The following is a 72,089-nucleotide window of genomic DNA, read 5'->3' as shown; positions in this document are numbered from 1 at the left end:
CAAACCTCTTGTCTCATGGTTTTATTAGCTTTCCGCGTAAACCAAGTTATTCAGCCTCTTTTCTCCACTAAATTTTCCTACTACACTATTCTTTCCTAATCTCTTTATATTTCTAATTAAATAATTCTTTCCTAAGACGCCAACTCCGTCCCTGCTTCAAATTACCCTGGATCCACCAGGCTGGGGGCTTCCTGGAATGCACACAGCAGAAGTGAAACACAGCTCCTTTTTGTGAACAGGGATTAAGATACAAAACAAAGATGTTCACAGCAGGCCGGGAAGCAGACTGGCAGTTTTCTTCACACAACTTATTGGAGGAGGGTGGGAAAAAAAATGATCCTGCTTTTCAGTAAGACCTGGGAACTAAGCAGGGTGGCCCCGAAGCTTGAATTCATTGAGTCAACTGATAATGACAAAAATCTGACATGAATTGTTTTGCAGAATTAATGAAATGGTGGGCAGCAGAGCCGGCAGGGCAGAAGGGGGCTCCTGGGTCACTCCTGGGCTGGAGTGACTGTCTCGAAGGCCACTGACCCTGAGCGCTGTTGTGCCATGTCAGATAGTCACCTGCCTCTAATGCCCTCTGAACTTGAACCCCAATACCCAGCCAGCCTCCTCTAGTCACTGGATGAAATGTACCTGAAACACTGGCCACACCTGGTTTCTTGCAGGAGTTCCTTCACGAGGGACACAGGAGGTGCCATCCTGCATCCTGAGCATCGCCTGGCATCCTCCAGAGCCAGTGCTGGCCGGCGTCGGCCGAGTCACATGCAGGCTCAGCATCATTGGCCTCAGAGCACAAGGCCACTGTTGGCCTCATGGGCCTTCTGCTAAAGGGTCAGTATTGCTGTTGGTGTTTTTCACCTTAAACAAAATCCTGAACTTTTCATTTTGTACTAGGTATAGCTGACTAACAATGTTAGGATAATTTCAGGTGGACAGCAAAGGGACTCAGACACACATGTACGTGCATCCATTCTCTCCCAGGCTTCTGTCTCCTCCAGGCTGCCGTGTAACACTGAGCAGAATTCCCTGAGCCATACACTGGGGCTTCCCTGGTGGCTCAGCTGGTAAAAAATCCACCTGCCGTGCAGGAGTCCTGGGTTCGATCCCTGGGTTGGGAAGATCCCCTGGAGAAGGGAACGGCTCCCCACTCTGACCTGGAGAGTTCTATAGACTGTACAGTCCATGCCAAGAGTTGGGCATGACTGAGTGACTTTGGCTTCACATGCCATAGGTCTTTGTTGGTTGCCCATTTTAAATACAGCAGAGTGTATGTCCACCCCAACTCCCTATTGCCCCTTGTCCTCAGTGACCGTGAGTTTGTTCTCTAGGTCTGTGAGTTTCCTTGTGTTTTGTAAGTTAATTTGTAACATGTCTTCTTAGATTCCTCATAGAAGGGACGCCGCTTGATAGTTCTCCTTCTCTGACTCACTTCCCTCAGTATGACACGCTCGAGGTCCACCCATGTTGTATGGATGGCTAGAATCTTCTGTGTTATCCTGAAGGACCAGTGTTGATCAGTGTCATCCAGCTCCCACCGCAAGGCTAGTACCGGTTTGTATCCACAGTCTTTAGGTGAGAATTCCTCTTATCGTTTGCCCATCTGATTGCAGCCTTGAGGGAATGACTTAGATAATTTTAAAACCTGCAGTGAAGTCTACTTGGAATCCACGAGTGCAGAGTGATTAATAGAGCTCTCTCACCCATTAAGGACTAGGAGGGATTTGAAGTTTGCTCGGACCTGCCAGTTGAAGGTGAGTTGAAATGACGGAGGAGAAAGAAAAGATTGTAAACCAGAAGAGGCATTGGAATCTTAGATGACCATGTGTTCTTGTCTGCCTGGGGTGACTGGAGAATTACCAGTGGTAGGAAACCCAAAACATTCTTGGCAGGGAGATCCCCAAGTCTCCCCATGAGCCCCTGGCCTGCAGAGGCCAGCATGCGATGCAATACCAGCTCTCGCAGAAGGAACACTCCGTCCTGGGGCCAGCCTTCACTCTGCTTTCTCCCGGACGTAAGTTCTCTGCAGTCCTTAAAGTATTGTTTTACATCTCTCTAGTTACTTTCATAGGAATGGAACCTGCACACTTAGCATCTGAATCGCTGACTTCAATTCCGCAGTCAGTGCTGAGTCAGTTCTAAACCAATTTGGTGTTACTGATGGTTCTTTACTCATCATATCCCCATCCACCCTGTTGTATTCCCCACCCACGGGTCAAACCCAGGTCTCCTGCATTGCAGGAAGATTCTTTACTGTCTGAGCCTCCAGGGAAGCCCTACGAATATTATAGAATTTATGAAAAGGAGTTGCTCTGCTTCAAACCGTGAAGTCACAAAACAGGGAAGAGTGCTATAAAATATGGCCTTTATTATCCAGTTCTCCAAATATGCTTCATCCTATCTTAATCATAGATTGGTCCGCTTACAAAGTGGCTTCAAACTGACCTGTCAGCTACAGCCTGATGGCGTGAGAGGAACCAGCGCACGTTTAATCCGGGGTCCCAGGGTGCTGCCTGGCTAGGGTTAGCAACTCAGCCTGCCACTCTCCATCAAGTTCTTTAGATAAGGGGGTGTTCCAGGGGTTAGCTGTACCAGGTGGAACGCAGCACCCACAAAGCCTGCAGACTCGCCCTGCAGGGACAGGGGGAGGCACTCAGTGGACGGGGCTGTGGCGGCTGGAGGCTGACTGCTGCTCTAGCACCGGAAGTGGGGTCGAGAGCCATGCCCTTCAGTGGGGTCAAATCCTGCACTGCCGTCCCGCCTGCTGGCCTAGTGCACTGACGTCTGTTGAAACGGGGTCTCCCTGCCTCACTGGCCCATCGTGCTCAGGACCGAGGCCATGTTGCCCCAGGCCATCCCTACTGAAGACTGAGTGAGTGAATGAATGCAGGTCAGTTCCTACAGGTTTGAATTTCTAACCCTCGGTGGGCCATTCACTTTCTACAACTGAGTCTCCTGCAGCTGTGACACCCCTTCCAGGCAGCATCTTGTTTTAGATTTCAGAAGACTGCTGTTAAGTCACTTAGTCATATCCATGATCCCAGGGACTGCAGCAAACCAGGCTTCCCTGTCCTTCACCATCTCCTGGAGTTTGCTCAGACTCATTTCCATTGAATCAGTGATGCCATCTAACCACCGCATCCTCTGTCTTCCCCTTCTCCTCCTGCCCTCAATCTTTCCCAGCCTTAGGGTCTTTTCTAATGAGTCAGCTCTTCACATCAGGTGACTAAAATATTAGAGCTTCAGCTTTACATCAATCCTTCCAATGAATAATTCAGGGTTGGTTTCCTTCGAGATTGGCTGTTTTGATCTCCTTGCTGTCCAAAGGACTCTCAAAAGTCTTCTCCAACCATGATTTGAAAGCATCAGTTCTTCGGTGCTCAGCCTTCATTATGGTCCAATTCTCACATCTATACATGATTACTGGAAAAAAACATAGCTTTGACTATACAAACCTTTGTTGGCAAAGTGATGTTTCTGCTTTTTAATTTCTCCATATTTTGAAATGTTTTTGTGACATTATGGAATAGATGGGACCAAGGGAAGACAACGACATACCTTCACATTGGTTACTAAGTACAGTTAGACCTTCCTGATCTGAGTTGCTGTTCAGTCGCTCAGCTGTGTCCAACTCTTCATGATCCCAGGGACTGCAGCACACCAGGCTTTCATGTCCTTCACCATCTCCCAGAGCTTGCTCAAAGTCATGTCCATCGAGTTGGTGATGGCATACAGCCATCTCATCCTCTGTTGTCCCCTTCTCCTCTTGTCTTCAATCTTTCCCAGCATCAGGGTCTTTTCAAATGAGTCAGCTCTTCTTATCAGGTGACCAATGCATTGGAGCTTCAGCATCAGTTCTTCCAATGAATATTCAGGAATGATTTCCTTTAGGGTTGATTGGTTTGATCTCCTTGCTGTTCAAGGGACTCTCAAGAGTCTTCTCCAACACCACAGTTCAAAAGCATCAATTCTTGGGCACTCAGCTTTCTTTATAGTCCAACTCTCACATCCATACATGACTACTGGAAAAGTCATAGCTTTGATTAGGTGGACCTTTGTTGGCAGAGCAAGGTCTTTGCTTTTTAATATGCTGTCTAGGTTTGTCATAGACTTTCTTCCAAGGGGCAAGTGTCTTTTAATTTCATGGCTGCAGTCACCATCTGCAGTGATTTTGGAGCCCAAGAAAAGAAAGCCTGCCACTGTTTCCCCGTCTATTGGCCGAGAAGTGCTGGGACCTGATGCTCTGATCATTTTTTGAATGTGGAGTTTTAAGTCAGTTTTTTCACTCTCCTCTTTCAATTTCATCAAGAGGCTGTTTAGTTGCTTTCTGACCTCAGAGGACTCAGAAAAGAAGAAGAAAAATGTTGTAGTGGAGTAAAACATTGTTTTTGCCCACCCATTCTAATTTTTGAAAAGTTTCTGGCAGTATCTTTGAAAAATGTACTTACATCCTAAACAAAGCTCTAAAAAACGCTAGTAACCCAATATGACTGAGAGCAGCCTGGATGTTAAATGCCAAATATATAGGTTAGTTATGAGAATCTTGACAAAACCTTAAACTATGCTTGCAGAGGGGAGGGAAGACTGCTTTCTTCGACATGAAAATGGCTCAGAAGTCTTTACGCTGTCAAATCACAGATGCTCTGAATGGCCTGGAGCACATATGCCCTTAGTAATGCTGCTGTGGCACTGGGGGGCTTGCTTTTCTCAAGTTTAAATGCTGCTGCTTTTTCAGACATGGTATAAATGTTGTTTTCCACCCCTGCTGCTGTTCAGTGACTAAGTCATGGTCAGCTCTTTGTGACCTCATGAACTACAGCATACCCGGCCTCCCTGTTATTGCTAGTGCCCTGAGTTTGTTCAAATTCATGTCAGTTGAGTCAGTGATGCCATCCAACCATCTCATCCTCTGTTGCCCCCCTTCTCCTTCTGCCTTCAATCTTTCCCAGCATCGGGGTCTTTTCAAACGAATTGATTTTTCGCATCAGGTGACCAAAGTATTAGAATTTCAGCTTCATTAGTCCTTCCAATGAATATTCAGGGTTGATTCCAAAACTACCATATCCAGTTACCCTAGGTTGTACGGATTGGTTTTGTTAAACGCTGTATCATGACAGATGATGAAGCACTTGTTAGGATCTGGTTTTCTTTGCGACCCTGTGTCATATCAGCCAGATACATCGCCAAATGCACTGGGGCCCAGGTGTCTATCAGGGTGCAGGCCCAGGTCTCCCTCGAATATGCTCAAGGGAGGGTGATTCCCCGGGACTGAGTCACTTGCCGCCGCTGTTGTTTCTGGAAATGTCTCAGCATCACACACCTCTGCAGTGAGGTTGCTTAACATTGCTTTGCAAAGTAAGTGGCTACTTTTGTGTGTAAAACTGCCATCAACAGGGCAGCCTGTGACCCAATCTTACTAACCAATGCTCTCTAGCAATCAGACAGCCTTAGGATTGTTTCAGTGAAAGAGAAAAAGTGGGAGTTGTCGCAGTTTGAAAACCTTACATGTGAGATGTCAAATAGCCTCTGCTACATTCCTCATCCTTACGTCCAACACACATCCTCACGACAATTATTTAATTTCAGGAGTGTATTCTTCCATTCCTAGAATCGAATAGTTTCAATAACTAGCTCCATAAATGACTAATTTGGGGTCTCCAAAGAGAGAGATGGAACAGAGATTTACTGGGCATCCTGAGATCTTTTGCAATAGCCATAGCCAAGAGGCAAACAAACAAACAAACAAACAAACAAAAACAACCAAACAACAACTCCAACAGGCGATTTTAAAGCCAGTTAATGTAGCTAGAGTGTGTGCACACTCTACTCTTCACAATAGCCAAGACACGGGAGCAGCCTGAGTGTTCATCAACAGAGGGGCAGGTAAAAGATGTGATATATATATATATATATATATATATAAACTGGTATAAATATATATGTGGTATAAATATATATGTATATATATATATGAAAGTGCATGAAAGTGTTGGCCATTTTAGGATTAAACCCTATATATATATTTATATATATATATATATGAAAGTGTTAGTTGCTCAGTTGTGTCTGATTCTCTGTGATCCCATGGACTGTAGTTCACCAGGCTCCTCTGTCCATAGAAATTCCCAGGCAAGAATACTGGAGTGTGTCGCCATTTCCTTCTCCAGGGATCTTCTCAATCCAGGAATTGAACCTGAGTTTCTCACATTGCAGACAGATTCTTAACATCTGAGTTACCAGGCAGTCTCTTATATATATCATATATTTATATTTATTATGTATTTTCACAACTTGGAAACTGAACTGTAACAACACCTATATATAATGGACTATTACTCAGCCACAGAAAATATGAAAAAAAATGCCATTTTCAGCAACATGGATAGGACTCAGTTCAGTTCAGTTCAGTCTCTCAGTCATGTCCGACTCTCTGCATTAGGACTAGAGACTATCATACCAAATGAAGCAAGTCAGAAAGAGAAAGACAAGTGCTGTATGATGTCATGTGGAATCTAAAGTATGACCCCGCTGAATCTATTAGTGAACCAGAAACAGACTCAGGGACATAGAGGATATAAACTTGTGGTTACCAAGAGGGAGGGGTTTACGAGTGCAATAGGGTGGGAGGTTGGTTAGCAGATGTAAGCTATTACATACAGAACTGATAAACAACAGGATCCTACTGTACGGCATCAGGAACTATATTCAATATTTTGGGATAAGCTATAATGGAAAAGAATATATAATAATATAATATAAATATAACTGCATCACTTTGCTGTATGGCAGAAATTAATACAACGTTGTTAATCACCTATACTTTAATAAAAAGAGAAGAAAACTTCAGTTCAGTAAAAAAGGAAGAACACTTCTATGTTAAACAAAGAAAAGAATGCATGCGCATTTTGAAGCTCCAGGGGTCTGAATAATGAAGACTCATCTTGTGACTCTTCAGCAAGTGGACTCATGGATTCCCCAGGTGAAGCTGGTGACAGGATTCCCTCCTCACTCTTCTGAGGGGATGAGTGAGAGATGAGCCAGGAGGAAGGAGGAACTCCCTTGCATGGCGCTGGCCCAGCGTCAGGACAGTGGCGCAAACACCCACATCTGAGCCTCCTTCTGTGGTGTGGAGACGCAGGGTTGACGGGTCCTCCCCTCTCCCAGCATCCTGGGGGAAGCAGAGGGCCCTGCACCGCACCTTCCCATTCTGCCTCCTCCTCACGGCTTCACAGTGTCTTTGCAACCTCTTTTTTAAATGGATTTTTTATTTAAGAATAATTGGTTTATAGAATCTTGCTGTTTTCTGTCACACCTCAATATGAATCACCCATAGGTATTCATATATCCCCTCTCTTTTGAAACTCCCTCCCCTCTTTGCAACTTCTCATTGCAATCTCATCTGTGGCACTTGAAGCAAATGCAAATTAAAACCGAAGTGTTTTTGACACTGCGGTGTAGCTTCCTCGCATTTTATGCGTCGTGGAGGCTGACCCACTTCATTCACAGGAAGGAAATGGCAACCCACTCCAGTATCCTTGTCTGGAAAGTCTCATGGACAGTGGAGCCTGGTGGGCTGCTGTCCATGGGGCCGCAAAGAGTCAGCCATGACTGAGCGACTAACGCTAACACTAAGGAGGAGAAGGGGACGACTGAGGATGAGATGGCTGGGTGGCCTCACCGACTCGATGGATGCGAGTCTGAGTGACCGACTCGATGGACGCGAGTCTGAGTGAACTCTGGGAGTTGGTGATGGACAGGGAGGCCTGGCGTGCTGCGATTCATGGGGTTGCAAAGGGTCGGACACGACTGAGCGACTGACACCAAATGTGACTTAGAGATGAGGAGACTGGCCTCAGACACCGGGAGGGAGGGATGAGGAACGCCGCTCAAGCACGTGTCAGAAGTCAGCAGCTGTGTCCTGACCCAGCATCCGAGCACCCATCGCTGAAAACTCCGGAGCCCGCACTTTAGAGAATGCGTTCACTGTTCTTGCTGTCCAGTCACGAAGTCACGTCTGACTCTGTGACCCCGTGGACTACAGCACACCAGGCTTCCCTGTCCTTCACTATCTTCTGGAGTTTGCTCAAAATCACGTCCATTGAGTCAGTGATGCCATCCAACCGTCTCATCCTCCGTCTCCCCCTTCTCCCTCTTCTCTGCCCTCATTCTTTCCCAGCATCAAGGTCTTTTCCAGTGAGTTGGCTCTTAGCATCAGTTGGCCAAAGTATTGGAGCTTCAGCTTTAGAACCAGCCCTGCTAATGAATATTCAGGGTTGATTTCCTTTAGGATTGAATGTTTTGATCTCCTGGCAGTCCAAGGGGCTCTCAAGAGTTTTCTCCAGCACCACAGACTGAAAGTTCGGTGCTCAGCCCTCTTTATGGTCCAATTTTCACAACCATACATGGCTATAGCTTTGATTGGAGAGACCTTTGTCTGCAAAGTGATGTGCGTCTTCTTTTTAATATGCTGTCTAGGTTTGTCATAGCTATTCTTCCAAGGAGCAATTGTCTTTTAATTTTGTGGCTGCAGTCACCATCCATGGGGATTTTGGAGCCCAAGAAAATGAAATCTGACATTTTTTTTGTAGATTTTCCCCATCTAAGAGAGTGGGTTTAACTAGGAACACACAGATAATGATTCAATCCTTTCACATCTGGAAGTCAGTAGCATTTTCAGAGGTGAGCTATGTCCTTGAACAAAGAAAGCGAGTCATCTGTGACCACAGGAAGCGTTTCTTCTCCTGGAGATAAGGTATGTCTTTGAGCGCCAAGGCTCTTTTGGGCCCAGAGCCCGCTGGGCTTCTGGAGGCCCTGACGTCTGGGTCAGTCACGTCGTGCGATGCCAGGTCAGCTCTCTGGTGATGGGGAGAGCAGTACCACCCCTCCAAACAAGGGCCATAATGTGAACTAGAAACAGCTCCTTCATTTTGTACAAAGCTTTTACACTGTAGGCTGGGGAATGCGTTTTATTAGTTTATTACCCACCTGGCACTTCAGACAGCCTCACCCCCTGTATGCAGACAGCAATTAAACAGGAAACTCTCTGAGGATCACTTTAAGAAATGAATGTCCGGATGCAGATAAATGAAGGTGAGATAAATAAATGTTACCTATATACGGCCCTGCGTGTGTGTGTGTCCTTTCCTAATGCATGGACGTGTACAGATGTGCACACACAAAATACATTTTAAAATGAAATGGCGTGGGATTCGTCTTGGGGTCAGCATGCCTGTTTCCTTCTGTGAGCTCTTGAGGCAAATGCAGTAATGTGATCGTATGGCTTATGCTTTGGGGATGAGTGATTTGCCTGTTTATAAGGATCAGGGGAATCACGTGTCCTATTCCAGTGCCCCGCCTCCCTTCAGGGGCTTTCTGCTCATAGAGGGGAACCCGCCCAGCTTAAAGACATGGATCTGGACACTGGGACCCACACACTAGGGTTTCCCTGGTGGCTCAGGTGGTACAGAATCTGCCTGCAAAGCAGGATACCCGGGTCTGATCCCAGGGTTGGTAAGACTCCCTGGAGAAGGGAATGGCAACCCACTCCAGGATTCTTGCCTGGAGAATTCCATGGACAGAGGAGACTAGAGGGCTACAGTCCATGGGGTCACAAAGAGTCAGACACAGCTGAGTGACGTTCACTTTCCCCACCCACACGCTCAGTAAGAGGAAGGCTGATGCTCCACTCACGTGCTCCATGAGCCTCTCCCAGGCTAGAAAATGCTTCTGATGTCTAGGATTTCTCTGCAATTTCATGATACGTTAAGCTAGAATTTCAGAGAGGAGAAAATAAAATAGATTTACTATGTGCTATAATTGGGCCCAGCTTTCAACCCCTTACTTCTGAGAATGAATAGCATGTATCTTTCCCAGTGAAACTGAGGATAAAATCCAGACCTCCTGAAACATCAGTTCCTCCTTTTACCTGAACTGAAGCTCACCTTTCTCCCCCAGGCTGTTATTCCAGAAAGGAGCATTGATCAAACGGGTTTTAGTACCAAACTGGTTCACTCAACTCCAGAGGCATGAGAGTTGCATCTCTATGAAAAACACCGAACTCTCATGAATTAAGTGTATTTTTATGCAAAAGCATATTTACTATGAAAAACGCCCAAATGAAAGTAGTTTTGTGTCTTTGCCGTATTTTTTCTTAGACAATCAAGTCATTATTTAAAAGTCCTATTTTTAATGTAAGAATTTTATCTATTCTCCATAGCTAAAACTTATTTACATTATTTACATATGAATTTCAAAGCTATTTTACTTTGTAGGGCTAAAGAAATACTCAAAACAATTATACCCCAGGTACAGTTTCTGCATATTATTCTATAAATAAATCTTACATTTATTTATATTCTCCAGAGCTAATAGTTACTTTTAGAGAATTCTTTTAATAGTAGCTATTATTAGCAAAGGGAAAAAATTGAAAATTAGGGGTATTTTTTTCTGAGAATTTCTACGTAAAATATGTACGAATTAACTTAGGTGAAACCCTGACTGAAAACACAGAGGGCGTTTTTATGCCTTCTTTAGTTCTTTTCATTCAGTGAGGAGTCGTTTTCATATTGCTTTGGGGATGAAAGAGAGAAAGAGATGGAGTGAGAGGGTGGAGAAGGGAGGAGTGATCAGTGGGTGTAAAGCGACTGAAAAGCGGCCAGTTGACTAGCTTATCTTTCTGGGTATTTAGAATGGAGTAGAAGCAGTCACGCCCACATTTCACTCACATCAGGATCACTCAGATTGCTTCAAAAACCCGAGGCTCCTGCAGCGAAGCAGCCTTGCACACCAGGCAGGACCCCCTGCCCAGGCGAGGATGGTTCGGGTGGCAGCTACCCAGATTTACCATCATCTCATCTAAAGAGCTGGAAGGAGGCGTGAACCACTCTCCAGACATTTTCCACAGAAGGGAACTTCCAGGGCCAGCTTGCATTGCTCCAGCTATGAGCTACATGGGCCAACAACGGCATCAAAGACTAGCTTCTAGGAGAGCTCACAGAAACCCACATGAAATGGCCGTGGGAACTCAGCGCCTCCCATGGAGCCCGGGACGGATGCGTGTGGATGAAAACATCTGTATTTGCGGTGGATGGGAAGGAGGTAGGCAGCAGCGGGCAAGCAATACCAACCCTGGGGTCTGCCTGGGCTGAGGTCCCCCCGGGGGAGGTTCGTGGGGAAGGTTTCTGACTCTGTTTCCTCTCCGCACTGCTCCTCCCACTTCTAATCCTGCTCCTTCTCCATCTTCCTCTCCCTCTCCCCACCCCCCATCTAGGTCCTCCCTCTCCTCCTCCTCCTCTTCCCTCCTCTCTTCTCTCTTGGGCTCCTCCTTCCAATTCTTTAAACTTGAATTTAGAAAAAAAAAGAATCATGTGATAGGGCGAGTAAGTGTTCATAAAAATGCCCTCCTTCAATCTGGGGAGGAGGGCGCTTGGCCCGTTTGCTCACACTCTGCCCATGTTGCGCTCTTTCCGGAAGCTCTAACACAAGCACCGGATGCTGTTTCCCGGCGGTGCTGAGTACCTGCACGTCATGGGACAGGCAGGCGATGGGTCGGTGGTGGGTAGATACAGTGAGGGCCTCCCCAGCGGCCCTATCTAGGAATATGCTACAGTTTAGCAAAACAAACCCACGAAACACTCTCAACTATAAGCAAATGCAATCTTAAAATATTTTAGTTCCATAATCCCATAAATTGCCATCTGTTATAATGATGAAAATTAAATGGTGAACCATAGTTGATATGTATTTACCAATTTAGAAGTAAAAAGGTATGGATCCATTGCAATGTCACAGCTTTCACTCAATAATAGTTAGACTGCTGACCCAGAGCTCTGACGAAATCTATATCTAGCTCATTTCCATGTTTTCCAATGATTTCAGGTAGTAAGAACAGTGACGATGTCAGTGTTTTTCATTTTTTCAGATAATGTGCAATCAATATTTCCTAGATTATATGATATATTCTAAGTGTGATCCTTCCAATTTGAAAAATTGTCTACATTGGGATTTTTTCAAATATGTAGATGGAAATGAGTGGGACCAATTTATCTTATTCAGAAGAGACACTGAAGTGGACTGTGGTATTGACATAGAGACTCTGCCTTTCTACCCAGTGCAGAGAAGGGGTATAGACATTTTATAGGAAAGGGAAAAAAAATCACATGATTTGCTGCTAACTGTGGAAGTCTTGTTGAATTTTCTTTAGTCCATTCATTTAATAAATGTTTTTCCCTTAGAGTTCATTTAAAAATTAAAGAAATCGTTATCTTTCTCTGGTTGACTTACTTGTATGATAATGTCTGGGTGCATCTGCGTACATATGATCTGTTGCTTCAATAGTGTCAGACTCTCTGCAACCTTGTGGACTGTAGCCCACCAGGCTCCTCTGTCCACAGGGTTCTCCAGGCAAGAATATTGGAGTGGGAGGCCATTTCCTCCTCCAGGGGGTCTTCCTGACCCAGTGATTGAATCCTCATCTCTGGCATCTCCTGCATTACAGGTGGATTCTTTACCCATTGAACTGCCAAGAAGACCCTAGATCCATCCGTCTTAAGTCAAGCGACGTTATTTAATTATTTTTATGACTGAGCAGTATTCCGTTGTGTATATGTACCACATGTATCCATTTGCCTGTTAGCAGACACTTGGGTCGCTCCCATGTAAATAGCATTACGTGCTTCCATGTAAACAGTGCTGCAGTGAACCCTGGGGTGCATGTATCTTTCTGAATGATGGTTTTCTCTAGATACATGCCTACAAATGGGATTCCTGGTCATACTGTAGTTCTACTTTTTTTATAAAGTCACCTCCATACTGTTCTCCATAGTAGCTGCACCAATCTACATCCCCACCAAAAGTGTAGGAGCATTCCCCTTTTCTCCACTCGCTCTCCAGTATTTATTGTTTGTAGACTTCAGCGCATGCAACTCAATATTCAAAAAGAAAATCCAGTCCAAAAATGAGCTGGAGATCTAAGTAGACATTTCTCCAAACCGTTTCCCTGCATTTTGTGTGTTGAAGCCCTGACTTCCTATGTGGCTGGATGTGGTGATAGGCTCTCTCAGGAGGGAATTGAGCTTAGAGGTGGGCCCTGAGTCTATGGGCTTCCCAGCTCACACTACTGGTAAAGAACCCACTAGCCAGTGCAGGAGACACAGTAGATGCATGTTCGATCTGTTGGTCGGGAAGATCCCCTGGAGGAGGAAATGGCAACCCACCCCAGTATTCTTGCCTGGAGAATCCCATGAACAGAGGAGCCTGGCGGGCTACAGTCCATGGAGTAGCAAAGAATTGGACGCGACTGAAGTAACTCACACACAGGCACTGATCCTGTAGGGTTAGTATCCTTGTAAGAAGAGAAGAGAGCTCTCTCTCCAAGGACAGTCTCTGTCCCCAAGGACAGTCACTGAGAAGGCACAGTGAGAAGTCTGAAAGCCAGGGAGGGAGCCATCTTCAGAAACCCAACTCCAGTGGACCCTAGATCTTGGGCCACTAGTCGGTAGAACTGTGAGCACGTGGATTTCTGTTGCTTGAGCTGTTCCATTCGAAGCATTTTTTTATGGTAACCGGAGCAGCCTAGTATAGGAAACATACACGCTGTTGTTCATCCATCTTGCTGTTTACCCGTCCCTTGCCCTGGGGTGTAAGGCCATTGTTGGCAGAGATTTGAATCTTATCTGCTAACTGATGAATCCCCAGCATCAAGATCCCCTGGAGGAGGAAATGGCGACCCACTCCAGTGTTCTTGCCTGGGAAATCCTAAGGACAGAGGAGCCCGGTGGGCTGCAGTCCATGGGGTCATGAAAAGTCGGACACAACTAACACACATAGTCATTGTTTATTCCTTTTCCTTTACTTTTAAAAATAAATGATCGTGAGTTCCCTGTGAGGGAGGCTGTGGGGGGACTTTTCTGTGATGATGAGGGAACAGGTGAGCAGGGCCCTCTGCAGATGACCTCAGAGGACAGGAGCAGAGGGCAGGCGGGTGCAGGCTGTGGTCACCCTGGTCAGCACCTGCTCAGTCCAGCTAACAAGTGAAGGCCTGCCTTCCAGACACAGATAGAAGGCTGTGGGGTGAGGAAGGGGCCCTTCAGCCCCGGCCCAGGCCTCAGGAGGGCTGCCCAGAGGGGCACCTGATGCTCTAGTGGCAGGGACAGATGATGATGCCTCTTCACGTGCAGTCAACAAACCCACGGAAGCAAGGGTGCTGATCAGCGCATCCCCAGGAGAGGTCTCCGGAGGAGTCTTACTACCTTCTGAACCCATGTCTTACAAGACAACCAGAACTTTACAGACAGACCAAATCTGTGCTACAGACAGAAATCGCTGCCCCAACCCCCACTGGTGGTGAGCTGGCGGAACCTCCGCACACAGCTGTCTTCCCCCGTAATAATCACCTCATTTCAGCAGTAATTGGATGTCCACGGATGTCCCTGCGACTTTTGTCCTGGGGGCTTGTCGGTGTCCGTTGCTTGGTTAGCATCGTCACGGCCGCTGGAGCACGGTGCTCCGCAGGAATGGCCTTCGGCTGCCAGAGCTTAGTGACTATTGCTTTCCTAGCTGGATGAGGCTGGGGAGGGGAGAGGGGAACCGTGAGTCTGACTCATTGCCGCGTACTGCTGTTTATGTTTGGCAGAGACTCAGAAGTTCATGCCAGGCTCGCACAGCCTCTGCCCTTCTCCAGGTAGGGAAACTCAGGAGCTTGTGGCCAGAGCCCCAGGGTGCTCACGTGGTGCCCGCCGCATCAGCCTGAGTGGTTTGGAGGCTGGAGTGACTGCGACTGGGTCTCTCAGAGGGGGCGACAGCTTAGTGCTGGGGAAACAGGGAGCTCAGGAGAGCTTGTGACTGTTTATCACCTGTGGTTTGGGACCAGGGCCGGCTGGTGCGACTTGCATTGACCATCCAAGGAACGTCCCATCACTTGACGTGTCTGCTTTGAAGAGGGGCTTCCTGTAGACGTGTGGACGTCACACCCGTCTGAAGGGCCTGGAATTTTGGACCTCCCTCCAGTCTCAAGCACATGTACCAACAGTAACAGAGCCAAGACAGGCTGTTTATCCCTTGTGCTCTTGCATCACTCCCTCCCATAAACTCCATGAGGAAGGTGTCAATACTGGCCCGTTGTTCAGAGGAAGAAACGGATGACCTCATAACAAATACTGGACGCAGATCCAGAACGTTCCATCTCTCTCCCTCGTGTATTGGAGCCAGGAGTGTGGTGGAGGCAGAGCCAGAGAGAAGCTGTTGTGCGGCACCATTGGGCTGATGCAGCGCAGGGCCAAGGCTGGGGTGCGGCTGCAGCCTGCCTGCCTCTGGCTCGTCCACGCTCGGCCCGGAATTTCCTTGTTCTGGGCTCGGCAACCATCTTGGAAAATGGAAGAGCGTCTATGGAGAAGGAAAGAACACACCCACATTTGTTCAACTGGGGGGAAACCTCTGCCCTGCCAGGAGGTAGGCAGGGCAGAGTCCTCGTGTGTCGCTGGGAGTCTGCGACTGGCTGAGCTGTGAAGTCCGAGGGGAATTCTCCACCACGCACTGATTTCTTCCACAATTACGGTGCTCAGGATTTTAAAAACTCGGTGTGCAGACTGCATATTTCACTCGGCATGAAATAGCACATGTGAGAGGGATACAGCCCATCTCTGGTCAGAAAAGTGTACATAGGGAATCAAGACGCGATAGTGGGAGACGCATAGACACTGAGGCCCTTAACCCAGGCCCATGGGCAGACGCCGAAGGCCAGTGGTGCGGAGCTGTGAGAGTGGGCTTCAGGGTCGGGGGTGAGCCCAGCTCCCTTGCCTGGTGGGTTTCTACCAGACACCAGGGAACTAAAGCGTGTGTGACTGAGGGGATGAGAAGCAGGGGCTGGCCAGCCGCACCCCAGCCCACCCCACGCCCTGGGTGAGCTCTGAGTGCACCAGAAGCCTATTGTGTGGAGGGCAGTAAGCACAGAGTTGGGGGATGTGGGCCTGGGGTGCAGCGGGCTCCCCCGCTTCCCGATTGACCTGCCGACATCCTAGCTCTCTTGGCAGAGACTGGGAGCCGTTTGAGGCCGGAAGGAACGCGTCTGTCTGAGATGGGAGCAAGCCCAGCCTGAGCAAGCCTTTGAAAAACGCGCACGGCAGCCAGGGCTACACCCACCCCTCGACGCGCCATCACATACATTGATGAGGAAAGTCGTTCTGACACGTTCAAGATCCTTGACATCCAGTCTCCTCTTGGGTCCTGAGGCATTTGCTTCCAGGAGGGGGAGAGAGACACCGACGCAGCCAGGCTGACATAAAGCAGGACCTTCCTGGGGCATAAATCTCCACAATAAGTTGGGGCAAATTCACTGGGTTTCATCACAGTGCTTTTTTTTACTTTTTTAAACCCCTGTTACTTTCATGATTAAGGTGCTTTCTCCTGACCTTGGGGCCAGTCAGGAATCAGTATGTAGCTTTATAATGATTTCAGCTTCAAAACATTTGACCTTTGAATATGCTCATCATTTATCCTATTTAGCAAAGAACTTCCCAACTTCATGACACGTGACTCTTGGGCTGACTACTAGGCAAGCACTCATAGGATAAAGAGGAAGAGAAAGATTAAGGCCTGATAGCATTAGCAGTAATCACACTGAAATATTTCTCAATGAACTCTAGTCCATCATAAAGAACACGCTGTAATTAACTGTGGAAGGAGAAAGGTGAAAATATTCAACATATTCACAAATACAGAAGGGTTGAATGTACTAAAATACCTGTTCTGTTAATTATCTAAGAAGCCGCTCTGTTTTCCATAAGATACTGTTTAAAAGATGGTAACGATGACTTTATGTGCAAGACAGCAAAAGAGACCCAGATATGAAGAACAGACTTTTGGACTCTGTGGGAGAAGGCGAGCATGGGATGATTTGAGTGAATAGCATCGAAACGTGTATATTACCTTCTGTGAAATGCATGACCAGTCCAAGTTGGATGGATAAAACAAAGCCCTCAAAGCCAGTGGTGCACTAGGAGGACCCAGAGGGATGGGATGGGGAGGGAGGTGGGAGGGGGGTTCAGGATGGGGGACACATGTACACCCGTGGCTGATTCATGTCAATGTGTGGCAAAAATGACCTCAATATTGTAATTAGCCTCCAGTGAAAATTGATAAATTAATTTTTTTTAAAGAAAAAAGTATTGCACTGAGAAATCTAGCTGGCATGTAGAAGGCACTCAAGAAACCTGTGTGATTTTGAAGAATTAGCCATGAACATCCGAGAATCCCTTCCGGCCGACCTTCTTACTGAGTGCATATCTTGCTGCTGGAGACAAGACATACCTTGTCCCCAGCAGGTAACTGCTTACTAGCTCTGTTATATAGAACAAAGTTAATTAATTGCAGCATCCAAGTTCATTAATATTTACCAGTGGCCAGATACACCCAATCACCCTCAAGCTGAGGAAAAAAGTCTACAGTTGGCAAGTTAATAAACCTCAGTGCTCAGTCGCTCAGCCGTGTCCGACTCTTTGCGACCCTGTAGACTGTAGCCCTCCAGGCTCGTTTGTCCATGGGATTTCCCAGACAAGAACACTGGAGTGGGTTACAATTTCCTTCTCCAGGGGACACTCCTGACCGCAGGATCAAACTCACAACTCCTGCTCGGCAGGAGATTTAACCAGGTTCTTTAACCACTGCACCACCTGGGAAGCCGTTATAAACCTTAACTACCAGATTTTCTGAAGTTGTTCTTCACTTTGAATCTATCAGAATTTTCTCCAGGAGGATAAGTTCACATATGAGTCAGCTTGTTAAATTAACTGTTGCCTAAGAAGACAACTGGATCCTCAGACCAGACCTCAGAGGGAAAGTGGGTGTGATGGATCCTGAGGGGTGAGGAGACCCAATGCCACCTTGAAGGTTCTGGGGGGAAATGGGTGCCTTGACTTCCCTGAAAAGTGAAGGGTGAGGAAACCCATCAACCCTGGGGGAAAATAGGATTTTGGAAAGGCTAAGCCCAGTTGGTAGGTGGGGAGGCTAATTTAAGAAGCCAGCTAGCGTGCAGTGGTAGAGAAAAAATTGTGAGGAATAAAATCATACTGAAAGGTCACTGGGATATGAAACAAGGCAGGGTTCTTTTTTTTTTTTTTTTTTTTAATGGTTCATGTTCCTGAAAACAGAGTGACCCATTAGAGGATATTGTCAAATACCAAGTCTAAGCCACCATATCACCATAAATCAGGAGTGGAATCACTGTGAATACTGATGATCTCTGTTTCCCTTTCCTGACCTTCAACATTTGCTTGTTTACGATCTTTTTTTTTTTTTTTTTCCTGATCACCTGAGCTAGTGAAAATGAAAACGCGCAGAGCAGCATTAAGTCATATTTTCCTCAGGAGCATCACACAGAGACTGCTGTGATGACAGGCGGAGCCAAGATTGAAAACTGATTGAGAAAACGCAACCAGAAATACCACATCTGCGCAAAGCGCTGTGAAATGCCAAACATTTCCCGGAGACCAATAACTGAAAAAATAGAGTACAAAAGTCACCTGTCATGATGTTTTTAAAGACGAAGTATTTGCAGTCCCATTCCGATCTGTCTGCGGTTGGGCATCCCTTAGTCTGAAGCCAGGAGAGGCAGAATACACCTTCATATTAACAGAATTCAGCTTTTGAAGATCATCGCCCCTACTATTTCTTTCTTTGCAGATTTTGACTGTATGTTGGACTAAATTGATTCACAGCGTTGTACACAACACTTCACGTGTGCAGCACAGCTTCAGATGCACGGCAAAATGATTAGTGCTACTTACACACGTGTCTATTCCTTTTCAGCTCCTTTCCCGTTTAGGTTACTGCAGAGCAGTGAGCAGAGTACCCTGTGCTGTGCCCCAGGTCCTTGTTTAAACTCACCGCAGTACTGCTACATGTCACTCTCAGCATTTGAGTGCAGTGAGCCCCCAAGAGGGCACATCCTGGGATGCCCAGTGGAGTCCATCCTTGGACGAAATAGCAGCAGAATCAGCAAGAGATGAACCATGCGTCTCTGAAATGGTGTCAGTGGGGACGAAGTGCACAACGCTTCTTAGGCGAAGACTGGCAGGGAGTGTAGGTTCTCAGCCAGCCCCTAGCCTTTTTCTCCTCCAGGTCCACCCAGGGTGAACATCTCATGTAAGTCCAGGTGCTGGCTTTGCCCCTCAGGTATTTGTTAGAAAGATTGCTGTCCAGGTAGAGGGTCATGGACTCTTTAAAATCAAGTCTCTACCTTGCCTCACATTCATATCCTTTTATTAAGCTGGTTTATCCCAGTGGTTCTTGCACAGGCAGTTCTGACCAGTACTGTTATGGGGTTGGATTGCTTCTCCCGAAGAAGCGCTGACCTCCCAAGCCCCAGTGCTGTGAACGTGACCTTATTTGGAAGTAGGGTCTGTGCAGATGATACAGTTAAGATGGGGTCATTACTCTGGGTCCCTTATCCAGTAGGCCTGGTGTCCCCACGAGAATGGGAAATCTGGGTCCAGCCATGTGCACGGGGAGGATGTCATGCAAAGATTGGAGCTCCACAGGCAGGAGCCAGGGGACCCCACGAGCGGCCAGCAAACCAGCAGAAGCCACACCGGGGACAGGCGCTCCACGGAGCCTGCAGCCCGGCACTCCCTGCGGACACCTTGCCCTGGGACTGTGGGCCCAGGACTATGGGGCATAAGCCTACATGGGACCTGTTAACAGCCGCCCCAGGGAACAACCGCCATGCTGCCTGAGAAAACTCGCTTCGGGGGTTAGACGGCTTCATCCTGTGACGAGAGTGTCCTTGGGACACCCCGGCTGTTTTGGCCTGCTAACTGTGACCCGCACCCAGGATGGGAGAGAAGACTCAATAGGCTGATCAACCCTGTCTTGAGGGGCGTGCTCAGTCGCTTTAGTCGCGTCTGACTCTTTGCGACCCTGTGGACTGTATAGCCCGCCAGGCTCCACCTTCCACGGGATTCTCCAAGCATGAATACTGGAGTGGGTTGCCATGCCCTTCTCCACCTGTCTTGGGATCACTGGTCAAACCCCTCAATTTCCCAGGAGGTCTGTATTGAACAGAAACACCCCCTGAATCCCTCCTTCTCATCCAGAAAGAGCTCCTAATGGCCTCAGCATCATTCACCTTCCACACCGCCGGGGGCACCAGCCTCCTGAGAAACTCAGTCCCCGCATTAGATCCTAAGAGAAGGAGGGCTTTCACTTGCTGGAAAGCACTTCTGGCTCGTGAAAGGTCACTGACGCTCGGTCACCTTCAGCGGGCGGTTGAGTTGCCGTAAGCAGAGAGGACACCGTAGGAGGTGGGGGTTCTCGGGGCGCTGAAGGACGTACCCTGCAGAGGCTTTTCCTAAACTGCAGGATGCACGCACAGCATTCCTCCTGGCCTGGAATTTGTCAACAAGGTCCTTGACAGGCAAGCTGGGAGGTCTCGCCTCATTCATAATTGAGGGTTACTTGATTGTAAAGTCATGTTTGAGACTTACACACGAGAAAATGGGTTCCAAAGCTCTGAATCCCTTTAGGGCGCCATCTCTGACTGTCCTGAGCCGGGGAGATGCGTGTGACATCTGTAAACTTCAGGACGCACAGGTGTCCATTTACAGGAATGTCAGGGTGTGGTGAGCTCTCCCTACCCCATGATCAGGACTTGTCAACCAGGCCCTTATTCTGTGGAGTTTTAGCTGTAGGGAGGGGAGCAGAGCTAAGGTGAATAAATTCCAGGGCTTTCTGTGTAAGAACAATACAGATTTTGTTAAAAATTATCTTCGAAGGTAGAATATGAGCCTCTTGCATTTTTCAAATAAGATGTCACCCCCTTGTAGGAGCAGCTAAGAAGACCTACTTGCAGGGTAGTTTAGATGAAAAATCAGCCCCACTGATTGCTCTTACAGCTACCTAACTGAAAGAACTAGATTCAATTTTCTTAAAATGCACTGTCTGGGGTTGATCCCCTCTATCATACTTTAAAAATGTTTATGAACTCAAATACTGTGTTCAAGCAAATCTGAAATCACACCACCAAAGGCTGGCTGAGAAGCCAGGCTGAAAATATTTTTCCTACACCAGCTGTTAGGTGAGACCTGGATAATAAAGAATATAGTCAAGGCGATGGAGTACCCCAAGGAGCCCAGGTCCCGGCCAGCCCGATGCTGTGCTAACTGTCCTGTCTGTGGTTCCTCTCCCCCTTCTCTGTGTGTTAGCTGTCCCACCACTTATCTTCCTAGAGCACTTGCATGATGCTGAGAAAGGAGAATGTTAGCCACTCAGTTATGTCTGACTCCTGACCCCATGGACTGTAGCCACCAGGCTCTTCTGCCCATGGAATTCTCCAAGTAAGAATCCTGGAGTGGGTTGCCATTCCCTTCTCTAGGGGATCTTCCTGACTCAGGGTTCAAACCCAGGTCTCCTGCACTGCAGGCAGATTTTTCTTTTAACCATCCCAGCCACCAGGGAAGCCTGCGTGATATAGAAACACCTCATCAGTTCCAAGGATGCTCCCAGAGGAAGGAAGGCCTTGCCGTGGTATTCATCTGGCTGGTCCCGCGTCGCGTGAGTCAGTCCCTAAGTCCTTGGGATGACGTGGCCATCGTTCATATGTGCTTCTCTCCTCATGCTGACCGTTGTGCAGCTCTTACCCTGTTTGCAAACCACACCCTGTGGTGATCTCTCTGTTGCTCAAGGAAGCAAGCAATGAGCTTGGAGAAGCGAAAAGCCGCCCCACTTTTAGAAGATGCACACAGTTCTAGGAAGATGGTCTGCGGATGACTGGCTGCTTGTAGGGGTTCCACATCCATTAGATGACTCTTGTTTGAATACAGTCCACGTGGGTATCTAGAAGGTCTGGCTTATATGTTTCTTTACTTTTAAAATATTTAACTCAGTGTCCCCCCCTTTTTTCTTTTGTAAAGTATAAAAAATACACGATTGAAAATGAAAGTCACTCAGTTGTGCCCTACTCTTTGAGGCCCCATGGATAGTCCACGGGATTCTCCAGGCCAGAAGACTGGACTGGGTAGCTATTCACTTCTCCAGGGAAACTTCCCAACCCAGGGAACAAACCCAGGTATCCCACATTGCAGGCGAATTCTTTACCAGCTGAGCCACCAGGGAAGCCCAAGAATACTGGAGTGGGTAGCCTATCACTTCAGGGGATCTTCCCAACCCAGGGACTGAACCAGGCTCTTCTGCATTGCAGGCAGATTCTTTACCATTTGAGCTACTGGGGAGTCCCACATAGTATTAAGTCTCTGTATAGATAACTGTCACTTGGTGCATCTCTTACTGGAGTCCAGTTAAGTTGCTATATTGGTAAATTTTTTTTTCCAATTTTGCTTGAAAACTGTGCATATTTAAACAAATCTGTAATACTGCATGTGGGAAACTGCATTTTTTCCCTTTTCTTGTGTTTCTCCCATTTTCCTTTTCCTCAAACTGATGCATCTATATTAGTTTCCTTTACTGTGTAAAAGATAGCACAGGATTTAACTTATTATGTTTTAGTTTCCATGGGTCAGAAGTCTAGGGATAGTTCAACTGAGATCTCTTCTGAGGAAGTGAAGTGAAGTCGCTCAGTCATATCTGACTCTTTGTAACTCCATGGACTGTAGACTGCCAGGCTCCTCCATCCATACAATTTTCCAGGCAAGAGTACTGGAGTGGATTGCCATTTCCTTCTCCAGGGGTCCTTCCCTACCCAGGGATTGAACCCAGGTCTTCTGCATTGCAGGCAGATGCTTTACCATCTGCTGAGGAAGGTCTTCCAGAACCATCCAGAGGCTGGCTGCGCTGCGTTCTCATCTGGAGGCTTGACTGGGGAAGGACCTGCTGCTAACGGCCTCAGGTTCCTGGCAGGGGCCGCTTTCTTCGGGCTGTAGCATCCATGGCAGATGCTTCTTCTAAGCCAGAGAAGGAAAGCCTTCATGGCTCCAAGTGCCTCACATCTGGACCTGCCATAAAAGGACGCGTCTGATTAGGCCTGGTCCTCCCAGAATGACCACCTTTCGATTAACATCAAGTCAGAACCAGGGACCTTAATTACGATGCAAACATCCCTTCAGTTGCACCACTGTTGTTGCTGTTCAGTTGCTAATTCATGTCCAACTCTTTGCAGCACTGTGGGCTTTAGGCTCCCTTGTCCTTCACTGTTTACCAGAGTTGGCTCAAATTCATGTTTATTGAATCAATGATGCATCTAACCATCTCATCCTCTACACCCCTTTCTCCTTTTGCCTTCGATCTTTCCCAGCATCAGGGTCTTCTCCAATGAGTCAGCTCTTTGCACCAGGTGACCAAATTATCAGAGCTTCAGCGTCAGCATCAGTCGCTTCAGTGGATATTCAGGGTTGATTTCCTTTATGATTGACTAGTTTGATCTCCTTGCTGTTCAAGGGACTCTCAAGAGTCTTCCCTAGCACTACAATTTGAAAGAATCAATTATTCGGCGCTCAGCTTTCTTTACGGTGCAACTCTCACATCCATATATGACTACTGGAAAAACCATAGCTTTGACTAGATGGACTTTTGTCAGCAAAGTGCTATCTCTGTTTTTTAATATGCTGTCTAGGTTTACCATATGATATAACACCATCAGGCATGGTAGTCAAATGCCTTTGCCATATTTTATCAGTTAGAAGTGAGTTCAGGGCCCACACTCACTCAGAGAAAGGGGGTCTCATGAAGACGTGGGGCCACCTGCCACATGTGGTCTTCCACGTGTCCCACGTGTGCACAGAATCCCTCATGTACAAGCGTGTTTGCTCATGCACAGGCAACACCCTTATCAGTCACCAGGGGCATCCACACGACTCAAGGGCTTTCACTGAAACAACCACGAACTTGGCCCAAGGACTCTGGACCCCCATGCAGGCAGCCAGAAGGGAAGGGGGTTGGTGTTGGCCATTGCTGACAGGAGCTGATGGGTGGGTGCCCCGGTGCTCCCCACCCTGCCTTTGTTGGCGACGACACAGGCTTATTCCTCTGCTATGCAGCTCCCAGCAGGGCTGAGCCCTATTCCCCAGAGGCAGCATCCGCGACGGTGTGTCTTGACTGGTTCTTCCTATCCCTGCGTCGCTGCCGTACTCTCCTACATGACCGTCTCCCAGAGAAGATGCCTGCCTCACAGCCCTGACTCAGCTCTGCATTTGGAGCTCACGCAACACAGGTGTTACCTCTCTGCAGCTGGGTGCTCGGAGTATACCTTGGCATGGCAATACCACATTCCTAGGACTGCCGTAACACATGTCACAGACCCAGGGCTCAAACAGCAGAAACACGCCACCAGACAGCTTGAGAGCCCAGAAGGCCAAGAGGAAGTGCAGGCCAGGCTGGTTCCCTCTGACCCTGGGAGGAGGCCCCTCTGCCGGCATCCTTGGTGTTCATCCAGTCTGTGTGAAGAGGCGCCTCTGCTTTCGTCTTGACCGGTGCTCTCCCTATGTGTCTATGTTCAGATTCCACCTTTAAAATAAAGGTAAAGTAGCTCATTCAAGAAAGAGATTGAAAGAAAACCAAGCAGACGTGGAGTCTCCTGACTCTGGCTGGGAAGAAGCAACGCAAGCCAAGATAGCCCTCCCTCAGGAAGCGAGTAGGAGCTAGGACAAAATACTCAGGTCTCCTTCCTACCCCAGGAGAGTCCCAGTTCTCCAGGTCACCAACACAGATGCTCCTTTTTCCTTCAAATGTAGGTGCACAGCCATCCCAGAGGAAAACACCAACCACTAAGAGCAGAACTGCCAGAAACAGTGAAGACTCTCTTTGCCCAGCTTCTGCAGGAAGAGCCACGTTTCCCTTTTCCAACCTCTTCCTATGATGGTTTAGTCGTGTCTGCCTCTTGTGATCACGTGGACTGCAGCCCGCCAGGCTCTTCTGTCCGCAGTATTTTCCAGGCAGGAGTACTGGAGTGGGTTACCATTTCCCTCCCCAGCCTCTTCCTATGATAGTTTCTCTATGTGTGGCTCTGCCACCAACTATATACACAGCTGTGTTATATCTTTGCTCTTTCTTTTGCTTTCTAGGAATTGCTTTTAACATTTTGTGAAATATGTTCACGGTTGGGAAGTTGCCTCTAAGCAAACGTGCCCCTTTCCTCTTCACATTGTGTTCTCACTCACTTAAAGCTAACCTGTGTACTGATTATGATTTACCAGCTCATTATTTCAACATAACAGATGGATGCATGGATATGCACTCATACACTATATATAATTTAAGGGAAACCCAAGAAGACTGGAGTGGGTAGCCTATCCCTTCTCCAGGGGACCTTCTCAACCCAGGAATCGAACTGGGGTCTCCTGCATTGCAGGCGGATTCTTTACCAACTGAGCCACCAGGGAAGCCCCATATAATGAATAAAATCTGTATATTTTTATCAGTCTCCCACTTGTCAATCACCTACCTCTGCCCGTCTATCATCTATTATATATCAGTCCACTCCTATCCGCCTCTATTATCTATCCCTTTATCTATTGCCTCTCTATAGTCCAGGGTTTGTAGTGTAGGGACATTGCTGGATAATACCTGATGCTTCTCCCAGGAGCTGCACCATTTTGCACTGAATTGGGAATAATTGAAAGTGCCTGTTTCCATAGTATTGTCATCTGAGTTTGCTGGAGGCTTGCCAATGTCATAGTGCTAAAGATTTCCGCTGTAGTTTTGATTTATGTTCCTCTAATTCTGAGTGAAGTTAATGTCTCTCCATAGGACTAAACACTACCTGCATTCTTTGACTATGATCTGTCTGTCCCTTTGCATAGCCCATTTCTACAGAGATATTGTTTACACACTTAAGAAGCTCTGTGCATATTAGAGTATCCTCGCCTGGGGAATTGCATGGACAGAGGCGTCTGGCAGGCCCAGAGTCAGACACAACAGTGACTGTGTGTGCAGGCACGTGCTGGCAAGTGATTCTCTACCTTTTAATTGTTTTTCTTTTTATCCTGTTTATGTATTTTTACAAAGATGTTTTTACAAGAGGTTTTTTTTTAATGTTCCCAAATACACCAATCATCCACTTTCAAGTTTTACAAATATTTACCTACGTTTTCTTTTACTATTTGTATGGTTCCATTTTTCTCCATAGATCTCTGGTATATTTAGAATTTATCCTGGTGTGTGATGAGGCTTCAGCCACGAATTTGACACTTACTCCTTGGAAGTAAAGCTATGGCAAACACAGACAGCATATTAAAAACAGAGACATCACTTTGCCAACAACATTCTGTATATCTAAGGCTATAGTTTTAGATGTGAGAGTTGGACCGCAAAGAACACTGAGTACTGAAGAACCTATGCTTTCAAATTGTGGTGCTTGAGAAGACTTGAGAGTCCCTTGGACTGCAAGGAGATCAAACCAGTCAATCCTAAACGAAATCGACCCTGAATATTCATTGGAGGGACTGATGCTGAAGCTGAAACTCCAATACTTCGGTCACCTGATGTGAAGACTCACTAGAAAATAGCCAATGAGTTATTGGAAACTGACTCATTGGAAAATAACCTGGTACTGGGAAAGATTGAAGGCAAAAGGAGAAGGGCACGAAAGAGGATGTGATGGTTATCCAGCAGCACCGACTCAACAGACATGAGTCTGAGCAAACTCTGGGAGATGGTGAAGGACAGGGACGCCTGGTGCGCTGCAGTCCAGGGCGTCTCAAGCAGTTGGATAGGACTTAGCTACTGATCAACAACAACACCATGAAACAAACTGACCCAATAGAATCTTTTTCAATCTGGTGGTTTATCCCACTAGTGTAACGCCAGTTCTTAAAAAGCTCAATTTTTCCTACCAATTTAAAATGGTAACTTCACCATATAATTCATTTTGCCACACAATTGTACCGACTTCTGGACATTCCATTCTCTGTCATTCATGTGTTTATACATCCCTGTGCAGCATCCCTCTTGTTCTCATGCACTGAGGTTCTGTTTATTTTAATAGAAATAAGTTGATTTACAATGTTTCAGGTGTACAGAAAAGTGATACAGTTATATATATATATTCTTTTTCATATTTTTCCATTTTAAGATATTAAAAGAAGTTGAATACAGTTTCTTGTGCTATAAAGTAGGTTCTTGTTGATTACCTATTATATATATGTGTGTAATATTATATATATATATATATATATATATATATATATATATATATCCTAATCAGAAAGTGAAGAGGAACTAAAGAGCCTCTTGATGAAAGTGAAAGAGGAGTGTGGAAAAGTTGGCTTAAAGCTCAACATTCAGAAAATGAAGATCATGGCATCCGGTCCCATCACTTCATGGGAAATAGATGGGAAACAGTAGAAACAGGGTCAGACTTTATTTGGAGGGCTCCAAAATCACTGCAGATGGTGATTGCACCCATGAAATTAAAAGACGCTTACTCCTTGGAAGAAAAGTTATGACCAACCTAGATAGCATATTCAAAAGCAGAGACATTACTTTGCCGACTAAGGTCTGTCTAGTCAAAGCTATGGTTTTTCCAGTGGTCATGTATGGATGTGAGAGTTGGACTGTGAAGAAGGTTGAGCACTGAAGAATTGATGCTTTTGAACTGTGGTGTTGGAGAAGACTCTTGAGAGTCCCTTGGACTGCAAGGAGATCCAACCAGTCCATTCTGAAGGAGATCAGCCCTGGGTGTTCTTTGGAAGGAATGATGCTAAAGCTGAAACTCCAGTACTTTGGCCACATCATGCAAAGAGCTGACTTATTGGAAAAGACTCTGATGCTGGGAGGGATTGGGGGAAGGAGGAGAAGGGGACGACCGAGGATGAGATGGCTGGATGGCATCACCGACTCGATGGACGTGAGTCTGAGTGAACTCCGGTAGTTGGTTATGGACAGGGAGGCCTGGTGTGCTGCGATTCATGGGGTCACAAGGAGTCGGACATGACTGAGCAACTGAACTGAACTGAACTGAACTGAATCCCAAATTCTCACGTTATCCCTCCCTGCTGCCCCCTTTGCTGGTTTTCTTCATCTTTGAGTCTGTTTCTGTTTTATAAACAAGCTCATTTGTATCATTTTTAATTTCTGCATATAAGTGGTATCAGATGATACTTGTCTTTGTCTGGCACTTCATTTCAGTGTGATGATCTCCAGGTCCACCCATGTAGCTGCAAAGGGTGCCATTTCACCCGTTCCGTGGCTGTGCAGCTCTCCACTGCGGATCTGCGCATCTACCCGTCGCCTGTTGACAGCCTTTACGTCGCTGAGGGTCTGTGTGTCTACACTGTGTTATAAAATCATTGCTCATATTTAATATTGTTCTTCTGGTTAGTCTTCTTGGTTTTTTTCTTCTAAATGAACGTTAAAGTCAACTTGCTTCCTTCTAGAAGAATGAAACACTTGGTATCATGGCTGCAGTTAGGTTAAATTCACAGATTCATCTGGAGAGCACCCATATATATGTCTCTGAGATTTCCCAGGTGGAACATGACGTCATGTCAGGTTGGTCTAGGTCCTTTCCTGTCTTTCTTTTTTTTTTTTTTAATTTTAGTACATTTCTCTGCTTGTCTAATTTCAGTATAGTAGGCAAAGTGAACATTTCAAATATGAATTATGTCTTGGCATCTTTCTGCTCAAAACTTTCCAGTAATAAATGATTCATTTCACTCAGAACAAACACCAAACTCTCCCAGCAGCTCCACAACCATAGTGATTAGTTTGACCACCCCATAAGTTCCAGAAGCTCCTTTTCTCCCACCCCCACGGCCTTCCATGTCCCCACCTCAAGCTTCGGGCTTCTCTCTCACTCTCTCAGCATCACCGCCCCCCAGCCAGGTACCCACTCCCGAGTCTTGCCTGCTGCTGTCTGCTCATGAGGTCTCCCTGCCCATCTGTGTTCAAGGGAAGTCTTCCTCACTCTGAACCATCCATCTTCCTTCCAAGACCTAGTATTTTCTATAACTGATGTCATCTGATAAGTACATAATTTCACATTTACTGAGGAGTCAATGCTTTATGTTGAATTAAAGTTGTTCTCACTGGTAAACCCCCTTCAGCAGAGCTTCAGCCAACAATAGTAAGTATTCTGCAAATGGCCATCATACCATCAAGTGAACAATTAACCTGGAAGACAGCAGCTCTCTGTTCACTTAATCTTTCCTGAGAATCTACTGGAAATACAAAATACTCCTTTGTGGCTCCCTGACCAACACAGGAGGACTTGGCCGCTCGAAGGGTAGCAGGGCCTCATGTGTGGCTTCTGTTTCCTCTCTCACTTCTCCCACCTGCCTCTCCCCAACCTGGATATGGATATTTACAGCAGATTTAAAGATTAGCATTTCTAAATTGTTGTGTGGAGAACCCCATGCCCTTTTGTCTTGGGCCAGCCCATCACTGAGAAGTGTCATCGTCTAATCTGATAAATGGCAGCTCGTTCTGGAAATAAATCCAGACTCAGACATAATAATCAGAACTCTGAGGTGAATTAAAAGTATTTTAATGCTAGGGAAGGCAGACTCAGTCTCACTGAAGTTTTCCTTTTGTGCCGTGAGAAGGCCGTCTACACCCGCCCTCCACTCGTGCACAGTACACACACCCACACACACATGTGCACACGTGCACACACATCACATACACAGACGCCCCATGTACACACAGCACACAGACTCTCACCGTGCTGGCCCAAGCCCCTGCAAGGTGGGACACTTCCTATGTGCCTGTTCACCCCACCATCCTCTGTGCCCCTTAAAACAACTAGTGTCTTATTTGAAGAAATCAACTCCATTAACCACTGACTCAGAATCTGAAAAGTCTGAGCATCATTTGAGTGTGTGCTGTTAAAATTTTATTTCTACAATACAAGGAACTCATCAATTTTATGGACACTGTTAACTACACAGGCAATAAAGAGACGAAGTCCATTTAGGCAATAGAAAAAGTGCAGATTTATAAACTCCTTTATTTTCTTAGAGAATATCAAAGAAGTTGAAAGCCAGTTTGGAGGAGGTTGCAAAGAAAGATCGCAGTTTTCAGATGTGTCTTCCGTGTGCAGGGTCTGACGTCAATGAGAGATACACGTGTTGGCTCCAGTCGTTCAGCACAAGCTTCGCTGGTTGCAAGGATCAAGTTGGCTGACTTCAAAGCCTCAGATCCTGTCTCCATAGCCAACATCAGAGGCAGAAGTTCACATAGGAAGCCGTATATTCTCCTTATCATAAATCCTCGTGTAAGATATAAAGACCACAAGGCACAATGTGCTTGAGCTCTTCATCATCTGCGTCTCACCCACAACTCAAGGTTCTCATGAGCCAAAGCAGAAGACGATCCTGGGACTGCAGAGCATCCCTCCGCCGCCTCTCCCCAGCTGCGCACCTGGCGTCCCTCCTTTCGGGGAGAGAGAACCAGGCTGCCGGCGGCGGCAGGAACACGTCTCAGTTCAGTGTCCTCTTCGTCTACTCGGCTCTCTCTTCCAGCCCCTTTGAAGAGGCTTTCAGGAAATGCATGGTGTTGTCAAGTGTCATCATTTTGCTTGTGTCTGTCCACATATTCAAACCCAGTTCAGGGGCTCTTGTATTGACCACCAGGGCCTTGTACTTAGTTCACATCCTGGAACCCGGGGTCCCACGCTCTATGATGTATCATATATTTTCATCTTCTGATGTGCTTCTTCTCGCAAAGACAAGAAAAGCACATTTCTAGTTCCAACTCCAGTCCACTCTCTGCCTTGTACTCAGTAGAGAGACTGGCATTTGAGACTGGGAATAAATGACTGACCTTCAAGGAAGAGGATTTGCACAAAGCAGCAATGACATAACTAACTGACTCGCCCTGGCTGGTCAGCGCCCATCAATATACAGCTGCCCCTAAATCTCGAGCTGGAAATTGAGACCAACAATACCTTTAGGATAATTATCTTCATCTCTCCTATGAAAGCAGAAACGTGGGCAACTTGAGAGCTACCCCAGGGCTTCAGAGCTAACATTTCCAGATGGGATAGAATGGACCACCCCCCAATCCTCCCCCTACCCTGCTCCAAACATGTGCAGTTGAGTGCCGAGTTTTGAAACCTTCCTATTCTTATAACTTTATGCTCTTTTGAAAAGAACACATTTGCCATTTACAATAGAAAGCTGCTTAGAGCAGATCATCCGTTTGGGGAAGTGCTTGTTTCCACAGTCCTGGTGCCCTGGTTAGTGGTGATCCAGGAGCTTTAATGGAGGCCTGATAAAGCTTCCTGCTGAAATGCTTCAGAAAAAAACTAAGATCATGGCATCTGGTCCCATCATTTCATGGAAAATAGATGGGGAAAGAATGGAAACAGTGACAGACTTCATTTCCTTGGGCTCCAAAATCAACACGGACAGCAATTGCAGCCATGCAATTAAAAAACGCTTGCTCCTTGGAAGATAAATTATGACAAACCCAGACAGCATATTAAAGAGCAGAGACATCACTTTGCCAACAAATGTCTGTCAAAGATATGATTTTTCCAGTAGTCATGCATGGATGTGAGAGTTGGACCATAAAGAAGGCTGAGTGCCGAAGAATTAATGCTTCTGACCTGTGGTGCTGAAGAAGATTCTTGAGCATCCCTTGGACAGGAAGGAGATCAAGCCAGTCAATCCTAAAGGAAATTAACCCTGAATATTCATTGGAAGGACTGATGCTGAAGCTGAAGCTCCAATACTTTGGCCACCTGATGTGAAAAGCTGACTCATTGGAAAAGACCCTAATGCTGGGAAAGATTGAGGGCAGGAGGAGAAGGGGATGACAGAGGATGAGATGGTTGGATGGCATCACCGACTCAATGGGCATGAATCTGAGTAGACTCTAGGAGACAGGGAAGGACAAGGAGGTCTGGCTTGGTACAGTTTATGGGGTCACAAAGAGTCAGACATGACTGAGTGGCTGAACCACAGAGCCTGGTGCTCCTTGCAGGGCAGCCAAGAGCTCCTCGGAGGAGAGGGTCTCCCCTAACCCCCTGCCCCCATCATTCAGGACTTTAGGGCTGGACTGGTGGTCTGTGGCAGCTGTGCAGGCTTCCCTGGTGGCTCAAACAGTAAAGAATCCACTTGCAATGCAGGAGACCCACGTTCAAATCCCTGGGTCTGGAAGATCCCCTGGAAAAGGAAATGGCAACCCACTCCAGTATTCTGGCCTGGGGAATCCCATGGACAGAGGAGCCTGGCAGGACCCAGTCCATGGGGTCACAAAGAGTCTGACACGACTGAATGACTAACATACTTTCTGGTGACCTGTGAAGGTGCTGTTGAGACTATATTGCAAGAAAGGCCTCCGGTCCCAGGAGCTTCCCAGTGGAACCTGATCTGCTGACTTGGACTCACTATGAACCTGGATGGTGAGGAGGTGACCCCAGCTGGGTGATGCCCCCACTCCCCTCTACTCCTACGGTTATGACCTGGGTCGGGGGGGGTTGGTGCACCCATCGGCTCTATCTGGAAACTGAGTGTGGAAGCTCACAAGGCCTTATCCAGGGTCCTGAAAACCTGACCAGCATGAGTCAGTGGCCAGCAGAGATCCCATGAGGCAAGTCAGCTGAGGACTCAGGGAGATCCTGTGTTTCAGGCAGTGTGCCCGCTACACCCAAATACTGTGAGGATGCTGCTCCTTCAGGCTGAGCCAATCCCCCAGACCCCCACCCCTTCTGAAGCAAAACGTGACCCCCTCCTCAGAGAGTGGTGTTACCCACCGCCCCCAACTCCACCAGTGACACGGGACATCCAATTACAGCCCATTTGCCGGATCGCTGGCCGAGTCTCGGCCCCCTCCTCCCTGTACACATGCCAACCTGTCCTGCGACTTCTGAGTTCCTAATGGGAATCATGTTTTCATAGGGCAGCCCTCAGTCATTCCTTCCTGGTTTTCTACACAGTGGTTAGCACATGTGTCTCCCATTTTCCTGTTTGTGTTTCTGACAGGGGTCCCTTCTGCTGTGAGGTGAGCATGCAGGTGACCCAGTAACCCAGGGCCCTGTGGAGCGGATGGGAGCTTCCAGATCCTGCAAGACGGACAGAGTTTCCCACAAGTGGGCGATGCCAAAGAGCACTTTTGATCGATCTGTTGGCCTACTCACGGCCCTAGAGCTGGCTGCAGAATTTGTCTTATGCGCCTGACACTAATGTGCTAGGTGCATTTCATCACCCCTAATAGGAAGTGAGCGCCCCGAGAGCCTACATCACACCAGCCTGACATGAGTGCACGTTGATTTTGACGTGTTTTCTTAAAAACACCTGGTTTTCATGAATGAACGGATATAATGGTGTCCAGGAGGGCCGGTGTAGGGGACAGCCTGCCCTTCCAGCTCTGTGAACACGTATCTCCTGCCAGGAGGTCAAGCCCCTTCAGGTGAGGGACGCCCTACCTGTCAGCGCAGACCCAATTCATCTTTTCAAGGGCTATCTGGAATTAGGTGATTTGACGTTTTTTTGAAGCACAAAATGGAACCTTCACAGATTTAGGGTAGAGAGGACCTGATCGTTTCCTTATGAAGACTGGCCGATGCTATCAATGCAGGTAAGATGAAGTCAGATCAAAGGAGCTCAGGGTTTTGCTATTTGTTACGCCTTCTTACACCCACAGGCTGTGAGGCTTGGACCTCTTAAAATGCTCCTGTCAGTAGGGCGTCACAGCCAATGTGGTACACACGTGCGGACTTTCTGCTTTGTTTTGTTTCATTTCTTCTTCTTCTTCTTTTTTTTTTTTTTTTTTTACTTTTGCTTACAAATGCCTCATTTGTAGGTTTTCATTCACCTTGGGTGAACATGGTGCACACCTGGAGACCCCACAGAGACTGAACCAGACCTGCCTTAGAGTGCTTGCTTCCTGCAGAGGTTCAGGTCAGCAGTGGCCTGCCACAGGGACAGGGGGTCTGGGGGCAGCGGACCTGCATGTGGCAGAAGCCCTCTTGGAGGTGATCACCACTGACCCCACCGTGGAGCCGCCAGCACTTACGCAGGACTGGAGAAACAGACTCCTGGAGACACGAAAATAAAACGCTGCGTGACCAGAACCCAGGAGGAAGGAGCAATGCCTCCACATGAGGCTGACCCAGACTTGCCTATGAGTGTCCAGGAGTGTCTGCCGGACGCGTGGGTCAGCAGTGGCCAGCTGCAGGGCTGGGGACAGAGTGTGGCGTGGCATGCATGGGACTTTTTGAAGGAGGCTGCCATTTTCTTCATTAGCTCCACCATAGTTTGGCCTCAGGTCAAACAACAGAGGGAACACGGCCCTACCCATCAAAAGAAAATTGCATTAAAGATTTTCTGAGCACAGCCCTGCCCATCAGAACAAGACCCAGTTTCTTCCAGTCAGTCTCTCCCATCAGGAAACTTCTATAAGCCTCTTACCCATATATGTCAGAGGGTAGACAGAATGAAAACCACAGTCACAGAAAACCAATCAAACTGAACATATGGACCACAGCCTTGTCTGACTCAGTGAAACTATGAGCCATGCTGTGTAGGGCCACCCAAGATGGACAGGACATGGTGGAGTGTTCTGACAAAAGATGGTCCACTGGAGAAGGGAATGGCAAACCACTTCAGTTTTCTTGCCTTGAGAAGCCCATGAACAGTATGAAAAGGCAAAAGGATAGGACATGGAAAGATAACTCCCCAGGTCAGTAGGTGCCCAATATGCTACTGGGGAAGAGTGGAGACACAGCTCCAGAAAGAATGAAGAGATGGACCCAAAGCACAAACAACGCCCAGTTGTGGATGTGACTGGTGATGGAAGTGAAGTCTGATGCTGTAAGAACAATACTGCATAGGAACCTGGAATGTAGGTCTATGAATCAAGGTGAATTGGAAGTGGTCAAACAGGAGGTGGCAAGAGCCAACATCGACACTCTAGGAATCAGTGAACTAAATTGGACTGGAAAGGGCGAATTTAACTCAGATGACCATTGTATCTGCTACCATGGGCAGGAGTCATTTGAAGAAAGAGAGTAGCCCTCATACTCAAAAAAAGACGCTGAAATGCAGTTCTTGGGTGTAATCTCAAAAATGACAGGATGATCTCTGTTAGTTTCCAAAGGAAACCATTCAATATCACAGTAATCCAAGTCTATGCCCCAACCAGTAATGCTGAAGAAGCTGAAGTTGAATGGTTCTATTAAGATCTACAAGACCTTCTAGAACTAACACCCAAAAAAGATGTCCCTTTCATCATAGGGGACTGGAATGCAAAAGTAGGAAGTCAAGAGATATCTGGAGTAACAGCAAATTTGGCCTTGGAGTACAAAATGAAGCAGGGCAAAGGCTAACAGAGTTTTGCCAAGAGAATGCACCGGTCATAGCAAACACCCTCTTCCAACAACACAATAGAAGACTACTCACGGGCATTACCAGATGGTCAACACCGAAATCAGGCTGATTACATTCTTTGCAGCCAAAGATGAGAAAGCTCTTCACAACCAACAAAAACAAGACTGGGAGCTGACTTTGGCTCAGATCATGAACTCCTTATAGCCAAATTCACACTTAGATTGAAGAAAGTAGGGAAAATCACTAGACTATTCAGGTATGACCTAAATCAAATCCCTTTATACAAATCCCGATTATACAGTGGAAATGACAAATAGATTCAAGGGATTAGATTAGATCTGATAGACAGAGTGCCTGAAGAACCATGGACAGGGTTTTGTGGCATTGTAAAGGAGTCAGTGATCAAGACCAAGAAAAAGAAATACAAAAAAGCAAAATGGTTATCCGAGGAGGCCTAACAAATAGCTGAGAAAAGAAGAAAAGCCAAAGGAAATGGAGAAAAGCAAAGATATATTCAGCTGAATGCAGATTCCAAAGACTCGCAAGGAGAGGTTAAAAAAAAAAAAAAAAGCCTTCCTCAGTGATCAGTGCAAAGAAATAGAGGAGAACAATACAATGGAAAAGATTAGAGATATCTTCAGGAAAATTAGAGATACCAAGGGAACATTTCATGCAAAGATGGGCACAGTAAAGGACGGAAATGATACAGACCTAACAGAAGCAAAAGATATTAAGAAGAGGTGGCAAGAATCCACAAACGAACTATACAAAAAAGATCTTAATGACCCAGATAACCATGCTGGTGTTATCACCCACCTAGGGCCAGACAACCTGGAGTGCAAAGTTAAGTGGGCCTTAGGAAGCATCACTATGAACAAAGCTAGTGGAGGTGATGAATTCCAGTTGAGCTGTTTCAAATCCTGGAAGACAATGCTGTGAAAGTGCTGCACTCAATATGCCAGCAAATTTGGAAAACTCAGCAGTGGCCACAGGACTGGAAAAGGTCAGTTTTCATTTCCAATCCCTAAGAAAAGCAATGCCAAAGAATGTTCAAACTACCACACAGTTGCACTCATCTCACAAGCTAGCAAAATAATTCTCAACATTCTCTAAGTCAGGCTTCAACAGTACATGAACCATGAACTTCCAGATGTTCAAACTGGATTTAGACAAGGCAGAGGAACAAGAGATCAAATTGCCAACATCCGTTGGGTCATTGAGAAAGCAACAGAGTTCCAGAAAAACATCTATTTCTACTTTATTGACTATGTCAAAGCCTTTGACTGTGTGGATCAAAACTGTGGAAATTCTTCAAGAGATGGGAATACCACCCCACCTGACCTGCCTCCTGAGATATCTGTATGCAGGTCAAGAAGCAACAGTTAGAACTGGACATGGAACAACATTCTGGTTTCAAATTGGGAAAGGAGTATGTCAAGTCTGTATATTGTCACCCTGCTTATTTCACTTATATGCAGAGTACATCATGAGAAACGCTGGGCTGGAAGAAGCACAAGCTGGAATCAAGATTTCCGGGAGAAATATCAGTAACCTCAGATATGCAGATGACACCACCCTTATGGCAGAAAGCGAAGAAGAACTAAAGAGCCTCTTGATGAAAGTGAAAGAGAAGAGTGAAAAAGTTGGCTTAAAGCTCAACATTCAGAAAACTAAGATCATTGCATTCGGTGCCATCACTTCATGGCAAATAGATGGGAAAACAGTGGAAACAGTGTCAGACTTTACTTCTGGGCTCCAAAATCACTGTAGATGGTGACTGCAGCCATGAAACTAAAAGAGACTTGTTCCATGGAAGGAAACCTATGGCAAAGCTAGAGAGCGTATTAAAAAGGCAGAGTCATTGTTTTGTTCACAGAGGTCTGTCTAGTCAAAGCTATGGTTTTTGCCGTAGTCATGTATGGATGTGACCTTCAAGAAACCTGAGCCCCGAAAAATTGATGCTTTTGAACTGTAGTGTTCGAGAAGACTCTTGACAGCCCTTTGGACTGCAAGGAGATCAAACAAGTCCATCCTAAAGGAAATCAGCCCTGAATATTCATTGGAAGGACTAATGCTAAAACCCTAATATTTTGGCCACCTGATGTGAAGAACTGACTCATTTGAAAAGATCCTGATATTGGGAAAGATTGAAGGCGGGAGGAGAAGGGGACAACAGAGGATGGTATCAATGACTCAAAGGACATGAGTTTGAGCAAGCTCCAGGAGTTTGTGATCAACAGGGAGGCCTGGAGTACTGCAGTCCATAGCGTTGCAAAGAGTCACAGGCGACCGCGTAACCGAACTGAACTGAAAACATCCCGGACTTTCTTGGGGCCCAGATCCTGCCTCTATGTTCCCATGTTCAGTGAAGGGAGAAGGATGAACCTAATGACGGGTTTTAATGGATGAATTAACAATGTGGACTCCTTAATCTGACTTACGTTTTACAGCAACTAGTTATCCTAGCAGGCACAAACCATCGTGCGTGTTTCAAACTCTAAACCTGCTTTTTGGAAGATGATTATTCGAATAATTGAATAGTCCAGAAGAATTAGCGCCCAGATAACTGTCATTCTGGCGGCTTTGGTTGAGAACCTGCCATGAATTCCCCCTCGTTTCTTGCTGAGGGCCGACCCTGCAGTAGGCACAGGCTCGTGATTTGAATTCTGATTCCAGACTTCCTGTATCTGCGGTGGTGGGTCAGTCATTAACTTGTTAGCTTTCTCAATACATCGATCTTTACGCTGGGTGATATAATGCTCAGCCACAGGTTCTCTGTGAGAACTAGATGAAGAAGAAATATAACACTCTTAGCACAAGTCCTGGTGTCTCCAGGATAAATGGTGACTGCTGTCACGACCATCGTAATTGCTGTGTTAATCTTGGGATTTTCCTTCTTGCTTTTCCTTTCCGCTTGTTTCTGGTGTGCAGAGTAGAATCTGGAAAGAGCGAGGGGGAAGGACTTTTCCCATTTGATTTGGAGCCCAGAATGCCATACGATCTTCATTTTACCTCTGCTCAACTATTAGAGAAAAGTGTTCTCACACAGCAGAGTCTAAAGGAAGAAAGCAACCTTTCTATAGAAGAGATGGGAGTCTGATGTTATGTCAAAAGTGTTGGAGAAAAGGAGTTTCTCCTACTTATCTCCTGAAATAAAAGAGTATGGACTTGCAGGTAACAGTTAACGGTCAACATCATTACTGTCCAGTGTAAGAATGTGTTTAACTTGGGAGTCTCCAGGTACTCCTGAGTGGGCACTTAGGGACTCCTGCCCAGCCCCTGGGGATAACTGGGTGCCATGTCCACCTGGTTGGATTCTGCTGGATCAGGGTGCCCTCGAGAAGCTCAGCCTTAGCCAGGGGCCCTGAGCCTGTCAAATGCAGATCCCTGGATTCACACCAAGGTCCACAGAGGCTGGAAAAATCTTAGGAGACTCTTCCTTTTCCTCTTTGTTGACCTTGAGCATCTCATACTCACCCAGCATTTCTGATATTTTATGAGAGAATGTCAGACTATCTTTTCTGCAGTTTCTTGGAGAGCATGAACTTAGAGCAAATTGAAGGATTTTTCTCTCTTCATATCAACACTTGCTTGACTCTTTCAGAACTCTTTGTGGCCAAGTCTGTGTTCACAGCCCCTGCAGCATTTTATATCTCTGGACCCAGAGACGAGCCATGATCTAGAATTTAGTTCACTGCGTGTTTAATTTATAAGGGCAGGGGATGGTCCTGATGTTCTTCCATCACTTTTTCTTTTTTGTTAAAAAATCTGTATTTATTTTTATTTTTGGCTGCACTGGGTCTTTGCTGCTCACAAGTTTTCCTACTTGCGGCGAGTGGGGGCTGCTCTTCACCGTGGTGCAGGCTTGCTTGAACAGAAGGTTGTGGCATCTTCCCAGACCAGGGGTCCCATCTGTGTCCCCTGCATTGGCAGGGGGATTCCTAACCACTGGACTGCCGTGGAAGTTTCCATCACTTTTCTTCAACGGACATTCTCTGTCATAGTCTGGAGCACAGGTCCATGCAGGTACGATGCACGGCTTTTCAGTCCTTTGCACGGAGGGCGTGGGCCAGAGCACTGTATCACGACCCAGCACGCAGCCTTCAGGAGGTCACCTTGCTTCTGCATCTGAGCTTCTGCTCCAGGCTGAGTGAGCAAAGACAGACATGGAAGACCCTTTGAGGAGGCCACCGTGGCCACCTTTGAGTCCATCTATGATTCCAGATTGCCTCTTGGCAGGAAAGCTATGACAAAGCCTAAGCAACATATTACAAAGCAGAGACATCACTTTGCCGACAAACATCCATCTTGTCAAAGTTATGGTTTTTCCAATAGTCATGTATGGATGTGAGAGCTGGACCATCAAGAAGGCAGAGCATCAGAGAATTGATGCTTTTGAACTGTGGTGTTGGAGAAGACTCTCGAGAGTCCCTTGGACTGCAAGGAGATCCAACCAATGAATCTTAATGGAAATCAATCCTGAATATTCCTTGGGAGGACTGAGGCTAATGTTCCAATCCTTTGGTCAACTGATGCAAAGAACTGACTCATTGGAAAAGACCCTGATGCTGGGAAAGATTGAAGGCAAGATGAGAAGGGGGTGACAGAGAATGAGATGGTTAGATAGCATCACCGATTCAATGGACATGAACTTGGGCAAATTCCGGGAGCCAGTGAGGGACAGGGAAGCCTGGCTTGCTGAAGTTCATGGGTCACAAAGAGTCAATCACGACTTGGCAGCTGGACAACAAATGATTCCAGAAACTGGTGTAAAGAAAATATCCTGTCTTATTGAAAAATTAAGATAATGATCAATCAGCAAAAATGCAGTAAATTTAAATAATTGTCAGGATATCTCAGAAAGCCAATACCTCTTCTCAGGGCAAAAAGAAAGACATTACCACATGTCTCCAAACTCCAGCCTGCGTGTCTGACCTCCATCTCTCCTGTCCACTCAATGGAGAGATGATCAAGACAACTGCTCTTGAGTCGGAGACCCAAGGGTGCTGCTCAGAGACCTCAGCCAGAGAAGCTGACGGCTGAAGAGTTCTTGCAGCGTGGCAGCAGACCTCCTGTTGTCCCTGAGCCCTTGTGCAGCCTGAGGTGGTCCATTGGCTTGAAGGCGGTAGAGCTACAGGTAACAGGGATCTTTGCTCTGGGAACCATGCAGCACATAGCTAACTGAGGTCTGTGGAGCTGAAGATGCCCTTGACCTCTGCTGAGTGGGTGTCTCTCTCCCTCATTGTGGATTTGCATTTGCATCAGAAAGACACACAGACAGACAGGAAAACCGAAGCTCTGAAGAAGTGAAAGGCACTCAGTCGTGTCTGATTCTTTGAGACCCGATGGGCTGTAGCACTCCAGGCTCCTCTGTCCTTTGGACTTCTCCAGGCAAGAATACTATAGAGTGGGTAACCGTTCCTTTCTCCAGTGGATCTTCCTGACCCAGGGATCAAACCCAGATCTCCTGCAATGCAGGCAGATTCTTTACCATCTTAGCCAACAGATAAGCCCAACATTGTTCAAATTCAAGCATTTCACCCTTTAATTTAGGGTCATCCGAAGAGGACAAGAGGACATTTCAGATCTCACATCTGTGCAAGTGCAGGGCGTTCACTGTAGCTTCTTATTTAACTGCTGGCACGATTGAAAGCCCGGGTCTTTGTGAACCACCTTCTCCCTGCCGCATCCTGGTTTGGTGCGTGTGTTTCCATATAAAGCAGGCTTGTCCAGCTCCAGCTCAGGTTGTCAGGGATGACATAAAGTGAGGGGAGGCTGGAGCAGTCCTGTGTCGCTTATATTTGTGCTTTAATTGATCAGGCTTGAATGTCTAAAAGCAGCTCTGCACTTAAAAACATTCACTGTATAAGATACATTCATCTTTTTCTATTGTACTGACATTTCTCTTGAGTTGTTCATCCAGACCCACTTGCCTTGTTGGGCTTCTCCTGACCAATTATGAGCAGCAATTCTGCTCACCAACTTCTGCACAGAGGGTCCTGGAGAAGACACCCTGAGATTAATAAGAAAGACAGATGAAAAATCGGAAGCACTGAAGCTTACTATAAACAGCTCTGAGTTCCAAACCAGCTCTTGGTTTTCCTGTACTCATGCTGGAGTGCCAGTTTCCTATGTCCTATGAAAGAAAAGCATCAAATCACTACCTTCCTATTTTCAATGGACTCAGATACTAGCAATGTCTTCTAATTTCTGGGGAAATTGACATGTTGGCATTTGAAGGGCTTTGCATATGGGACGGACTTGGTCTAGAGATGAGTCATCATCCCCTGAGCTTTGAACTCATTATTCCGGCTTTAACCACCACCCCCCACCCCATGTTCCAATTCTGGAAATGAGAACGGAAAGAGTACAATAATAACTGTCATAATTATCTCATAGGCTTAACTGAAACGGTCTACATATACTGCTGAGCACAAAGCCTCACTTGTAGAAAACACCCTAAACATAAGGGTAAAAATGAAGTGAATCTTAAAAGACATGACTTATTGCTTTTCTTAATCCAGTTAAATCTGGCTCAAGCTGCATCCTCCAGGGTGGCCTTGAGCCTGGTTTTGCCCCTCCTGAGAGCATCCTCCCCTTTTTAAGGTGACACAGGAGGTCTTGAGACACATGGAATATTCCAGAAGGAAGTCCCTCTCCCGCTGTTTCTCTGCTTTGTTAGCACATCATGCCTCTGATGGACTCCAGGAGGAGTCAGGAAGTAGAACCGTGCTCCCTTATATGAAAGGACAGCCAGGCTCCCATGATTGAAGATCAGCTGGTTGCCCTAGCCTGGAGCCTGTCTTGTGGCCAACACCTCAAGTCTGGAGACAGTAGATGTTGGATATTGGATTGAAGAAAGAAGGCAGTGGTGCATTGACTGGCTGGAGTCTGTTGATGGACAGGGTGGGAAAGTTAACGTACTTTTTCTATTGAAAGTTGAGAAAGGTAAGGACTCAGGAGAGTTTAGTATTCTAGCTCAGGGCTCCTCCCCTGCCCCCCAGTTAAATCAGAACTAAGATCCTCTCCTGACACCAGTCCAGTGATGGTTCCGCTCTGCATGTCACCTGCCCTTTTGCTAAGCCTGCTCTCTATGAGATCATGAGAACCATTCATTGAGATGTTGGGTGGTGGGGGGAACAGGAAAGAAAATTTAGCTTGGGAAGAGCTCAGACTAGCTGTCAGGAAACAAATGCAGGGTCAGGAACAGGTGAGGTGTTGAGTTTGAATAAAAGGAAAGCATCAGAGGCCAAAGATTTCTATTCAGCCAGAAAGACGTTTCTCATCAAGCCTGGATCTGGAAGCATTTACTTCCCCTCTGATATTCCCTCCAAGCTTTTCAGAAGGAACAGCTTTGCGCAGCCCAGCAGGGGCAAAAGAGCTATTCAGTAGAGAGAAAGGCTGCCCAGCAGAATAGGCAGACCCAGGTGAGCCCCCGTCCTTGCTGGGAGCTGTCCGGAGGGCCGGTCACCACCTGTAGGAGCAATCTTACGGAGCAGGAGCCAGAGCCCCCTGGGAGGAAGTCTCTGCAGAAGAAGCAAATGCTGGTTGAGGTGCATCCCTGGGACGCCGAGGATGCTTCACAACGGGAAAACCAGCCACCAGCGTGTGGATGGAGGCCGATGCTCAGCAAGCCGGAGCGAGGTGGAGAAAGAAGAGAACGCAGGCAGACCTAGAGCAGAAGTCCACAGCTCCCTTCACCTGAGTGCCTCTTCACGGACAGCTGTGCTGGTTCTAAGCGAAAAGATGCTTGCAGCTTTTGTCACTGCTCCCCTGTGCCTGAGGGTTTCCGTGTCCTAGTATCTGAGCCCCTGAGATGAGCATCCTTCTTCCAGTGTTGGCTTCAGGCCACCCTTTACCATGCTGGACTCTGATTCATTCTGCAGATAAACTTGAGCACCCTCAAATATACTTTTTAAAAGGCTTGTTGAAGTGGGGTTGATCCCAACATACTTCTTATTATTGGCTTTCTCCTTTTGGTGCCCTGTCTGTCACAGCTGGTTAGGTTTTCTGAGCAGACGCCTGTATGGAGCGGGTAACGTATGTGTTTTCCTGGGGGCAGACTTGGAGATGCCACCTCGCCTTGCCCTGGGGTGGCTGCAGCTCCATGGCCCTGGCAGAACCACCTCTCCAGCTGTGGAGCTTTCCATTGCTCACTGTGTTTGGTCTGAACGCCTATTACTCACCCATATCTGCCTTTCCTGAAGAGTCAAAGTGTTAGTCACTTAGTCGTGTCAGACTCTTTGCAACCCCATGGACTGTAGCCTGCCAGGCTCCTCTGTCCATGGGATTCTCCAGGCAAGGATATGAGAGTGGGTTGCCATTCCCTTCTCTGGGGGAACTTCTTGACTCTGGAGAGATTGAACCTGGGTCTCCCGCATTGCAGGCAGATTTCTTTTCTTTTTTCTTTTTTTTTTTTTACTATCTGTGCCACCAGGGAAGCCCTCCTTCCATTAAAAATACCCTTCTACACTTTCAGTAAAAAAAGAAAAAAAAAAGCAGCTCACTAGGTAGGTGAGTAGTGTTGGTGTTTCAGAACTAAAATACAAACTATACTTAAAATATGAGAACACAATACACGCCGGCTCTGAAAGGCAGAGTACCAAAAGGAGAACTCAGTGAAAGCACCTTCTGGATGAAATGATGGACGTAAGCATCCGTGCAGGGTGTGCAAAGCATGCAGTGCCGCGTTTGCACAGCAAGTGTGCGAAGAGCTTGTACGCTGAGTGTACGCTATGTGTTGGAAGAAAAGCAATGTAGCCCATGAGGAATATAAGAGCTTTGGGGTGAAACAACTGGGGTCACAATGGGCCATGGCAAAGACAAGCACACAGGGAAGCCCATTCTGACGTGCATCCCACCTGGCCAGTGGCCCAGTGGCCCTTGATCTCCATTTTGGTGACATGAAGTCACCTTGGACCGAGTGGCCAAGAGGAACATACCATGCTTCACGCTCTCATAGGTCTCCAGATGAGTCCTCCCCAAGACCCCCGTCCAGCTGCCAGTTCTTCACACGCGTTTCCTTCTCTCCACCTCCTCTCCCCATTTACTGCCCAGGTTCATCTTCCTCCCATCCTTCCACCTGGTTCCTAGCACCAGCCTCTCTGGTCTTCCTGACTCCAGCCTTGCTTCTCCCTGACCCTGCCAGTGCACCCAAGGTGATATTTACCTGCAACAATATCCCTTCCCTGCTGATGGCCTCACATGGACCACCCTCACCTGCAGAGGTTTGAAGTCTCCCACGTGGGTTATAGGACCCTTCACTTTCTGAACTGAATTTGCTTTTCCAGTCTCAGCTGTGAACTCTCTCTGACTACTGTCCCCTCTCCAGTCCCTACGCTTGACCGGCCATCTCCTCCCCATCCTTAGATTTTCAGCTTCTCTGGTCCTTACCCTCACCTGTGTGCTCCATGTACATGCCTGTATCCCAGCCCCTCACGTCTCACCAAGTGATGACTCTCCATTCATTCCAAGCCCACCAGATGCTAGTTCTGGAGAATGGGGGCTGTGTGTTGCTGATGACTTAAACAGGGAGGAAAGCAAATGCAGACAGTTATCCAGAGTTGGGTCCAGTTGGAAAGCTCGTCATCAAGGGAGGACTGAGTCTGGAAGGGAGACCTAGAGCCCTAGAGGCAGGTGGACACAGACCGTCTCCACATCCAGGATGGATCCGGAAAGCAGAGCAAAGCCAGCCAATGGGAGCGGCAGCAACAACAGAAATGTCCACCACATGGAGTGAGTGTGACGTAACAAGTTCAGGCGTTGGCTTGCAGAGAAAGGCAGGTTGAACCACACAAGCACAACGTCCACTCTGCATGGGACACAGCCTCTCTCGAAGGCTGGAGCTCAGTTTTATGTACCAGAATGCAAGCAGTGATGAATGAGTTGATGGCAAGTGTTCTGAGAGGGGGTAGGGGAAGCCAGGTCTGCTTATTGTGAGGGCGAGATGCTGAGAATGAGGCTCAGGGCTGCAAGCCTGCTCCTCTGAGGATGAGGGCAGCTGCTCACTGTCTTCAAGGGGTGAAAGGGAGACAGGGGCGGAAATGGGCTTTAACTCCATCATAAGGTAATAATTTGAGATATAAAGCACTTCCGCAGCTGGAAGGGGTTACCAAGGAAAGGGATAGAATCGCCCTTCCTCAAGGTCTTTCAAAATAAGTGCTGTCCAACTTTGTTAAGGTTTGGGCGTTCCTCTGAGCTCAGAGTGGAAAGATCTAGCCCAGAAATTCATCCTGTCTGCGTCCTTGAATCTCGATCTGGATTCTCACACAGTATTTTCTTTTTCTTCCCCTTCCTCTCTCACATCCTTCCTCGTTTTTTTCACTTTTTATTTACAAAACTACAATGTGTGCTTTCAGTGTGGAGCTCTGCGTCCTGATAAATGTATGCAATCATGTAACCGCCATCACAACAGCGCTACGGAACGTTTCTCCTTCTGATTTTACATTATTTTCCCTACTAATACTGGTTTTCATTTCCTCTATACAGACTTGCAAAGGTTTAAGAAAATCTGTAAGAGATTACCACCAAATTGCCTTCTCCAACCCTGTTTCTTCAATAAGCAATATCCTGAGTAACACTGCCGTTGTCTTCCAGTCACTAAGTCATATCCGACTCTTTGTGACCCCATGGGCTGCAACATGCCAGCCTTCCCTGTCCGTCACTGTCTCTCGGAGCTTGCTCAAACTCATGTCCACTGAGTCAGTGATGTCATCCAGCCATCTCATCCTCCATCACCCTTTTCTCCTCTTTCCTTCACTCTTTCCCAGCATCAGGTTCTTTTCTAATGACTCAGCTCTTTGAATAAGTATTGGACCTTCAGCTTAGGTCCTTCCAATGAATGTTCAGGGTTGATTTCCTTTAGGACTGACTAGTTTGATCTCCTTTCTGTCCAACTTTCATCAAGGGGCTCTTTAGTTCTTCTTCACTTTCTGTCATAAGTGTGGTGTCATCTGTGTATCTGAGGTTATTTATTTTTCTCCTGGAAATCTTGATTCCAGCTTGTACTTCATCCAGCCCAGCATTTCTCATGATGTACTCTGCATATAAGTTAAATGAGCAGGGTTACAATATACAGACTTGACATACTCCTTCCCCAGTTTGGAACTGGTCTGTTGTTCCATGTCCAGTTTTAGCTGTTGTTTCTTGACCTGCATACAGGTTTCTTAGGAGGCAGGTCAGGTGATCTGTTATTCCCATCTCTTCTGTGGTGCAGTCCATGGGATCACAAAGAGTCAGACAGGTCTGAGTGACTGAACTGAACTGAAATATAAAAAGTATATGTGTATCTTATGTATATTTATAGAGAATTCATTTTTGTATATCTGTATACATAGAGAGAGCTTCCCTGATAGCTCAGTTGATAAAGAATCCACCTGCAATGCAAGAGACTCTGGTTCGATTCCTGGGTTGGGAAGATTCCCTGGAGAAGGGATAGGCTACCCACTCCAGTATTCTTGGGCTTCCCTGGTGGCTCAGCTGTTAAAGAATCCACCTGCAATGAGGGAGATCTGGGTTTGATCCCTGGGTTGGGAAGATCCCTTGGAGAAGGGAAAGGCTATCCACTTCAGCATTCTGGCCTGGAGAATTCCATGGATAGTCCATAGGTTGCAAAGTGTTGAACACAAATGAGCGACTTTCTCTACAGTATAGAGAGAAAGAGACAAAGACGCAGAGAGGCAGACGCTTCCATTGGTCTCATTTTCTCTGGATTTGAGGTGTAAAGCAATGACACTTTAGAACGAAGCTGGTGAGTCTGCTTTACTCGTGTTCTGTGACAGAAAGTACTAAGCTGACCTGACTGTCTGGGAAAGATGGGGATGGGAAACGACAAAGAATCCTGGAAGAACCACCTTCCTGATGGAAAGCATTCCGATTAGAATGGTAAGGGTGTAGGGCAGTGACCACAGAGACAGGGGACCCATGCGGCCGTGTGAGTCTCAAGGCAGTTTATTGTTTTTTGGGGTTTTTTTTTAGCATGCTTTCTCCATCTCCGCTGCCCAGTGAGTGGGAAGCCCTTCTTGACTTATGAGAACGGTGGGTACAGCCTGGAATGATGACAACCCCTGACTCCCGGAGTGGACTTTGAGAATCGTGTGTCTTTGAGGGTGAGGCTTTGTGTTGCTGGAATCAGGAACTCACAGATGAGTTCCAAGCAGCTTGAATTCGCATGATGAGAGAGTGTGCAGTGTGGGTTCCCAGGAGGACCAACCCCTGTTTGGTTAGAGCCTGGGGCTCAGAGGGACAGGAAGGAGCTGAGAAGTGGCCACGGGCCCTGCCTCTGGCCTTCCTGTGCTGCTTCCAGAAGGGCTGCGGGAGGTGACACCTGAATACAAGACAGCCACACAACAGAAACGCCAGCAGGCCCAACGGAGACAGTCCTTGTCCCCTGATGGGAGGAGCACAGTTCCCGGAGGACACGGGCACCTTGGGAAGGTTCATCACAGGCAGGACTCCAGCTGGAGACTCAGCGTCCTGCAGGGGCCCCGCCAAGCTGGCCGGATACCAACGTTTCCACACTTCCTGGAGGGTCACGAGAAGGCTCAGTGTGGGGGAACTGGACAAGGGTGTCCAGCCAGGCTGAGTGGTCTTTATCAACAGGTATTGAGTAAGACCCTGGGAGACCCTGGTTCTCAGAACAAATACCATGGGGGCAGAGGCTGCCCCAAAGCCAGGAAGGAAGGGCTTACGCCCCAGGAGAGCCAGAGGCCACAGAGGGGCCACCGGGCTGCAGAACCGCCATGCAAGTTGGGGTGATGCCCCGCTGGAGAAGCGAGATCAGGGGCGGGAGGTGGAGAGGGGCCAGGGCAGCCACGTGTGCAGTGAGGGGCGCTGGAGCTTTGCTGAGTTCTGAGGCTGCACGTCTGACTTCAGGACAATGGGGTTCCCAGGCTCAAGTCAAGGGTAAGTTAGAAAAGCCTAGGCGTATGCAAAGGACATATGTGATCAGGTTCAGACATCTGGTCCTTGGCTGGTTGTTATGATCCACACTCAGAAACCCATGGCCCTAATCACAGTCACTGTAATTCAAATGCCTTCTCCCCTCCCTCCGGTCTTTCCTCAGAAAAGGGAGTTTTGAGCCCATTAGAAGGACTAAAACCCCTCCTTCCCTATCCTCTCCTCCTCTGGGCCTGGACCATTTCTTTATCTTATTCTTCCCATACTATATCGCCCCATCTTTTTTTTTTTTTTTAACTATAAAGTTCCAGTCATAGCCCATCGTGCCCAAGTCAGAAGAACAAATTCGCATTTACACACACACACTTACATATGCAGCCCACGCAGATGCAAAGATGCACACTGCATGTGTTATTTTGTAAAGCTAGGTTTTAGCAGCAAGAAAATGAATGTGTTGAACTTAAGTCTTTCTTTGGAAAACACATTTCTCAAAGGGCTATTGTTCAGTTTTGCAGACCATCCTCCACACCACCCAGACTCAGCCCTGAGCCCTGGAGAGCCCGCTCCCTGGGGTGGCTCAGAGCCTTGACTGCTGGCGCCCTCCTGCAGCCTCTGGCCCGCCCCAGAGGGTCCCATGCAGCAATCGCCACAGCTCCCTGTCCTCACGGTGAGGAGGTGAGGAATCTCCTGATGGCTGAAGCTCTGCACTCACACTGGGATTTCCCAGCTCAGACGCCTTGGTTTTCTTTGGCTCACTCAGCCTGTCAGTCTCAAATTAGACCTCCTTGAACTGCATTCTGCGCAGGGTGGATGCTGAGAAAGCTCCCCTCCCCCCATGGAATGTGGTATCTCCAGTTCCAGTCGCAGTTGGTGAGCCACAGCGTTGGAGACTGACTCCCAGATCAATGCTCCATCCCCCAGGGCTTGGACGTTTAGGGGAAAGGTTCTTCCTGCCCCAAGCGAGGCCACATTTTCTCGGACCCTGCCTGGTCCCGATGAATAGGGAATCTGAGAAGGGAGAGGGGGATTAGTCTGGTGTGGAGTCAGTGTTGATCATTCCTCACCTGCCCTTAACTAGTCTTTGCCTTGCTGAAATACACTTTTATTAAATTTTAATCAAAAGCACAGAAACAGATTGCTTATCATAGGAAAGACTAAACCTTACTGTAAGCTTTCCTTGCCTGGCTGATCTTAGTGATGCCCGCAACTTGAGATAAGTGGGATTCCTTAAAAAGCACAGAACTGCATAAGGGCTAAATTGTCGTCTACAGGCAATGGGCTGAAGAGGGTGAATTCATTCCACTGTTATTAGGACCCTTCGCATAGGGTTTACTGACGAACTCCTGTCCACTTACTGGTGGTTGTATCCATACAACATTTCATGGAGAGGGAGCTGGCTGATGACAAGAGCTTTAAAATTTGCATTTGGTCTTCTCTGGACTGGCTTCCCAGGTGGCTCAGTGGTAAAGAATCCAGCTGCAGGAGATGCAGGTTAGACCCCTGGGTCAGGAAGGTCCCCTGGAGAAGGGAATGGGAACCCACTCCAGTATTCTTGCTTGGAGAATTCCATGGACAGAGAAGCCTGGTGGGCTACAGTTCATGGGATGGCAAAAGCGTCAGACGCAACTGAAGCAACTGAGCACCACGCTTCTCAGGGTGGTCTTAGATAGTCGATCTGAGGTTTTCGGGGCAGATCTAATTAAACAGCGTGTGCAATGCACTTCCAGCTTCAGGTGACCCAGCAATATTAACTTCTGGCTTATTTTCATGAAGGGTAAACATAAATATCCAACGTGGGTGGAGGCAGTTACCTTTTAAATTGGTATTTAAAGAAACATCCCATGTCTGTGCGCTGGACCATTCCACGCTCAATGGTTTCTTCGACAGGCCCATGCTTTCCACTTCTCATTCTTATCCTCAGAGATGCTCCGAAACGGCTGAGTGACTGAAGCCACAACATCCTAGCCTAAGAGTAATTAGAAAATAGTGAAATAGGGAAGGGTGTATTACCTCTTTTGGGATTATAAAAGATAAAATTTTATTTATTTTAAGGCAATAAATTCTTCTTTGTAAAAACAAATTCTTATTTTCTACTCCATAATATCTACTATATAATAATTTTATAAGAAAATTATTAATAAATATTTTTATTTTTGTACTTAGCAAGACTGGGGAATGATAAAGGCTAGTATTTCTCTGACCTTCAACCTTGATATTCCCCTCAACTCTGAACTAGTATTTATAGATCTCTAAGACCAGCTTTTTGCTTGGTCCTCACTGGACACAAGTATGTGTCCCTTCAAAAACAGTAGGACAGATACAATAAAAAAGAACAGTTTATGTGTAAGGGCTAGAAAAAGGAGAAATAAGGGCTAACCACTTTTTTTTTTCCTTTTTAACGTTTTTATCCCACTTAGGAATAAATCTTATCATTCCAGGAATGATGAAACACATGATACCAAAAGGATAACTAACCAGCTTGCTTACATCATAATATTTTTTCCTGTCTATCCATTCAGTGGGCAATGGCTCCTGGCATTTATTTTTTTATTTTTTTTTATTTTTTTTTATTTTTTTTATTTTTTAAATTTTAGTATCTTTAATTCTTACATGCGTTCCCAAACATGAACCCCCTCCCACCTCCCTCCCCATAACATCTCTCTGGGTCATCCCCATGCACCAGCCCCAAGCATGCTGCATCCTGCGTCAGACATAGACTGGCGATTCGATTCTTACATGATAGTATAGATGTTAGAATGTCATTCTCCCAAGTCATCCCACCCTCTCCCTCTCCCTCTGAGTCCAAATGTCCGTTATACACATCTGTGTCTCTTTCCCTGTCTTGCATACAGGGTCGTCATTGCCATCTTCCTAAATTCCATATATATGTGTTAGTATACTGTATTGGTGTTTTTCTTTCTGGCTTACTTCACTCTGTATAATCGGCTCCAGTTTCATCCATCTCATCAGAACTGATTCAAATGAATTCTTTTTAACGGCTGAGTAATACTGCATTGTGTATATGTACCACAGCTTTCTTATCCATTCGTCTGCTGATAGACATCTAGGTTGTTTCCATGTCCTGGCTATTATAAACAGTGCTGCGATGAACATTGGGGTACATGTGTCTCTTTCAATTCTGGTTTCCTCGGTGTGTATGCCCAGCAGTGGGATTGCTGGGTCATAAGGTAGTTCTATTTGCAATTTTTTAAGGAATCTCCACACTGTTCTCCATAGTGGCTGTACTAGTTTGCATTCCCACCAACAGTGTAGGAGGGTTCCCTTTTCTCCACACCCTCTCCAGCATTTATTGCTTGCAGATTTTTGGATCACAGCCATTCTGACTGGTGTGAAGTGGTACCTCATTGTGGTTTTGATTTGCATTTCTCTAATAATGAGTGATGTTGAGCATCTTTTCATGTGTTTGTTAGCCATCCGTATGTCTTCTTTGGAGAAATGTCTATTTAGTTCTTTGGCCCATTTTTTGATTGGGTCGTTTATTTGTGAGCGTCTTCCAGCCCCTGTGGTGATTTCCCGCAGCTGGTTTGGAGCGCAGCTCCAGTAGAGTGTGCGGCATTCAAGCTTCTTTAGTGCGACCGTCTAGGTTCCGAAAAACATTCCCTCTGCTTTTTAATTACTTTACTTTTCAATTACTTTTTAATCACTTTACTTTAATTGCTATCAGGTGACAGATTACCAAGATCGTTGGGATTATTTTTTGTAATTTCAAGTGTGTGTTTTCATTTTGTGGACAAAACTACATGGATTTTTGTTCTAAGTGAGAAGCAGATCTAGAGAGAGAGGAAAAACAAACCAGGGAAGAAAGAATTGCTTAAATCTTTCCTGCGGGAACCAGGTCAAGCTGCACTGGTCCATGGACACAGACGTGGCCTCATTTCTCCTCAGTGATGCTGTAGTTTTAATTTGGGCTCTCAGATCACAAGGTCAGATCAGGAGCATCCCAAAGGGCATCAGAATGTGCCCAGGTCTGCGGCATCCAAAAGTGGAGAGGGCTGGACCAGCAAGCGTCCTGTGTGCCCCAACGGGAAGAACCTGTCTCACAGGTAAGGAGGTGCGACGGGCTCCATGTATCCCCCACATTCACAGGCTCTGTCCTGACCACAGCACCTCAGAATGTGACTATGTTTGGAAATGGGGTCTTGAAAGAGGTGAGCATGCTTAGTAAAGGTCAGTCAGGTGGGTCTCAGCAGGACTGGTGCCCTTAAAGCAGAGGAGATTAGGACACAGACGTGCATAGCGGGATGGCCACGTGAGGACGCAGGGAGACGACAGCCTCCTATGTGCCAAGGGGGCAGTCCTCCAAGGAAACCAGCTCTGCCCAGAACTTGATCTTGGACTGTCGGCCTCCGGAATTGTGAGAAAGTAAATTTCTTCAGTTTATGGGACTTTATTACAGAGACTGTAGGAAACTAATACAATCATGAAGGTAATCAAGTGAAAAAAAAAAAAAAAAAGGAAAAGAAAAACTTACACACAGCCCAGGTGAGTGTTGCTGGTGCACTTGAAGAATATTCCAGGGAAAACATCTGCACAGGGTTTCCTGCCACGCTAGGACACAAAAACCCGCCAAGTAGATGCCGCGTGGGCTTCTCTAAGTGCAGAGTATGATACTGAATTTTTGGCATTTAGTTGCAAAGTCATATCTGACTATTTGTGACCCCACAGACTGTAGCCCACCAGGCTCCTCTGTCCCAGGCAAGAACACTGCAGTGGGTTGCCATTTCCTTCTCCAGGGATCTTCCTGACCCAGGGATCAAACCCATGTCTCCTGCAGTTTAGGCAGATTCTTTACTACTGTTTGGGCTCCAGTCACTCCATCTGGGGGGTGTGTGTGTGTAGGTGGGGGTGGGGCCTGTGAGTGGAGAGTCCGTGGGAGATCTTTGTTGTGTGTATGCATGTGGGTGTACTTCCCACCTGGGAAGCCTAATTGAATTCTTACTAGAACAATAAGCTACTACAACCTTCACATAGGAATGAGTGTCTCTGATGGTCTGTAGTGATTGTGGAATGCCTCTGGCCGCTACATCACCTGTGGCACCTCTCTTACGATGTGAGAGATGGTGGGAGGGACAGGGTACCCCAAGCTGCTTCTACCCGGTTCCCACATTAGCCTGAGTTTTGGTTCATTTTAGACGAAGGAGAATCTGCGGTCGATTAGAACCTGTGATCAGGCTGCCTGAAGACAGAACGGAATCCACTCACTCTTCTAAGCAATCCCCCTCCACCTTCCACACCATGCCCACCACACAGCTCCAGCACAGACACACGGACACGCACACACACACACACACACACACACACAGCGCAGACTCCCCAGGGGCTCCCCACTCACAGGCCCCAGCCCCACACACACACACACACACACACAACACAGATTTCCCACCAACTCTCCAATCACAAGCCCCAGCCCCGCCTACACACACAGACACAATGCAGATTCCCCATGGGCTCCCCAATCACAGGCCCCATCCCCGCCTACACACACACACACACACACAACACAGATTTCCCACGGGCTCCCCACTCACAGGCCCCAGCCCCGCCTACACACACACCCCAGCTGGAGTGACTGGAGCACAGTCCTGATGTCCGTCAGAACCTAGAGCCCAGTGCTTTCTCGGGGCTCCTCTCTCCCTCAGGGAGGTTTCGGATGGAAGTGCAAACATAGCAACCAGCCCTTACGTTCACACGTGTGATATTTAAAAAACATCCCAAGACTTGAGCCTGCATGGCTGTCCATGGAAACCTGCTTAGATGGTGTGGATCTGAGTGGTCCCCCACTTGTCTGAGTTCTGGAACTCCTTGGGATATTCTGATAGGAATCCAAGGCCAGGGGGCACCCCCACAGCAGCATCTTCATTTATAGATGCAGTTGAGTGTCCCCGGAAAAGGGCCAACATGACTTTTGCATCATAGTTGTTAAGTTAGGTTTAAAAATATTTATGCATGTGTTATCTATAAGCCTGAAAACTTCACAGGGCAGATATTGGTATCTCTCTTTTGGCAAATTAATTCCCAGTGAAATTAAGCAAATTCCCCAAGGCCACACAGCTGGAGGTGTTAATTCAGGACTCAGATCTGTGTCTGTTTGATCCTCCCATGGACCTACCCTTGTTATTCCAGTGCCTCAGGATGACCTAATACACAGCGCTAGAAGCGCTCAACAGCACTTGTGAAATCCCCCGACAGAATCCTACAACTTGGCAAATTCTGAGTCAGAAAGTTTGAAGGACTGATTCACTGTTTAGAAAACAAAGACATAAAGACACAGATTCTTATCTTCTTAAGAGTTCGTTTTGGAAACTCAGAGGCTCAGGCTTGATGTTGTTAACTTAAGAGGGTTTCCCCCCACCTCTCAAATTGCGGCTGTAACATTAGTCAAATTCCTTAATAACGTGCTTAGGAACTCTTTAAGGCAGAAAGAAAAAAAAGCTTTTCATGTTGCTAATTATGATCCCTGTACATTTCTGATTCATGCAGAAGATTTTATGGCTAAACCAACCCAAGAGCAATGTAGATAATAGGACCCGAGATCCATTGTTCACATGTTTGTAACTCTCATAGTCTGAGATTGTTGGTAAATTGCCCAAATAGAGGGAAATGCTTTTAAGCGGAATGGCAGGAGGATAAAGTCAGACCATTTATATTCGTGTTATCTTTTTCCTTCCGGACGCAGTTCAAGATTCGTGAATTGGACATGTGCCAAGATACTTTGAGATTCAGAGATTTTTTAAAAATAAAAGGAGCTCTTATTTGGATTGGGTTTACGGTGGACTCTCGATCTAATCCTCTGCCTGCTTCTGAAATCTGTCAGAGCGAAAGCTCACATTTTCCTGCTCTGACTCAATGCTGTTGGTCTGTCTTCATAATTCTAATACATTATTTTAGTTCTCCACAGCCTCACAGAGCAAAGTAAATAAAAACAAATAAATAGGCAAAACACACCAAGTTTATTTGGGCTTATCTTGGTTCACTGAAAATTGCATTCAGAAGGGGCCGTTCCACCTGGGCACAGAGCTTCTGGTGTGGGAAACCACAGATTCCCATGTAAGGGGATCCCCCAGCTCAGCATCACACATCCGTCAGCACCTTTTCAGGCTGCTCTATGGAACCCGAGAGACAAGTAACAGTACCCGTTGGCTGTGGGATGCGTGCCCCCAGAAGGGCTGGCTGATGATGGGGTTTCGGGTTTGGGCCCAGGGGACTCACTCATTCCCAGGTCAGCAGAGAGAAACCCAACAGGAGGCACAGAAGAGGGATAAACACGCCCTGAGGCCACGTCTGTCGCTGACCTTCACCAAACTCAGATCCATTCAGAGGTCGAGTCCGGAGTAAACACCTAGTCATCCCAACAAGGACTAAATCTAGCTGGTTTCCTGTTTCTTGATTTTGAACAGATGGGGGGAAAAATGAAGTAACTACATCTTAAGGGAGAACAAACAGAGGATTTTATTTTACTCAAGTTAAAAAGGTGTCATAGACTGTTGGAGAAACGCCACTGTCCCAGGCAGGGCTCTTGGAAACTCTTGGTGAAGCCAAAAAGTCTGTCTCCTGCATCTTGCAGGTAAAATTCTAGAATGGAAGGATACAGGATCATATTTCATGGCTGCGGGGATTACTGTAATCAAATCCCTTTGGGTTGAGCTTCCCTTCTGCAGCCCCACAGTCGCAACCTACTCGGTGTGTTTTATTCCCGGGCAACCTTGAGCTGCCTCAATGGACTGACCCAGGCCTGTGATCATTCCAAGGGCAGCCTCAGGGTTTCCCAGGGGAGAAGCCTGGAAGAACAGAACCGGCCCGGGTCTTCCAGAAAGTCCTTTGACTCTCATTTCAGCACAAGAAACGATCGGGTGAGCCTCACGATTCCACCTGTTGCTGTAGAATTGACCCATGTGTGAAGAAATGAGGAATTTACTTTAAAGCCAACTGGTCATGACGCATGCCTGCATACGTGTGTATTAAAACCTTCAGAGAACCTGATCTTCCTGGAAACCTATCCTCACAATCATGACTCAGCGTCAGCAGGCTGTCCTCCTTACCTGACCTGACTCCTCCCGGCGTCACTGAGGCCCTTCCCTCCTGCTGCGCTTGGTCACACTAACACCAGCTGGCCCCCAGCGGCCCCTGGGGGAGTGTTCGTTTTTTTTTGTTTGTTTTTAAGACATGGACTTTCATTTTACTCTTTGCTCCCTTATTTTATTCATCAACTTAATTATCAACTAATTTTGTTGACCTATAGCTGCTGCACAATACTACGTGGGTTATAGGTGCCGCCTGACAGGATGCAGTAAGAACACAGCATCACTTCTGAAATCTGGGGCTTTTTAGGTGGCTGTTTGTATAAGGGCTGATTTTATAACTAGTTGATTTTTATAACCAGATTTATCTTTAAGGGAAGGATAAGTGCTTTACAATATTGCACTGGTTTCTGCCAAACATTCACAAGAACCAGCCGTAAGTTTATGTCCCCTGTATGTTTAAATGAAGGTACTGAGCGTCTCTCGGTCCCTTGTCTTCACGGGAACTGCCTGCCCGCGGTAACGCTCCTCTGGGGCGGCATCCGCGTCTTCCCACGTGAGACGGAGGCGGCCTCAGGACAGCACCCCGGGGCTCCATACATCAGGGCTACAGGCCCGGGAGACCCCTAAGCAGCAGTCATCGGAACTCCGGACCACGCACACAGTTTGAGCCACTGAGTTAAGACTTTAGAGAGAGTGAAGATGAGTAGAATTCAGACCCTAAGCGGATCCGGGGACGAGGGGTGCTGTCCGCAGGGGCCCGGTCTCCTGCCTTAAGAGATGGGCTGGAGCGCTCCACGCCCTGGGGGGAGGTCGGCGGGCTCCACCCTGGCGCCCCCTCCCCGCCTCTGCTCTAGTGATGGACAGGCTCCTCCCTGGGTTCACCCGGCATCACGGCAGGGAGATGGAATCCAGCTCTCTAGGCGCGCAGAGCTGGCATAGACACAGCAGTGTCTCCTAGGCCAGTCAACGGGCTGTTAGCAGAGGACCCACAAGGGCAGGCTTCCCTGGACCCCTGAAAGGGGGACGGGTCAGACCCCCATCCCAGAAGGGCTCCTGGGGAGCTGGGGAGTGGCGGGGACAGTAGGAGCTCCTGAGGTGAGTGGAGAGGGATGGCTCAAGTTTTAACATGTGCTGTGCTAAGCCACCCCAGTCATGTCAGACTCTGAGCCGTAGACAGTAGCCCACCAGGCTCCTCTGTCCCTGGGATTCTCCAGGCGAGAATGCTGGAGTGGGTTGCCATGGCCTTCTCCAGGGATCTTCCCGACCCAGGGATCAAACCCATGTTTGATCTTTATATATTTATATTATAGATATGTTATATATGTCTTTACCATAGATATATTTATATTATCGATATGTTAGATACATCTTTAACATAGATACATACTATATCATATATTATGTAGTCTATATTTTATGTATAATGTAATAAGTTTTATATCATAGATTCTAGAATAGTACAATTATATATGTATATTATATATAGAATATATATAGCTTGATCCATGTTTTTCTTACAATTTTTTAGATTACAAATGTTCCCGGACTTTGGTTTAGAATGAGGCAAGCAGGCTTGGACATCCAAGACTATCTAGAAAGTCGTCGAACCAGGCAGGCGGCCCCAGGGGCCCAGGGTCATCTAGTGTGGGTGCTGGTCCCCAGGCAGGAGAAACTCACGCTCCAGTCTTGGTCCACGTCCCCTGGATGCTGTCGAGACAGGAGGTCACAGTTGTGTCAAGGCCTCTGTTCAGAATAACATAGGTGAAAAGCCCTGTTTCCGCTAATAGCATCCAGGCCCAAATTCAGCACTACAGAAGACACATTGGAAACCCAAAGAATTGATTTGCAAATTAGCAAGCGAAGGGTTAAGCTGAGGATCAGAACTTGTAACTCTGTTTCTGGACACATGAGCCATTTCTGGACACTTTGTTCTTCGCAAGAGGAAACCAGTGAGACCTGTCTGTGCATCTAGGCATACAGAAAAATGAGAAAAGCCGATCGACTCCCGGTAGGGCTTTTAGAGTTCAGAGAATTTTGCAGATGAAATATCTTCCATGGAGTGAACGCCCCTTCTGAAGATTGGGAGGCATGGACTGAACCAGCCATAACCCTGCATTTTTCAGCAGCAGACAGCAGTGAGATCCCCCCTGATTACAGGCTCAAGACACTGGAACACCTCCAAGACACAGTGAAGGAGGAGGGTTCCCGAATTAGGGGCTGGCGACTCCCAACCCTCATTATCCTTGTCTGATCTTAACTTGCCTGTGCCCTGAAAACCTTAAAGAGAATATTTTTAAATAGTCTGCTTGGCACCCCTTCTATAAAACTCCCTAAGTACCCATTATCATATGTGTGAGAGCACGTAAAACCCACCACTATTAAAGGCAATTATTGACGGTCTACTTGTATTTTGACTCTATCTCCCATCTCCCCCTCCAAGACAAAGGAATACTTGACACAAAGATATGTGTGCAAATGACTTTTAGATAAATATCCCCAAGAGAGATCAAAACCAATGGAGTACTGTTTACCCCAGGATCCAGTCCTGACCCTTCGTCTGTCAAATCCTGTAGCAGCAAGGTATATAAAGCCAGAGGTGGTCATAAAAACAATTAGTGGATCAGACAGGTTCGTCTTGGTGGTGGTGTCGGGGTGATGATGCTCTTCACAGCAGGAGATGTTGGGGGGTTTGCAAACCTCAGAGGGGTCTTCCCCAGCCTTCCTGTCCCTGCTGGAAGCACTGAGAGAGCATCCTCCCCCCAGAGTCTGCTCAGTGGCAGTGGGACCCCAGGAGGCGGTGTCAGGACTTATGTCTGGAGATAGTTACCATCCTTACTGGCCAACATACATTTTGGGCAAATCAGATAGTGAAACAAGCCTTTGTTCTGTTGAAACTGAAAGTGTTAGTCACTCAGTCAAGTCAGACTCTATGTGGCCCCATAGACTGTAGCCGACCAGGCTCCTCTGTCCATGGGATTCTCCAGGTAAGAATACTGGAGTGGGTAGCCATTCCCTTCTCCAGGGGATCCTCCTGACCCAGGGATTGGGTCCCCTGCATCACAGGCAGATTCTTTACCATCTGAGCCACCAGGGAAGCCCCTTGTTTTGAGGAGCGTTTGTCAAGTGATGAGGCCATGTTCATTTGCTACGGCTGTCGTAACAAAGAACCAGGGACCATGTGTTTTACACAACAGAAATGTGCTCCCAGTTCTGGAGGCCAGAGAACAAGGTGTCAGCAAGACCGGTTCCTTCTGAGCCTCTGCAGACTGTTGGTGTCTCACCAGCAATCCTTGGGGCTCCTTGCTATCTAGAAGCATCCCTGCATCTCTGGCTTCAGGTTCTCACAGCATTCTCCCTCCATGCATGTCTGTGTTCAAATTTCCCCTTTTTATAAGGATACCTGTGCTATTGAATGAACCCCCCTTAATGACCCTATCTTGATTACTTACACCTTCAGTGACCCTATTGCCAAATAAAGGCCCATTTTCAGATACTGGCGATAAGGACTCGAGTCCGGAGGCACTCAACTGCACCCATGCTAGGCAGTCCCCCCTTGGGGTCTCTGTGCAGATACAATGAGCTGGTTTCCAAGGCAGGAGCACGGAACTAGTACCAAGTAAGAGCTGCCTGGAGTTGGCCGTCACACAGAGGGGCTGCTTCTGGGCCTCTACACTTGACCCTTTGTGTGCCCTTTCAGTTGATTTCCTAGACTCAGGCTGGACTTAATGACTGAGGACAGTGAGCTATTTGTCAATTATTAAATTACTCAACTCTTGAGCATCCCTTGGACAGCAAGGAGGTCCAATCAGTCCATCCTAAAGGAAATCAGTCCTGAATATTCATTGGAAGGACTGATGTTGAAACTGAAGCTCCAGTCCTTTGGCCATCTGATGCAAAGAGCTGACTCACTGGAAAAGACCCTGATGCTGGGAAAGACTGAGGGCAGGAGGAGAAGGGGGTGACAGAGAATGAGATGGTTGGACGGCATCTTGGATCCGATGGACATGAGTTTGAGCAAACTCCGGGAGATGGTGAAGGATAGGGAAGCCTGGCATGCTGCAGTCCATGGGGTCGCAAAGAGTCGGATACAACTGAGCAACTGAACATAACAACAAAATTAAATTACTTGATCAAAGGTGTTGAATTATAGACTTGTATCCAATTTAGTTTCTGAAAAAGAGGAACCTACATCTTTCCTTCAATGTATCCACGAAACATCTAAAAACACATGCATAAATGAGAAGTTGAAGAAAACGTTGGTCAGTTCCAAATGGCAGAAGCTTTTCAGCAGCTCTTCTTCACCTCGTGGCTGTGAAACCAGGATTCATTTTAAATGAAGAAGTGACTAACAGGAGAATTTACAATCATGCTTCTGAGAATCTAATTGATTGATTGAACTTGATTTTTGCTGTTGCCGTTTATTTATTTTTGGTTTCCCTGGGTCTTCGTTGCTGGGCACGAGCTTGCTTTCATTTTGGCGAACACAATCTAATCTGCCAGTGCAGTGTGTGAGCTTCTCACTGCTGTGGTTTCTCTCGCTGTGGAGCACAGGCCCTAGGTGTGCAGCTCTAGGCGTATGAGCTTCAGTAATTGTGGTGTGTGGCTTAGTCCCCTGACATGCGGAATCATCCCCAACCAGGGATAGAACCCACGTCCCCTGCATCGCTAGGCAGTGGACCACCAGGGAAGTACCTATTTGAACATGTTAAATGGCCTTAAAGCACAAACCTGGTGAATAACCAGGGGGAAAGTTTTAGGGAAATGAAGGGACCTTGTGTAGGAAGGAGGGGCAAGTAGCTGAGATGTTGGTTGTGTAGCAAAGCAACAGGCCCAGGATGTTGACTCCAGAGAGTGAGCCCTCCTGCCTCATTCAGAGACCAAGGCACATATGAATGGCAGAAATTCTTGGCCTCAACTTTATTGCAAAGTAAAGACACGCAGCTGGATTTATTTAAGATTTTGTCTGGGGCTCCGTATCTCTCAAGCCTTGACTCAGAACCAGCCAGGGTCAAGTATGGCAAACAGAGGGTTAAGCTCCATCTTTTCTATACAATTGTCCCTACAACTGAGCAGGGGGCACCGTTAGGGTTATACATTTTGCATTGCCTCAGGTGCTGACCATGTTCAAGGAATGATCTCTGAGCCGTTTAAACAGAACACGAGAAAGAGAAGCAGACTGCTCTCCCGCCAGAATAAAACCAGCCGATGTCAAGGGGTTTAGGCAGGGCTCAGGAAGCAGAAAAGTTCAGGAAAGAGTCTGCTTTTAGACTCGGTTCAGGGGCTTTTCCGTAAAGAGGCTGAGTTAGTCCATCCAAAGCACTTGTGCGTCTGGAATTCAGATTGCATTACAGAATGAAAATAATGAAAACGATACCTGTGTCAGATAAATTAAGCGTTTCTATGAAAATATCAACTCAAGTTTAAAACACCACATAATATGTTCCCTGTTGACATACTCAAAGAAAAAACAATATCCATTTCCCTTATGTTTTATTAAATTTTTAAGTTATTAAATTGTGGATACGTATCACTTTACAGCTTATCAAAGGTCCTGTGAAACAGCAAATTAAACAGTGTGCAGTGTTCTGCCAGCTCCTGAGGTCGAAGCAGCAAAAAAATAGTTGAAAAATAGTTCCTTGTGCATAGGATTCAGCATCCGGATCAAGCTAAGGCATTGCAATGATTGTTGACTTAGAAGCAGGTCATGTTACAGGCACACTCCTCCAGAAACGAAACTTGGAAGCACCCTTTTTGATGTCAAGGGAAAACATGGCCCTGGGTTCCTTTCTGCTTCTTCAGAACTATATTTGGAGGGATTGAGAGGTGCTCTACGAGAGGCAGGGGTGGTAACGCATAAAAAGATAAACGTGTACGTACTCACTGAATTACAGCATTGATCTGGTCTGTATTCACAATGCATTGAGTATTCACATATGAGAAAAACACTAGAGCAAGGTATTTATTAGAAGAAATATGAATAAAACAGCAACAAGTTGTTCCCTCCAAGTTAGCATCGTTGCCCTGAACACAAAAATAACAAGAAAGAAATGTAGTCATTGTGTTAAACAAATGTCAATAGTATAATGGAAGCTGAAAGTTCATGGAGAGAGATTAAAAATATCTCTCTTATGTTGATGAAAAAAAACGCATGGATGGTCCTGCCTGAAGCTAAGATACGATCTCACAATGTGTTCACCATACATTTTCCACATACAAGAGAGCAGGATGCATATTTCAGAGTTAGATTTAAAAGACAGGATGCAGAGACAGGCATCTGGGAGCAGGCCACCAGCGGAACGTTTAGGGTGACAGAGCCAAAGGTGACCTTTGATGACCTTCACCTTTGACTGACAGAACTACTAGGCAGGAGTAGCAACTTTCTGCTTTTTACTTTGTAGATCTGTTTTTCACTTATTGTCATTAATTAGTAGATAAATTCGAGTAATTTGACACCGTGAGAAGACATGCATACTGAGAGCAAAAGTATTAAATATTTTTAAGGGTTTCTTTTAAAATTAATAGCTTGAGTTTAAATAACTTAAAAAAAAAAAACCTGTCTTTGCGTGCTAAGTCGATTCAGTCACATCCAACTCTTTGTGACCCTATGGACTGTAGCCCTCGAGGCTCCTATGTCCATAGGGTTCTGCAGGCAAGAACATTCGAGCGGGCTGTCATGCCCTCCTCCAGGGGGTCTTCCTGACACAGGGATCGAACCTGCGTCTCCTGCGGCTTCTGCATCGCAGGCAGATTCTTTACCCCTGAGCCGCCAGGAAAACCCTGAAGTGCCTTTAGGTACTATCTTTTTAAAGACTTTTCTCCTTATCCTAATCAGCCAGGCGGCTCTAGCAAAGTATCACAGTCTGAGCAGCTCAAGCAGCAGGCTTCACAGCCTCAGCTCTGGAGGGAAAGTCTGGAGCTGGACAGGGTTGGGTTCTGGGGAGGGCTCTCTCTGTGTCCTCTTACCTTGTAGAGATTACAGTAAGTAACAGAACTTACTAATTACAACAAGTCCCCTGATATGAATGAGTTCTCTTCTGAAAGAGTGCTTGTAAGTCAGACAAAGTCAGCCTGGACACACAACACAGGCTGCATAGTACTGTACTGCACTAGGCTTATAAGACTTGTCCCACGAATAATACGTGAAAACCAGCCACACGCAAAAGGAAAACAATTTGACTCTTACAGTGCGGTGACCTTGGAAAGCGCAATATTAATCACAACAGCTGGCACTCAGGGGCCGGCATCCGTGAAGAGTCAAGAAGAGGGACTGACCAGGGAGAGAGAGGAGGTGGGAGACGGTAGAGCTGAAGGGTCATCAGCAACGGGAGACGCAGGGCCAGCTGCAGCGTCAGGCATGCCTGACGCTGATGGACCTCGAGTTCGCATCTTTAAAAGGTCACAACTTGAAGGCTCTTTTGTAGGGGACTTCCTCTCTAATGGCGTTAATCCCATCTCAGGGGCCCAAATCTCATGACCTCATCTAAAGCTAATCACCTCCCAAAGCCCCCACCTCCCAAATCCATCACACTGGGGGTTAGGGCTTCAGTATATGGGTTTGGGGAGGACACGTGTATAACGTGATTACTACAGAATTTGGGAAACTGAAGCAGAAGATCGTTTTATTCTACAGCGTTGATTGGCATTGGTCAAGAGTCGGATTCTAGCTTGACTTGGTCACTGTGGGGGTCTGCAGTGAAGTTCATCCATCTCTTTTGAATAGACTTCTACTGGAGCCCAGCCCCACCCTCTCATTTGCATAATACAGGCTGTTTTGTCCTTACAGCTGCGGAGTCCAGCAGAGGCCATAGGGCCAGTGAAGTCTAAAGTGGTCACCGTACGGGTTTCACAGGAAATGTTTGCTGACCCTAGAGAGTCTTACTGTCCAGTCCAGTGGTAGCCATGCATTCTTGAGCACTTGAAACGTGGCCAGTCCATTGAGATGAACACTCAGGACAAGGTACACGACAAATTTCTAAGACTTAGTGCAGAAAAGTATGTAAAATCATAAGTTAATAAGGTTCCACGTCAACTACATCTTGAAATGATGGTATATTTGGTTTATTGGTTTATATAAACACTATTAAACTCAGTCTCACCCATTCACTTTGATTTTTCTGCAGCTTCAAGAAAAATGAACGCAGCACACGTGGCTTGCATTTGCAGCTCTTGCTACATTTCTAGCCCTGGTCCAGAGAAACTTTAAGTTGTTTTTTAACAGGAAGATTGCATTCTCAGCTCTGCTTCCAGAATGAGCCCTTGAGTTGTAAAAACTGGGAAACATTTTCATTTTGTGTTCTTGACAAAATTGCTTAATCTTGCTAAATCTGAATATATATAATTGAATTATAGTAAATACCAATTTGGTGATATTAAATTGAAGATTTTTCATCCTCGCCCTAAAATCAACTCAGATAAGTCACTCAGCCATGTCCGACTCTTTGTGACCTCACGGACTGCAGCACATCAGCCTTCCCTGTCCATCACCAACTCCTGGAATTTACCCAAACTCATGTCCATCGAGTTGGTGATACCAACCAACCATCTCATCCTCTGTCATCCCCTTCTCCTCCTGCCTTCAATCTTTCCCAGCATCAGTGTCTTTTCAAATGAGTCAGTTCTTCACATCAGGTGGCTAAAGTACTGGAGTTTCAGCTTCAATATCAGTCCTTCCAATGAATATTCAGGGTTGATTTCCTTTAGGATGGACTGGTTTGATCTCCTTGCAGTCCAAAGGATTCTCAAGTGTCTTCTCCAACACCATAGTTCAAAATCATCAATTCTTCGGCACTCAGCTTTCTTTATAATCAAACTCTCACATCCATACATGACTACTGGAAAAACCATAGCCTTGATGAGACGGACCTTTGTTGGCAAAGTAGCATCTCTGCTTTTTAATATGCTGTCTAGGTTGGTCATAATGTTTCTCCCAAGGAGTAAATGTCTTTTAATTTCATGACTGCAGTCACCATCTGCAGTGATTTTGGAGCCCCCCAAAATAAAGTCAGCCATTGTTTCCACTGTTTCTCCATCTATTTGCCATGAAGTGATGGGACCAGATTCTTTGATCTTAGTTTTCTAAATGTTAAGCTTTAAGCCAACTTTTTCACTCTCCTCTTTCACTTTCATCAAGAGGCTCTTTAGTTCTTCTCTGCTTGGACGTATTGTCCCTATAAGTGAACCTGGCCTGAACTGTCCGTGTGTCCTGCTGGGGGCCACTCCTCGTTGCCTCTCCAACATCCAGGCCTCCTGCTCTCCCTTCTCCATCCTCCCACCGTCGGGGGAGGGGGTGCTTCTTTTCTCTTTGGATAACTGGAAGGTCGCCTCTGACCCCCTCCCCACCCACTTCCTCTCCACCCACCACGGAGAGTGGGGGCACCCCAGCCCCGACACTGAATGTGAGCTGGCTTTACTTCAGGTCCTTCCCTGCAGTATTCCCTGCCACTGTGGCCCTCATCAGGTCCCCAGTGAAGCCCAGGAAGTGATGGAGCTGCCAGGCAGGGAAGGAGGGGCGCCCACGGGGCCCCCAGGGAGCAAGGCACCACCACACTGGGTGCTTTAGGTACCACTTGCGGTGTGAGGCCATTCACACTCTTCTCTTGCCTCTGAATTGTCTGTAGGCCTGGGTGGCTCCCCAAGAAAACAGGCAGGACTGGAGAAAAGCAAAAGGTATGATGGGGGCTGGAAACTGGATGTGTTTGCAGAGGCACCATCCCAAGAGGGTCAGGCGGGCTCTGTTCCCACTGAGGATGGAGGGGAGTCTGGGGACCAGAGATGGAGTGAGTGCCTGGACTCTGAGATGCAAAGGCAAGGGGCTGAGTCCTGCCCCCAAGGTCACAGAGGCAAGACCTCGCCCCAAGGCCACACAAGCGGAGCCCAAAACTGAGGTCAGCTCCGAAGCCAACTGAGCCCCTTGGTATCTTTGCCAAAAGCTGCTGAGGATCACTATCAAGCTTCCTGACCCCAATTAGATAAGACGCTCACTCCAGTGCTCACCCTATAATGCTCCAACCACCTAACACCAAACTTCCAGCAGAAATTTTCTTTGTCTTGAGGCTGTAAAAAATAGCTATTAACCGCGAAAACTATCGACTCTCCCTGGCCTGTCAGGAAATCAGCCTGCTGCACTCATAGTGCCCGCTTTATCTCTGGCCTTTGTTCTTAGGAAAATCACTCCCTTCTGAAATGCTCTGTCTGGAAATTCTTTTCCTATCCACACTCAAACTGCCTCAGCAGGTGGGAGGGATGAAGACCAGGCAGGTCGTGGATGAGACGGACATTTAACAAGCTACATAAACTCTTTGAAGACCTGAAAAGTACATGATTGAATTTTTGTTTGTGCAAATTAGATTCCCCACCCAATAGTTGATGCTCTAACTATATTCCTTCCAGCCTTTCTTCATGGTTGACGTGTAGACTCTGGCCTAAGACCCTGTGGAAAGTGAAAGTGAAAGTGTAGTTGCTCGGTCGTGTCTAACTCTTTGGGGCCCCATGGGCTGTAGTCTGACAGATTCCTCTGTCCAAGCAAGAATATTGGAGTGAGTAGCCTATCACTTCTTCAGGGGATCTTTCCAAACCAGGGATCGAACCCAGGTCTCCCTCATGGCAGGTGGATTCTTTACTGTCTGAGCTACTAGGGAAGACTAAGACCCTGTGGGAGCTTCTTTAAACATGCATTCTGACTTCGCGTTCTGTCCTCCAGGTTAGAAATGTGTGAGCATCCCGTTGTGGGTCCTGCTAAATCCTTCAGCCTCTGCAAAGCTGCTCTGGGGAGGACTGCTCCACCGTCACCTGTGATCATGTTCATAAACAAGTTTGAACTTGTTTGAACTTCAGTTCTGTAGCTGAATGTGCGGCTCAATATTTCAAGAATTCAATATTCTTGAATATTTTTCTCTAGTAGCCCAAGTTTTTTAGTCTATCCAGCCTTTCACTTTGTTGATACTCACTTTTCAACTTTAAAAAAATGTATTTTAACAAAAATGGAGATCATTTTATTATGTGTGACAAGCAGTACAGCAGTTTCACTATAGCTGCAAAACACAATTGACTCCAGAGGCAAGTCATAGGTCTGAGGTCACAGCCAAGGGCATTTTGCTGAAGTCACAGCCTGCAGCCCAAGCCACGTGTCCGGGAAAGCTACGGTTCTTGCCCTTGAAACAGGATATCACTCTGGGTAGTGCGAAGGCATCATTGCCCAGGCATGTGTTACACACTCATACACACCCACAGGCCGGTGTGCTGAAGAAGCCAGACATGCCGACACACTCCTACTTGTTCACATCCACACGTGGACATGCACACACTCACAGTACAGTTCATACCACAGACTTGTTCCCACACACACGTCAACAATCACACTCACACAAATAGGAAATGCTCAGCGGCACACAAACATACTGACACAGTCTTATCACCCAGATAAACAGAGTTTCACTCAATAACACAAGTGCATGGACACACACACGCTCATAGATCTGCTGACACGCAGACGCACAGGTCCCTCCCGGTTAACACTCAGACACGCCTGCGGAGTGAAACTTCCCACTCACGGACACATACTAGCGCGCTTACACACGCCTGACACACTGTCATACCCCACCCCCCGCCATACACTGATACACTGCTCCCAGACGAGCAGGCCGGGGTCTGCATGCCGGTGTTTCGAGTTTGGGCTCCAAGCAGATTCCAGAGAGCTTCCGTTCTGATGAGGTGGGCAGACGTGGCCAGTGCAGGTCGGGCCCCAAGATACCTGCTCTGACTCCAGGGCGCCAGAGCAGAGGTTTCTGCAGAGTCACTCATGGGCTTTCCTGCTGTGAGGCCTGGAACACGAAAACACGCCCCAAGAACCTGGATTCAGGAGTGGACAGACGTGCAGTGAGCCGCCAGCACCGCGGCGTGGTCCACGAGAGAAGTCAGCACGCCTGAGCTGCTTAGGTAGAAGCGGAACTCTCGAATGCTGTCCGGGCTTTCCTCTCCTACATTTCCGATGCTGTATTTGACTCAGGCGCTTTTTCTCTGGAGCAGAGTTAGCCTTGAGGATAGGAAACAAGATAATGTGTGTGAGAACTCCCTTCATGTCACCTCCATGGAGCAGGTGCTGAGGGAGCTACCCGCCGTATAGATAGAACGTGGGGGTGGCCACTCAGATAGACAGCGTCATGCTGCGGGCCCCCAGAGCCCACGGAGTCCAACGTGCGACTGTCCTCGTAGGCCAGTTCTGGATCTGCGTGCATGCACTAAGCCGCTTTAGTCCTGTCTGACTCTTTGCAGCCCCATGGACTGTAGCCCGCCAGGCTCCTCTGTCCATGGGATTCTCCAGGAAAGAATACTGGAGTGGGTTTCCATGCCCTTCGCTAGGGGATCCTCCCCACCCAGGGATCAAACCCGCATCTCTTACACCTTCTGCACTGGCAGGCGGGTTCTCTACCACTAGCACCACCTGGGAAGCCCATTCTGGATCTAACGTCTTTCGGATTGAGCTTGGATAACGCTTCAAGCAATGATGCACATTTATATCAGCTTCCAAGTGAAAAATGTCTTATGCACAGCCTGTATCATTTATGGACATTGTCCAGAAAGGCTACCCCTCAAATTTGCTTCAAAATTTCCAGATGTGTAGAGAAGATAATGAAAGTGGAAACTGTCTAAGTGTTGATGATGTCCTATTTCAGAGGTTGCTGCGGTGCTTGGTCTCCTGGGCGCTCCTTGAATCCTGGGTGTTGACAGCAGACACACAGGACTTACCTGGGGTGGGTGGATGCCTAGGGAAAGCGGGCCTGCAGAACGCCTCCATCCTCCCGCCTGGGGCCCTTCACTTCCTGCCTGCCCTTCAAAACTGAAGATCTTTGCGTGGGAAGCCTTTACCTGGCTACTCTGACTTTGCCCCAGTCACGACTGCAGACCCCAGGAAATTGCGCTGAAGGATCCCGCCCAGTGAGAGCAAAGGTGTGCCCTGCCCCATGGGAAAGGAATGATGAGGAACATAACTAAGATCGCCAAGTAAAACTGACTCATAGACAGGAAAACTACGAAAACAGAAAAACGGTAAACAAATAAATCAGGCCAAGTGCAGAAAAAGGCGTAAAGATTGGGTCCAATTATTCAACATTCAGAAAACTAAGATCATGGCACCTGGCCCCATCACTTCATGGGAAATAGATGGGAAACAGTGGAAACAGTGTCAGACTTTATTTTTGGGGGGCTCCAAAATCACTGCAGACGGTGATTGCAGCCATGAAATTAAAAGACGCTTACTCCTTGGAAGGAAATTTATGACCAACCTAGATAGCATATTGCAAAGCAGAGACATTACTTTGCCCACAAAAGTCCATCTAGTCAAGGCTATGGTTTTTCCAGTGGTCATGTATGGATGTGAGAGTTGGACTGTGAAGAAAGCTGAGTGCCAAAGAATTGATGCTTTTGAACTGTGGTGTTGGAGAAGATTCTTGAGAGTCCCTTGGACTGCAAGGAGATCCAACCAGTCCATTCTGAAGGAGATCAGCCCTGGGTGTTCTTTGGAAGGAATGATGCTAAAGCTGAAACTCCAGTACTTTGGCCACCTCATGCAAAGAGTTGACTCATTGGAAAAGACTCTGATGCTGGGAGGGATTGGGGGCAGGAGGAGAAGGGACAACCGAGGATGAGATGGCTGAATGGTATCACCGACTTGATGGACGTGAGTCTGAGTGAACTCCAGGAGTTGGTGATGGACAGGGAGGCCTGGCGTGCTGCGATTGGTGGGGTTGCAAAGAGTCGGACACGACTGAGCGACTGAACTGAACTGAGCTGATTCAAAAAGATGTGCAACCTGGCAAGTGACCCAAAAACTTGCAACTTCCAGCAGCAAGGGTACACACCCTATTGCCCTTCACCTGGACAAAAGCTTAAATTGCCACCCTGTGTATAGGTGATGCAAAAGTGGGGAAATGTACAGGTTTGTATATACGCGGCTAAAACCTGACAGCAATGTGTTACTGCAGACTCTGGCAGCAACCATCACGAGGTAACACGGACGTGCCCAGAGGCCCCTCTTCCTGAATCTGCCTTATGTAACTTTTGACACATGGACAACAGTACTGATATAGTGGCAAGGATGGCCACTGTCGGAACTCTCGTAATAGCCAAGAACACAGAGGAAAGGGCATAACTCATGGTCCAGAGGGAATTAGATAAACTTGATTTCACTCTCAGTTATACCTATTGGGAAAAAAAATGTGGCTAAGAAAGGGGTCCCATAATACTATCACAGCTTTAAACAAACAAACAGAAAGGAAACGGTGCACAGCTAACATGCATCTGGTGTCTTTGCCCAGCTCCTGGCAGGGGAGCTGGCCCAGTGTGTGCTCGTTTTGGGGGAACAGAACTACAGCTCTCTGCCCGGCAACAGTGACAACACAGGCACCTGTCGTTGGAGGACTCTGCCCTTTGGCAATTCTGAAAGTGCCCTCCTGGCATTTTCCCTGTGAGTATCAAATGCTTAAAACTCAGTGTGTAAACATCTTTTGGGGCAAAAATGCACATTCCGACTTATTGAAGCATCCTTGCTATTGTTACCTACAGTCCCTGCTACTTCATTCCAAGAGGAATTGTGTTAACCCTTTCAATCTGCAAAGGTAGCTGTCAGCGGTAATGAATACGGCAATTGTCATGAAATTCGATTTTGGGAACCTGGTGCAGGCATGGTCAGTTGTGTCCAACTCTTTGTGACCCCAAGGACTGTAGCCAGCCAGGGTCCTCTGACCATGGGATTTCCCAGGCAAAAGTCCTGGAGTGAGTTGGCAGTTCCTAATCCTGGGCATCTTCTCTTCCCAACCCACCCAGGGATCAAACCCAGGTCTTCTAGGTCTCCTGCACTGGCAGGTGGACGCTTAACCACTGCGCCGTGCGGGAAGCCCTCGGACCCTGGTGCCTCCTGTTAATTGTGAATCCTCTCCTAGAATGCCTTGGAGATCCTGCTCCATGATTTATTTCCTCTTGCTCGTGGACACATCTTCTTTGTGGTAACTCTGCAGTGTGCCTGGTGGGACATCTTGTTCACCAAAGCCTTTCTACATGACAACAGCCAACACAACACACTGCCTTCTTTCTGAGGAAAGGGTGTTTACCCAGTAGCGTGACACTCTGCAAGGGCCATTTTCAAGAGTAAACATGTGATTGTTCCATAATAATCACACACATGTAAGACAAGGCAATGTTCAAAGACCTTATATGTTAACTAACATATGTCAGAGTCAGAACGCATTTAGTAACTGGCCCAGTCCAGCAGTATCAAGGTCTGCGATTTTCCCTCTTTGATTTCCATCATCCTGTGACTTGAGCTTCTGCTCCCTGGTCTCCACCTTTCAACGTGCTGGGATGCCTGCACTGCACACTGTGAGAAGTCCAGAAAGGCTGAAAAATGCCTGATGAAGCCAGGCACGCAGGAAGCACTCACAGAGTAGTAGTGTTGGATTCTGTTGCAGATGGCAACAATAGCATGGTATTTTGATCTTAAAACCAAGCTTGAAGAGATCCTCCTTGCCACCCTGCTGCCCCTGTGGGTGGATTGCTGTACAATGCAGAGAGGGGCTTCAGAGGGAGATGAATAAACCAGTTTGAAGAGTATCCTGCTGTGTCTTGTCTGGGGCAAGACAGGCAAGCTCTCCACGTCTTCTCTTATCAGAAAGGGAGGGTGTGGGCACTGAGTTTCCTGGGGTTTTGCCACAGTGGACGGAACGCCTGATGTGTAGCCCTCCCGGGGTGTCTCAGGTCCACTGCTCTCAGTCGGAACTGACTTTGTAAATTAGGGTTCTTTCCCACTCGTTTTCAAACAAGGGACAGAAAACCCAGTCTTCGTTGTGTGATCATTTCGGCCTCCAGATCCAAGGAGGAGACTGTAGGGGTGCTGGAGAAGAGGATGCTAGACCCTGGTATGGAGATTTGTGCCCTCCCAGGG

The sequence above is a fragment of the Ovis aries genome, chromosome 16 (genome assembly GCF_016772045.2).
Source record: "Ovis aries strain OAR_USU_Benz2616 breed Rambouillet chromosome 16, ARS-UI_Ramb_v3.0, whole genome shotgun sequence".
In the NCBI taxonomy this organism is placed as follows: domain Eukaryota; kingdom Metazoa; phylum Chordata; class Mammalia; order Artiodactyla; family Bovidae; genus Ovis; species Ovis aries.
This window is presented reverse-complemented; position numbering follows the sequence as displayed.